The 69,799-nt window shown below is 50.5% G+C and overlaps 1 protein-coding gene across 3 annotated transcripts; it reads left to right on the forward strand.

The window, feature by feature from the left end:
- The first annotated feature begins 22,319 nt into the window (after nt 1-22,319).
- On the forward strand, nt 22,320-60,297 carry SLC2A1 (solute carrier family 2 member 1). Of its 3 annotated transcripts, none has more exons than XM_048824914.2 (10): nt 22,320-22,531; nt 35,969-36,061; nt 49,703-49,863; nt 52,400-52,640; nt 53,684-53,846; nt 53,933-54,120; nt 54,496-54,600; nt 56,013-56,114; nt 56,646-56,849; nt 58,250-60,297. In XM_048824914.2, the coding sequence occupies exons 1-10, from the start codon at nt 22,514-22,516 to the stop codon at nt 58,445-58,447; spliced, it is 1,473 nt and encodes a 490-aa protein (XP_048680871.1). In that variant the 5' UTR covers nt 22,320-22,513; the 3' UTR covers nt 58,448-60,297. The 3 variants fall into 3 exon arrangements, 2 of the variants coding, with proteins under 2 accessions (XP_048680871.1, XP_048680870.1); XR_007353277.2 differs by lacking the exon at nt 22,320-22,531 and having other exon boundaries at nt 35,843-36,061; nt 58,250-58,509; nt 59,263-60,297; XM_048824913.2 differs by lacking the exon at nt 22,320-22,531 and having other exon boundaries at nt 35,843-36,061.
- Nucleotides 60,298-69,799: the final 9,502 nt, after the last annotated feature.

Below are 69,799 nucleotides of genomic sequence, written 5' to 3' on the forward strand. Positions count from 1 at the left end.
CTCCCCACAACTCTCGATCATGTTTCATGGCTTGCAAAAGGCTCGGGGGGGGGGGGAGGGAGAGGGAGGAGCAAGGGCACAGCAGGCTCAGGGGAGGGGGTGGGAAGGGGTGGAGTGGGGGCAGGGCCTGTGGCAGAGCCAGGGGTTGAGCAGCGAGCACCCCCGGCACATTGGAAAGTTGGCACCTGTAACTCCAGCCCCGGAGTCGGTGCCTAGACAAGGAGCCGCATCTTAACCTCGAAGAGCCACATGGGGCTCCGGAGCCCCAGGTTGGCCACCCCTGCTCTAGACTAACTGGCAGTCTCTCTTCTGCATAGAGAAAGCATGGGGGGTGGCGGGGGGGATTCAGTGCAGTTCTGACAGCCTGCCTCAGTCCAGTCAGGGTTTGGTGGTGGTTGTTTTCAGCTCATGTTAATTTCACTCCCTGTTTGTTTTGCCTGAGCGCTCAGTTGGGCCTGGGCTCCCCTAGGATCCAGCCTCCACACTCCTCCAGGGGAGAAAAGTGCTCCCTGCAGGTTGGAAGGGCCCTCGCTTCACTCCTCTTTCATGGCAGAAAAGGAACAATAGCCAGAGTGGCTGGGAGAGGCAGAGGCTCAGCCTGCAGGAGCCATCCCTACACTGAACTTGTTGGGACCCAGGAATCCCCCTGCTCCCTGTGCACCAGTCCCTCCAGGTCAAAGTCCTAGTCGCACTCTCATCCCCTAGTGTCTCTGCTGCCATCCCTCCCAGCCAAACACCCCAAGGCCCCCAAAGCCCCACTTCTCCCTGGGAACCAGAGCAGACATACCCCTTGTCTATGTTCTTTAGAATCCTTTAGTCTCTTGTTTTTCTGGCCTCCCAGTACAATTAGAAACAATCCCAGAACCACCCTTCCCAGCATGAGAAAAATCCCAGGATCCAGGGAGCTGCTAGCACCTTCTCCCTAGCTCTCAGCCATGGGACACATCTTCACAGCCCCACTAATTTCCCCGAGCGTGTTCCCCTGTTTGCACCCTCACCACTGAGTTCACCCACGTGCACACATACATGCACAGCCTGTTCCTCACACAAAGAACCTATCTGTTCCCAGGACCTTCTCCACAAAGCCCTCCCGCCAGCATAGCGCTGTCTACACCAGGGGTTAGGTCAGTATAACTACATCACTCGGGGGGGTGGATTTTTCACACTCCCTGAGCAATGCAGTCATACCGATGTCCATCTGCAGTGTAGACCACTAGACCTTAATTGCACAGTTCTTTATCTCTGGGTTGTCACTGAGCTTGCTGTCTCCCATTTTCTTCTTCCAGACTGCGAGCACTGATTCTCTATTTTGCAGATCTCTTGGTGCAGAGACTCTCCCAGTGGGAAGGTTCTGTTTAGGGTTCCGCACGGGCAACCTTCATTCTGGCATTTCCTAACTTCTGAGAGCTTGGCTTTGCAATCTCCATGTTCTCTGAATATAGTTTGCTGTGTGTAATAACGTTGTGAGATGCAAGTTTGCAAAAATGGGTCCAATTCTGATCTCAGTTATACTCATGCCCACCCTGTTGAAGTCAGTGGGATTGCAGGGGTGTAACCCAGCTAAGAATTTGCCCCTGCATGTGGTTATATACTAAGGCTGGATGAGATTGAACTGTTGAGACTGAGTGGTGTGCAATGCGCCCAATACAGAATAACAACGTTTGACCTGTTTTCTGGAATTCCTCTTTGCTTGCTACAGATGGCAAGATTTTCTGCACTGATGCAATTCATTGCCCTGATTGTTCACACATCACCCTCTACAACCACTTTAGCCTTGCTGAGGACTCAGTGCAATCAGCAAGCCAACTCGATATAACCTGGTTGTAAACCAATAGATGTGTGTTTACATGGAGGTTTGCGCCTGTTTAACTAAACCAGTTTAATGAACCCCACGCACGTCTGTGTGTAGAAATGCACATTCATTTCCAGGAGAGTTTGGTTTCTGTTTTCTTTTGGCTCTAGAGGTGAAACCTGACTTTGCCAAGGTGCTTCCCTATCATTGGCCTATCTCAGCGGTTCTCAAACTGTGGGTCAGGACCCCAAAGTGGGTCACGACCCTGTTCTAATAGGGTCACCAGGGCTGGCTTTAGACTTGCTGGGGCCCCAGGCTGAAGCCAATGCCCAAGCCCCACAGCCCAGGGCTGAAGCTGAAACCCAAGGGCTTTGTCCCTGGGCAGCAGGGCTCAGGTTACAAGCCACCCGCCTGGGGCAGAAGCCCTTGGTCTTTGGTTTGGCACCCCTGCCCGGGGTGGTGGGGCTCAGGCAAGCTCAGGCTCAGGCTCTGGTCCCTCCTTCTGGAGTCATGTTTTTGTTGTCAGAAGGGGGTTACAGAGCAATGAAGTTTGAGAACCCCTGCTCTGCTTTGCTGTGCCCTGGCAGCACAAACCTGGTTTAATTGAACAGTTGGGGATTCTTCTGGTGAAGAGGCATCGCTCCATGGTGTAAAGCTGATGTAGCCACCCTGCATCCCTCCCTCCTGGCAGGCTGCTGGGGTGGAGCCAAGAAGAGGGGATGTGGCCAAGCAAGAGCAATCCTCAGTTGCTGGGATGAGACCTGTGCCTTGAGGCCATTGCAGCCAGCTGTGGAGCAGCTGAGGAGAATCATAGAATCATAGAATATAAGGGTTGGAAGGGACCCCAGAAGGTCATCTAGTCCAACCCCCTGCTCGAAGCAGGACCAATTCCCAGTTAAATCATCCCAGCCAGGGCTTTGTCAAGCCTGACCTTAAAAACCTCTAAGGAAGGAGATTCTACCACCTCCCTAGGTAACGCAACAGGAGACCAACAGGAACAGGGACTGTTGCCCAGTGCTTCCAGTGAAGGGTCCTCAACCCTGGAATTGTCTCACTCCCCTCTTAGGGTGTGACTGCAGTGGAACTGGAAGGTGTAATTTCCAGCTCCAGGAGACAACTACCTCCTACCCAGTGGCAGGAGAGGCAAGCCGCTCCACTACATACCTCTGATCTCAGACGGGTACATACCAGCGTCAGAAGCTGTGACTGGATGACAGGAGATGGGTCACTTGATAAATTGCCCTGTTCTATTCATTCCCTCTGAAGCACCTGGCATCGGCCACTGTCGGCAGACAGGACACTGGGCTAGATGGCCCCTTGGTCTGACCCAGTGTGGCCATTCTGATGTTCTTATACTCAGGGCGTTACCCCTCCAGCACTCAGAACACCGCTGCTACACTTCTGTTTGTAGCACACTGACTCAATGAGAGCTACACAGGTATGTGTCCTCGAGCTGGGGATTTCACCTTCCAGCTCTGGAACAGATGTGCCTTCTGTCTATCTGAGCCCAAGTTCCCTGACCTTCAGGACACACTGCAGGGGCTGTTCAATGTGTCTTAGAATCATAGGACTGGAAGGGACCTTGAGAGGTCATCTAGTCCAGTCCCCTACACGCAAGACAGAATTAATTATTATCTAGACCATCCCTGACAGGTGCTTGTCTAACCTGCTCTTAAAAATCTCCAATGATGGAGATTCCACAACCTCCCTAGGCAATTTATTCCAGTGCTTAACCACCCTGACAGTTAGGAAGTTTTTCCTAATGTCCAACCTAAACCTCCCTTGCTGCAATTTAAGCCCATTGCTTCTTGTCCTATCCTGAGCCATTAAGGAGAACAATTTTTCTCCCTCCTCCTTGTAACAACCTTTTATGTACTTGAAAACTGTTATCATATCCCCTCTCGGTCTTCTCTTCTGCAGACTAAACAAACCCAATTTTTTCAACCTTCCCTCATAGGTCATGTTTTCTAGACCTTTAATCATTTTTATTGCTCTTTTCTGGACTTTCTCCAATTTGTCCACATCTTTCCTGAAATGTGGTGCCCAGAACTGGATACAATACTCCAGTTGAGGTCTGATCAGCAAGGAGAGTGGAAGAATTACTTAGAATCATAGAATCATAGAATATCAGGGTTGGAAGGGACCCCTGAAGGTCATCTAGTCCAACCCCCTGCTCGAAGCAGGACCAATTCCCAGTTAAATCATCCCAGCCAGGGCTTTGTCAAGCCTGACCTTAAAAACCTCTAAGGAAGGAGATTCTACCACCTCCCTAGGTAACGCATTCCAGTGTTTCACCACCCTCTTAGTGAAAAAGTTTTTCCTAATATCCAATCTAAACCTCCCCCATGTCTTCTCATGTCTTGCTTACAACACTCCTGCTAATACATCCCAGAATTATGTTTGCTTTTTTTACAACAGTGTTACACTGTTGCAAAACCTAAACCACTGACTGCCAGAAGCTGGGACTGGATGACAGGGGATGGGTCACTCAATAATTTACCTGTTCTGTTCACTCCCTCTGGAGCATCTGGCACCAGTCGCTGTCAGAAGGCAGGATACTGGTTGGACCATTGGTCTGACCCAGTATGGACATTCTTATATTTGTATTTTTTAACCAAATCTATTTGATTTAATATGTTTCAGAGGTGCCACAAGTACTCCTTTTCTTTTTGATTTAATATGTAATGCACTTGTCCTAACAAGTACATTTAAATCAAATCAATTCAATACATCAGTAAAGCCAGTAATAATTAGACTGACCTGGCATGGTACTCAGACGCCTGCTCACTCCGTCCTCGCAAGCTGGGGACTTTTTGGCTTGGCTCCAGACCCAGGTTTATCACTGTTAGGATCAGGTGCATATAATGATCAAACAGTGATTTTCCAAACTGATCCTTACCCCAGGGTCCACTGTCCGGAACTCAGTACTTCCCAGGCATGCAACCAATGGACCATCAGACCCAGGAAACCTCTCACTTATGGATGAGAGACCAGAAACTAACGAACATACAGTTTGCCCAGCCTGCCAAAAAGCTGTCCCAGTACACAACAGCAGCAGCAAAGGTGCTGTGAAACCAATCCCCATACTTTCCTCCCCTACACACCCCTACCTCACTGAGACGTTAATTGTAGAGTCTATTCAGGATTGTTCACATACATTCCAGCCTCACTGACCTCTGCACTCCAGGGAGCAAATGGGAAGGTCTGAGTGCGTCACAGGTGCCCTGAGTCTGCTTTTTTTGCTTTACAGGTCAGACTTGGGCAGAGCTGATTTCCCTTCCCTTCCCTTTTAAGTCAGTGCATATTTACCAGGGTAGGGTGACCAGATGTCCCATTTTTATAGGGACAGTCCCGTTTTTGGGGACTTTTTCTTACATAGGTGCCTATTACCCCCCACCCCCGTCCCGTTTGTTCACAGCTGCTGTCTGGTCACCCTATACTGGGGCCTTGTCTACCCTACAGACGCTACAGCAGCATGCTGCAGTCACCACTTAGCATCATAGTGCAGACACTCGCTATGGCCGCAGAAGAGTTCTTCCATCACTGCAGCTCATCCACCCCTCCAAGAGGCAATAGCTGGGTGGGCAGAAGAATCATCCTGTTGACATAGTGGTGTCTGCCTGGGGGTCTAGGTTGGCTTAACTACGTCTCTCAGGGGGGTGAATTTTTTATATCCCTAAGCTACGTAGCTAGAGCAACCAAAGTTTTAGGTGTAGACCAGGCCTGAGGGTTAACAGCTCTGCAGCCTAAGGCCCTATTAGATGTCCGTTCTAAATCATATCTACACAGAAAAAAAGTGACTTTTAAAATAACATTAGCTCAATCTGGGCTTTGCCTTTGGCAAGAAGAGGGTGCTTCACACTGAGCTAACCAATTGCAGCGGCTATCTCAATGGAACCTCCTGCTTTGGAAGATCGAGTTCACTCAGTGGCGTTAGTTTAACATGACGGGTGCATTGGGGACCCACCATTAACACCCCGCAGAAGCAGCTTCACTTCTTCCCAGTTGTGCTGCCCCCCGGGCTATAACACAGCCATGTGTTACGCTACCTGCCCCTGAAGTCAAATAACCCGTTCAAAGCATCAAGTCCAAGGCCTAATATTTCCCAAGTGACGAGTGATTTTGGCTGCCCAGTGAGAGGCTTCATAAAGGGTCCTGGTTTGTAGAGGGTGAGTGCCAAGCACTGTTTGAAAATCAGGCTTCTTAAAGTGTTTCCGGGTTAGGCCCGAAAGGATGAAGGCACCCAAATCACTAGTCACCGAAAGTTTAGGCCTTCTCCCCAGGACAGTGTAATGCTTTGGACACTGGCAGATCCTCGGGTGTTTTACACATTAAGCAGGAGCAACAAAGGCCTTGACTACCGGGGAACGTGTTACCGGCTAGATAGGACTGGTCAACTTTAAAATGTAGGTCACCAGTGGGGCCACATGTGAGTGGGCAGTGGGACCTCACCACTGCCAATAGTATGCACGGCGTGTAAGGTGCATACAGCTGCAGGCACCACTGGAGGGCACCCGGATGGGCTAGTGAGACTGAAGGGGCTCTGTTAGACTCAGGTGAGAGAGAGACCGCGAAAGGGAGCAAGAGCAGGGAGGGTTGAGGGGCGCCTGCTGCAGTGTACGTGCAATGCACTGGCTTTGTGTGTACTGGTGAGGTAGTGGTGGAAGAGAGCTTAGAAACTCTGCCAGTGCTGCCAGGGGAGATCTCCTTTAGTCCAGGGGACTGTTTGTGGAGCTGAAGGATGAGAGCTCTAGTCCTCTCTCCTGATGTGTGGCGGAGTTACCTAGTGGTCACATCTGATAAGTGCAGATTTAGCAAGTGGGCCACATAGACAGGAGAGTCCCCTCCTGCACCCACACAGGGTTCTGTCCTCCTCCTGTCCTTGCAGCGAGGAGGCCAGACCCCACTGTCAGTCTCAGCAGTGCAAATAGAAAGTAACCCCACTGACTTCAGGGGACTTACTCCAGACAGACACTGTGTAAGTCAGAGCAGAATTTGACTTGTGCTGCTCCAGCTACAGGCTCTCTCTACTGGGAGCTGATGCATTTTCATTATGGAGGTGAAGAGGCCCTCTTTGTGGGTGAGATCACTATATCGATGTCACACCCTGGGCACATGACTGACCACTGCTCAGGACCAGCTATCCTGCCCTATCAGAAGCCTGCTTAGGAATTTACATCAGTATAGGTGATTTCAGAGTAACAGCCGTGTTAGTCTGTATTTGCAAAAAGAAAAGGAGGACTTGTGGCACCTTAGAGACTAACCAATTTAATGTATTTGTATTTGAGCATTATTTATTTCCACAATATGCATCCGATGAAGTGGGCTGTAGCTCTCACGAAAGCTTATGCTCAAATAAATTGGTTAGTCTCTAAGGTGCCACAAGCCTCCTTTTCTATCAGTACAGCTGTGTCTCTCAGGGTTATGAAAAATCCACACCCCTCAGAGATGTAACCCCCGCCGTAGGCAGTGTCCGGCAACCTAACCACTGGATGACCTCTTCCCGTGAGACAGGAGCACCCCTCTCCCTGGCGTTAGAGTGTCTACACTTCAGCACAACAGCGGTGCTGCTGCACTGGTGCCACTGCAGCATTTTAAGCCTAGACAAGCCCTTCGTGCTTACAACACGAGCAAACGTCTTCTTTGATGAGGTCTGGAGAGGTTTGGTGGCTGATTCAGAGGCTTTGTGAGGGGTGGATGACATAGCTGGAGGGATGTGGATTTGAATTGATGGGAAGGAAATGGCAGACATTGGCGACAAGTAGCTGTTAATTAACCCCTTTTCCTCCTTATTCAAGGGAACATCTTCAGTTACACACTGGCGAATTATTAAGGAGTCAGAGGGGAGCAGATGTGAAATGCAGCAGATAAGCTCTTTCATGATTTTTGTTTTAGTACTTGCTCTTTAAAAGGAGGGATTGTCCATTACTAGTCTTCTGGAGAAGCATGCTAGAAACAATAAGCAAGGCAAAAAACAAGAATTCGTTCCACTAGAGACTGTTCTTAACTCTCTTTATTGCCCCCTTCACAGAAACAAGGAGTTCCAACATAGCTCTCTGCCTGCCAAAGGCAATCAGGCAACTGACAAACTTTTCAGAGGCAGTGCGGGTGCAACATAGCGGTGTATGCAAGGACTTTAACTCTAGACATGGAATAGATGACTCCTGCTATACAAACTATATGGAATGTGAGCTTGGCATTACAGAACTAACTCTACTTGTGCTGGTCAAAATATATTTGCTCCAAAATGAGGGAGAAATGCCTCCCCCCTGCACATTATAATATCACCAAAATAATAATGCACGGGTGTGTTTCTACTTTGGTTGTTAAGAATATCATCCATTATGGAGGCATAGAGTTGGCTTGTCTGTTACTTCACCCACAATATTTCTAGCTAGCTAGCTATCCTTCAGTTCTTGTTGTGCTGTGGTTTCTAAGAGCCTGCTCACACTTGGGATTGTTTCATTGATAGAGCTGCACTAGTGCAATCTCCCAAAGTAGATGTCTGGTATTGGTGTAAAATGTGAGTAGCTTTTGAAACCAAAGTAAGCCAGAATGGTGAAAGTCATCTGACCTGAGGCAGCATTAAAAATTTAATAGCCTTGTTACCTAAAAGGGCTCAGTGTCCATTGACTCCCAGGTCTGCTGTTACTAGATGCACCTTAGAGACTAACAAATTTATTTGAGCATAAACTTACTATGCGCAAATAAATTGGTTAGTCTCCAAGGCACCACAAGTCCTCCTTTTCTTTTTGTGAAGACAGACTAACACGGCTGCTACTCTGAAGCCTGTTACTAGATGGGCACCTCCAAACATATTAGTGCACTTGAGGCCACCACTGCAAGCTGATCTGTATGTGGGGATCATAGACTCATAGAATATCAGGGTTGGAAGGGACCTCAGGTCCAACCCCCTGCTCAAAGCAGGACCAACCCCAACTAAATCATCCTAGCCAGGGCTTTGTCAAGTCAGGCCTTTAAAACCTCTAAGGAAGGAGATTCCACCACCTCCCTAGGGAACCCATTCCAGTGCTTCACCACCCTCCTAGTGAAAAATAGTTTTTTCCTAATATCCAACCTAGACCACCCCCACTGCAACTTGAGACCACTGCTTCTTGTTCTGTCATCTGCCACCACTGAGAACAGCCTACCTCCATCCTCTTTGGAAGCCCCCTTCAAGTAGTTGAAGGCTGCTATCAAATCACCCCTCACTCTTCTCTTCTGCAGACTAAATAAGCCCAGTTCCCTCAGCCTTTTCTCATAAATCATGTGCCCCAGCCCCCTAATCATTTTTGTTGCCCTCCACTGGACTGTCTCCAATTTGTCCACATCCTTTCTGCAGTGGAGGGCCCAAAACTGGACACAGTACTCCAGATATGGCCTCACCAGTGCCGAATAGAGAGGAATAATCACTTCTCTCGATCTGCTGACAATGCTTCTACTAATGCAGCCCAATGTGCCCCGTTAGCCTTCTTGGCAACAAGGGCACACTGCTGACTCATATCCAGCTTCTCATCCACTGTAACCCCTAGGTCCTTTTCCGCAGAACTGCCGCTTAGCCAGTCGGTCCCCAGCCTGTAGCAGTGCGTGGAATTCTTCTGTCCTAAGTGCAGGACTCTGCACTTGTCCTTGTTGAACCTCACCAGATTTCTTTTGGCCCAATCTTCCAATCTGTCTAGGTCACTCTGGACCCTATCCCTACCCTCCAGCATATCTACCTCTTCCCCCAGTTTAGTGTAATCTGTGAACTTGCTGAGGGTGCAATCCATTCCATCATCCAGATCATTAATGAAGATGTTGAACAAAACCAGCCCCACGACCAGCCTCTGGGGCATTTGACTTGATACTGGCTGCCAACTAGACATTGAGCCGTTGATCACTACCCACTGAGCCCGATGATCTAGCCAGCTCTCTATCCACCTTATAGTCCATCCATACTTCTTTAACTTGCTGGCAAGAATACTGTGGGAGACTGTATCAAAAGCTTTGCTAAAGTAAAGATATATCACAGCCATCGCTTTCCCCATATCCACAGAGCCAGTTCTTTCATCATAGAAGGCAATCAGGTTGGTCAGGCATGACTTGCCCTTGGTGAATCCATGTTGACTGCTCCTGATCAGCTTCCTCTCCTCCAAGTGCTTCAAAATGGATTCTTTGAGGACCTGCTTCATGATTATTTCTGGGAACTGAAGTGAGGCTGACCAGTCTGTAGTTCCACAGATTCTCCTTCTTCCCTTTTTTAAAGATGGGCACTATATTAGCCTTTTTCCAGTCATCTGGGAACTCCCCCAATCACCATGAGTTTTCAAAGGCAATGGCCATTGGTTCTGCAATCACATCCACCAACTCCCTCCACACATTTCATCCAGCCCCATGGACTTCTGCATGTCCAGCTTTTCTAAATAGTCCTTAGCCTGTTCTTTCACCACAGAGGGCTGCTCACCTCCTCCCCATACTGTGCTGCCATCTGGGAGCAGACCTTGCCTGTGAAGGCTGCCACCACAAGTCTCTGCTAGGCTTTATATCAGCTCAAATGGAACTAAAGCATCTGCCTATAGCTTTAAACAAGTTAAACAAAGCAACAAGCACTTAATAGAGGTCAGATCCATTCATTAAAAGAAAACATATTTGTTTTAAACAAACTATTTATTAGAAGGGGTGTGAATTGAGGGGTTGATAATGGGATGTGATGGGTTTTCACTTAAGAGCCACTGGTTCTAATTCAGTCTATACTAGTAATGGCTATTCCTGGGAGATATAGATATTGTGACAAAGTTCCTGCTCTACCTTGGTGGGTCTTGCGCTTATTGGCAGATTTGCTCACCTTGGAGCTTCACAGCAGTCCTCAGCTTGGCTGTTTTTCTGAATTCACAATCCCGGTCAACTCCTCCTGTGTCTGACCAGGAGTTGGGAGGGAACACAGGCCCGCCCGCCCTCTACTCTGGGTTCCAGCCCAGGGCCCTGTGAAATGTAGCTGTCTGGAGTGCCTCCTGGAACAGCTGTGCAACAGCTACAAGTCCCAGGGCTACTTCCCCATAGCCTCCTCCCAACACCTTCTTTATCTTCACCACAGGACCCTCCTCCTGGTGTCTGATAAGACTTGTACACCTCAGTCCTCCAACAATCCACATTCTCACTCTCAACTCCTAGGACCTCTTGCTCCCAGCTCCTCACATGTGCACCACAAATTGAGGTGAGATCCTTTTTAAGCCCAGGTGCCCTGATTAGCCTGCCTGAATTGATTCTAGCCGCTTCTTGATTGGCTGCAGTTGTTCTAATCAGCCTGTCTGTCTTAATTGTCTCCAGAAGGTTCCTGATTGTTCTAAAACCTTCCCTGTTCCTTACCCAGGGAAAAGGGACCTGGTTAATTGGGGACCAAGAGCTTTCCCTTCAATCACTCTTCTGTAGCTCTTTAACCTGGAGGAAGGAGGAGGAAGAGGGCTGCTGCTACAACTCCAGCTCCCACTCCTCCCCTGGCTGAGCCAGACACCACCCCACTCCCTTCTCTGCTGCTACCTGGTTGCTGGCTGGCTGCTGGACCCCCCACCCTTGGGTGCTGCTACTGCTCCAACTGCAGCCCCTTGGGGGGAGGGGAGCCTGCTAGCCCACTCCCCAGAAGGGGGGAGTGAGGGACCCCAGTCCCAGCCGCTGTGGACACAACCACCTGAGAGGGGTCCTTTCTGCCTACCTGGAGCTGCTGCCGAAGCCCAGAGGACGAGGAGAAAAGGACCATCTACCAGTGGGGGAGCACCTAGAGACTCTGCAGACCACTGTGGAGGGGGCCTTCTGAACTGAGTAACTTTCAGACTGTGCTCTTGTGGTGGGAGTCTTGAGTGTGTTTGCAGGGACACAGGGGGTGTGGTGTGGAGCTGCCCCCTGATCCATCTGTGTGTCCCCCACCAGTGCCCCCTCCACCACCCCCACTGGCTGCATACCATCTGCCTCAGCTCCTGTCTCTGGACTCAGCTGCTTGCTTGGCTTTGCTACGCCCTGATTCCACCCTTGGGCCAGAAGCAGCAGCCAGCCAAAGTGACTCTGTGCAAGCGCACGTGGGCACACGTGCCCCTCCCCCGGACTGCCCACCTCACAGCTTTGCCCCTTGCTGCCTGCCCCATTTGCAGCTTTTGCCCCCCCTTTTGCCCCAGCCCCCCCTTACTAGCTTCAGTTTGTTTGCCTGCCCCGCCCGTTTTCCCTCTGTAGCCTTTGTTTGTTTGCCCCGCCCCAGCCTCTGAAGCTAGCCCCTCTGTTTCCCTGCCCTAACTCCAGCCCGCCTAGCCCCTTGCTCCGTGCACCCATGCCCCCTCCCATGTGCTTGTGCCACTCCCCATTTTAGTTTCAAACCTCTTCACTGCACCCCCAATGCTGTTGTATCCCCCCCACCCCTAGTGCAGCTAGAGGAGCCGGAATTCCACCCCGTGTCGGCGACTGACCCATAACCCCTGTTTTGTCCCTGCGTCCAGCCCACCCTTTTGGAGCCCTCCTCCCCTGCCTGCAGCCTAGCGGGGAGGAGTGATCGACCTGCTTCCCCTTTCCCCTCCTCCTTCTGGTGACTCCCCTTCCCTCCCTGCTCACAATGGGGGGGGGGAGGGGATGAGACGGGTGGGGCCCATCTAGCAGCCCCAGCTGCCCCTCCCTCGCCTGCCCCTCTGTTACCCCCCCCCAAGCCTCTACCTCTGCTGCTGCACCACCTGCCGCCACCCCCACGGTGACCTCCGCTACTGCCACATCCCTCCCCCCCTCAGCTTCAGGGGGAGCCCCCCCAGCCGGCGGGAAAGGCCAGGGGAAGAAGAAGGGGAAAGGCCCTGCTAAAAAGACCAGGCCCTCCATGGCAGGGGCTGCCCCCACTGCCACAGCCCCACCACCAGCCGCAGCGACTCTCCCTGCTGTTCCCTCCACCAGCTCTGTGGGTGCCCCTCCCCTGGCCCCCAGGGCCTACGTTCAGGTGGCAGCAGCCCCCCCGCCTGCCGCTCCATCATCTCTCCCGCCCGCCGCCTCCGCTACCATCTATAGTGGCCAGGGCCCCTTCCCCACCATGACCAGGAAGCATGGCGTCCGTTGCCTCCTGGTGCTCGCCTCGTCCCACGTGGAGACCTACGTGCGGGCGTTGGCGAGGGTGGTGGGGCCCACGGCCATTGTGGCAGCCTCCAAAATGTATGGCAAGGTCGTCGTCTTCTTAGCATCGGAGGCCGCCGCCCAGGAGGCAGTGGAGAGGGGCCTGGTGGTGGAGGGCGTGTTCATCCCCCGGAGCCACTAGAGGACCTGGGCGTCCGCCTGGTCCTGACCTCCGTCCCTTCCTTTCTTCCCAATGCCGCCCTGTTACCCGCCCTCTCCACCCTGGGGAAACTCATCTCCATTATCAGCCCTCTCCCGTTGGGCTGCAAAGACCCCGCCCTCTGTCATGTCCTCTCGTTCTGCCGGCAAGTGCAGCTTCAACTGCCGCTGGCAGAGCGTGAGGGAGAGGCGCTCGAGGGGTCCTTCCTGGTCTCCTACCAGGGGGCCCATTCCCGGGTGCACTACTCCACGGGGGAGGCCCGGTACTACCTCTGCCGGGCGATGGGGCATGTCCGGAGGGACTGCCCCTTGGCCCGGCAAGGAGGGGCATCCAGGACCCCTGAGCCCCGGCAAGACACCGGCCCTGTCAGCGCCGGCACCCTTAGCTGCCCGGCACCCGGAGCCGCCCCTCCTCCTTCCCAGTCCACCACTGCTCCCCCTCGGGCCCAAGGGGCAGCTCCCCCACTATGCCCAGACGAGCGGGAGAGCCCTGCCTCTGTTGTCTGCAATCTGGCGGGGCCTGTGGAGGAGGCTGTGGCAGGGATGCCGCCGGGCATGGGAGAGGGCCCGCCCTAGGGGGAATCCTCCCTCCCTCATGCTGCCCCACCGTTACCCCCCCGAGTCCCTGAGCCATCGCCTCCGCCCCCTAACATGACCCCTGCTAGCCAGCCCCCGGATGATGCCATGGAGGGCTGGGCCCTGGTCCAGGGGAGGCTCAAGCTCCGCTCCTCCCATCCGATGAGGAGGTCCCCCGGAAGACCAGGAAGGGGGGCACCAATGCTAAGCCTTCTGCCTTGCCCATGGGTGTATTCCATCCACCGGTGCCAGCTGGGGAAGACGTGGCAGCACCGGAAGGCAGTATCTCCCCTCCACGGGAGTCCCTCCCCTCCAAGGCCCCCGACAGAGCCCCTCCTGCCCTGGTACCATCTGAAGCCCCTGTGAGCCCCGAGGCAACCGTTGCGTTGCCAGCGGGGAGAACCCCGGGGTGGCAGACAGCGATCTCCCCTCCATATACTAGGAAATCGAGGCCCTGGGTCTGACCTCGGTCACCCAGGGGGAGGATGACTCTATGCCAGTGGGCCTCGATCTGGGCAACCTCACTCCAGCCCCCCTTTTTCCATGCTCACTCCCTCCTAACCGTTGCTTCCACTCCCACTTCCGAGGAGCCCCTGGACTCCTCCATCAACCCGGCCGCAGATGTCACCCCGCTGACGGCCACCGAGCCTGTTGAGGCGACGGCGAGAGCCACGCGGCCGGTACCCAGCCACCAGGGGCACCCCTCGTTGGTGTGGAGCAATCAACCTCCTTCCCGGGCTGGGGCCTTACAGAAGATAGTCCACCTCCTGATGCTGTGGCTGCCAAATCCACCATAGAGCCTGCACCTGGCATGGCTGAGAGCCCCCTCCCCACCCCCTTGCCCCTTGAGCCTGATTGGGAGGCGCCACCATCCAGCTACTTGGCTCCCGAAGCCCAGAATCTCGTCTGACCCTGACCCTGTCCCTATCCCGTCCACCTCCCGCGATGTTATTGCCGCCCCTGGGGCTGTCTCCTTCCCTTTTCCAATAGGTGACCCCCAGGGAGCGGCCTTTGTGTTTCCCTGTCCCGACCCACAAGGGGCTGCTATCCTCCCTCCGCCGCCCCCTATTGCCCCAAGGTTCAAAGCAGGCCAAATGGCACCAGTCCATCAGGCGCCCCGTCGGGGGTCTGCACCACGTCTGCCTGTCTCGGTGGGCCACGGGGCTGTACCAAGGGCCCCATCAGGGGATAAGCAGGAGACCGTAACCCCACCCCCCCATGCGCTGTGAGAGGAGTTGCGGGAGTTTTTAGAAGACGTCTGTGGCTCCTGCAACAAGGTACAGCTTGCTCTCCAGCGATGGGGGGACTTTCATCAAATCCTCCGGGCCGCGACGGCCCTCATGCGGGAGAGTAAAAGGACCTGGAAGCAAGGCGCCGCGGCCTACCGGCGGGTCTGTATCTTCCATGATTCCTTACTCACTTACGGGGTAGGTCACGGACTGTTGCATGGCCCATCAGGAACCACGAGCGTCCCTGCTGGCGAAGATCCCCCCCCAGCCCTCCTCATGGCACCTCTCACCATCGCAACATTGAACACCCGGGGCTGTAGGATGGGTCTCCGCAGGTCCCAGGTGCTCTCCTTCCTTCAGGAGGGTGGGTACTCTGTGGTTTTCCCGCAGGAGACCCATGCGGATCCGACCGCCGAAGACAGCTGGCAGCTGGATTGGAGGGACAGGGTCTACTTCAGCCATCTCACAGCTCGTACGGCTGGAGTGGCGACCCTGGCTGTTCGGCGCCCGGAGCCGCCCCTCCTCCTCCTCAGTCCACCAGTGCTCTCGCTCGGGCTCGAGGTACTTCACCCATCGCGCCCAGACGAGCGGGAGAGCCCCGCCTCTGCCGCCTGCAATCTGGCGGGGCCCCTAGAGGAGGATGCAGCAGGGATACCGCCGAGCATGGGAGAGAACCCGCCCCAAGGGGAATCTTCCCTCCCTCATGCTGCCCCACTGCTGCCTCCCACAGTTCCTGAGCCATCGCCCCGGACCCCAGATGATGCCATGGAGGGCTGGGGCCTAGTCCAGGGGAAGCGGGGCAAGCGGAAGGCTCGAACTCTGCTCCTCTCCACCGATGGGTCCCTGCAGGGGTTCTCCATTTACCCCTGGAGGAGGGAGGGCAGGGCCTGAAATGTCTGCACACTCAGGTCCATGTCTTCCGCCTCCAGGCCCTGCAGAGGCTCCTTTATGGTGCAGGTAGTCTGGTGTGGAGCGTACTTTGGAGGGAGGAGGGAGTGAGCATGGAAAAAGGGGCACGCCTTCTTGTGCCGCTTCCGAGTGCTCCGATATGACTGGCAGCTCCTTTATCTTCATCTGAGAGGTCTTCCTCTCCGGACTGCCAGTCTTTTACCAGGACCTCCTCCGGACCTGGAAACTGCTTTCAACGACCAGGTCCGTGGCAGCCATCGAGGGGGCAGATCTCCTCGTGGACCCCTACTACACAACCCCCAGCTTTGCGTGCAGGTGACGGAGTCCCCCTCTGTGCGCCAGAGGTTGGTCCTGGCAGAAGTCACAAGAGTCAGAGACCTCCTGGACTATGACCGGGAAGACTGACTGGATCCCCTGACGCTCGCTCAGTGCATGGGGCTCTCCACACCTCGTACTCCCTGGCGCGTACCTCAGGAGGTGAGGCCCGTTTTGCTGCCCATTGCTTGGGTTTATCTCGACCGGGTCCTGCACAAGGGCGCGCCCTGCCTACCCTCCACCCCAGGCCTGCCGGACCTTTTCATCAGGCCCCTTCACTGTGAGCCGGCTGCAAGAGATGCAGACAGTCTGCTTCCAGACCGTGCCAAGCAAACATCTATACACGCTCGTGCTCCACACCCTTCATGCCCTCACCCTCGTGTCCCACCCCGCTACAAAATGGCGGGACCTTCTGCCACCTTTGGAGGGTGAGGATCCCCGGAGGGCCAGCCTATATTCCACCTTGGTCCCGAGGCCCAACGGGGATATCAGTTGGCGGCTCCTTCATGGAGCCGTGAGCACGGGCGTGTTCTTGGAGCGGTTCACCTCTATCCCAGACACCTGCCCCTTTTTGCAATGTGAGGGAAACCCTGGCACACATATATCTGTAGTGTACCAGGCTGGAGCCCCTATTCCGGCTCCTCACCAATATTTTATTACGTTTTCGGTTGCACTTCTCCCCTCACCTTCTTATTTATGCACTCCCTATCTGTGGTCCCACAAAGTCATGGGATTTCCTGGTCAACCTCCTCCTGGCCCTAGCTAAAATGGCCATCTATAAAACCAGAGTGAGGAGGTTGGCCGATGGAGTCTCCTGTGACTGTGGGGCCTATTTCCGATCCTCGGTCCATTCACGTATCTAGGCAGAGTTCCTCTGGGCGGGGTCCACTGACTTCCTTGATGCCTTTGAGGAGCAGTGGGTGCTGTCCAGGGGTCTCTGCTTGGTGTCCCCATCTAGTTCCCTTCATTCGACCCTTTGCCCACACTCCTGTCCCTGTTATTTCATTAGTTGTCCCCAATATTTATTTGGTGTCCAGGTCCTGTGGATCTCCCTCTTAGGCTGAGGCGGGGAATCCTTTAGCAGTGGGCAGGCTTTGCCAACCCACTTCCCAGATCCAAATAGGATCACTCTCCTGTAGCCATCTGGCCCAACACTGTCACAATATTTATATATATAAATAAGTAGGGTGGGTTTTTGTTCCAGCCCTGGTGGATCGGCGATACCACAGAGATGGAAGTGCCCATCTTCATGGAGGAGTTGTGTCCAGACCAGGGTTCAGGTAGGGGAAGCTTTACTGCCACTTTTTTTTCCTGGGTATGTTCGGACTAGAGTTTGTGATCCTGTTTGAATGCGAGTGAATCAAAGTCAGTGTCCAGACTATTAGCTACAATCATGTTCATTACCTCAAGTTTGTTGGCAATCACTTGAGGACTACAAACCCCCTGTGGATGAACAGTGTCAGTCACCAGGCCTGTCAATCTGATCTCTTTCACCAGTACTAAATTGCCTTGCCTACCTTTCAAGGGAGAATTGTTTAATTAATGTCTTCCTGGAGCTCTGGCCAGGCGAAAGCTGTCTGAGTGCTCCCCAGGGTTACTAACAATATAATGTCATAAAAACTTTCACAAGATATTTATTCTCTCATTGTGTTTCAAAATATTTGTTAACAGGCAGGAAGGATTGTGCATGGGAATACTTATGGCAGAGGGAAGTGGAAAGTGTCAGGTGTGTCTGGAATTTGCAGCCAGAGACTGACTTTGTTTTGCAATGCCAAGGTGTTGCTTCTATGGAAATAAAATGAAGCCGACTTCCTGGAATGCTGGTAGAGATCGATCTATAGAAAGCCTGACTGTCAGTCCTGTGACCAGTCCTCTTTTGGGCAAGACATGCCAATGTCAGATTTCCATACATATCCCTTTAAGTTTACATATTGCTCACAAGATGATGAGTCCAGACACATTCTGATAAGAGTTAATGATTCATTCTTTCTTATTTACATATGTTTGTATCAACTAAGTCACTACATGGGAGCATGAATAACCAGTCTGTCTGCAACAGGATGTACATCTGGTAACCAAAGAGCCCTGCTCTGTTGGGTCCTGTCTGGTGTATATCTTTATAAGCAGTGTACCATATAAATGTTAGCTGGTAATTCATTAGAGATGGTTAGACTCAGGGCACTGGATGGGTCACAGGACTGCTACTGGCAGACTGAGCCTTCCACTTCTAGGTCAGTGATTGAAAAATGACCCAGGCTCATAGTTCAACTTTAGAGGCTGAAATCTGAAAGCTTTTATGTTACATATATGAAATAAATTGCAGACGCTGGCCCCAGTTTATCTAATCCCATATGCATGTGTTTAACTCTGAGCGTGAGCTTAATAATAATAAGGGAAAAGGCCAGATTTTGCTTTGTCGAATGGACTATCGAATCCCTCCCATATTGCACATATATCAACTGACACTGAAAAAATTGGATGGTGTCTTTGCACACCTGGACTAACTTAGTTAGAAAGGTTTCAGAGTAACAGCCGTGTTAGTCTGTATTCGCAAAAAGGAGTACTTGTGGCACCTTAGAGACTAACCAATTTATTTGAGCATGAGCTTTCGTGAGCTACAGCTCACTTTACAAGTTTTTTCATGCAGTTGATAGATTTCCACTCCATACGGCTAAATGCAGTGCCTTGCATAATGACAGGTTTCAGAGTAACAGCCGTGTTAGTCTGTATTCGCAAAAAGAAAAGGAGTACTTGTGGCACCTTAGAGACTAACCAATTTATTTGAGCATGAGCTTTCGTGAGCTGTAGCTCATGAAAGCTCATGCTCAAATAAATTGGTTAGTCTCTAAGGTGCCACAAGTACTCCTTTTCTTTTAGTTAGAAAGGTATGCATTCTACATAATTATGAATAGCTTGTCTACCCACCCACTCAAAGGACTGGACTAGCAAATATCCCTTAAATCCCCCTGTAAACACTGATTGACCAGCCTTACTCAGCACAAAGGGGGATTATTGCCTCTGTATTTACAAAGCCCCTATAATTTCCCCTCCATCAGCACTTCTTCATGATTTTCCCTAGTAAGATTATCTCCTACCACCTTCCTTTAAAGGGAAGAAATGTAGGGTTTCCTAAGGAAACAAACAAAGATTGTCATCTCTTTGTGCCATGAGAGTAATCCCCAGATCAGTACTCCACACCCTCACCTTTTATGTCTATGCAAGAAACAGGCAGGTTGGTGGATTGTTGAAGACGGAGGAGTCAGTGACCATGCATCCTGTCACATATACACTGTGAAAGGGTTTGCTCTCCCTCCCTCCCTTCCTTGTGTTTCACAAAGATTTGTTGGACCAAGATTTTAAAGTAATCTAGATCAAGATGCCCAGATGTAAAAGGCAGATATTGCAGAGTCTGCATCTCAGTGTGACCTGATCAGATAGAAGGCTCCCCAAGGGGCTGAGCCTACACCCATTGCAGACAATGGCAAAGATCTGATTGATTACCATGGAGAACAACAGGCCCCTGCATAGAAGTGGTCAGAAATTTTCAGTAGAAAATGCTGATTTGTCAAACCTGAAATATTTCACAAAAATATTTAGTCAACCTGCAGGCAGGGTTTGGATGGAAATCTGCCTGGTTCTGAGCCAGGGCACCTAGTGGGCTGCTGGAGACCTCAGGGCTTTCAAGGATCCATGGCTCCCAGACTGCCACAGTGCAGTCAGCCCCAGGTCCTCTGCTCCCGGGCAGCTCCACCATGTGGTCTTTCTCCCCCAGGATGCAGAAGCTGGGCAGAGTTGAGAGCTGTCTGGCCAGGGAATTTGGAAGCTCTGAGGTACCCAGTGCTGGGGCAGTCTGCATGGCAGAGCTGCCAAGGATCCAGGAATCTCTTGGAGCCCCTGAGTGAAATTGACATGATTCTTGTCAGTTTCATGGCTTCTATTTAGAGATGAGCAGCAGTGAACCACTGACATCAATCATGTCAAGATCACTTAGCTGCTGGGGTTCTGGGATGCAAAAGTGTTTTGGAAACATCATGTTTCTTAAATGAAATCTCTGGAATCCCCAGTTCTGAGAAGTTTAGAAAAATCTGTTTTCTACATGAATCCACCTGAAACAAAATTTCAAAATGACAAAAATTCCTGGGAACCGGAAATTCTGGATTTTAGTCTTCTCTGCCCCGATGTACAGGTTCAGCATGTAGTAAGCAATCCAGTGGGGGAACAGATAGGGGGAGATGATCTCTCTCCATTGAAAGGGATGATGGGGTAGTAGAATGTCTCCAGATTTATATTAGTGAGGTTTAAAAACACACACAATGTTTAGAAAGGATAAATCCTTGTGCTACCGGGCCTAGGATTTTTTGTATGATAGGGGTTAGAATTAGGAAGAAATTGCCCACTATGGTGTTTTTTGCCCCTTCATCTGGTTCTGACTGCAGTCAGAGACAGGATCTGATGAGATCTGGCAATTCACTGCCACCTTTTATCCGTGGTCACAACTATAGATTCCTGTTGTTTCTTATTTGTTTGTTTTTTTTAATGCTTTACAGTTTCTGGTGTCCTAGCATTTGTCAATTTGCTAGTATGAACTTTTAACAGTGCTAAAACATTTCCACAGGAAATTAAAATTCATTTCTCATGTGTACTCAGTGATCCTAGTCATGCACCAGCTGCTGACTGTAGCAGATTTCAAAATGCCAATCAAAACTACAGGCCCAAGAGCTCATTTGCTGTCTCTCTCTTTCTACGCACTGCTCAGGCGGCGCCTCATGGTCTCGGACACCATCCGATGGTGCAGGGACATCTACATCGAACACATCACCGGCCACCAACAGCACTAGGAGGTGTGAGCCGGTACGACATCGTGCATCCACTATGGGAAAGAGACTGAGAGGCTTTTTCCATTGGACCATATGAACTGGAACCATAAACTCACTGAACATTAAATCCCACCAAATGAGGGTAGATCCATCCTCATCATCGTATCCGCTCATTATACTCCACACCTGAACATAGCCATTATATGGATAACTTACCCGCATAGCTCAATGTCTGTACTTTGACCGGTTAAACTTTTACCCCCAATCAGAGAGATTGCAGATTATGTATTCCTTATGCCACCAGCTCCTAAACTGAATTTCGCACCCCTTGATAATCTGTATCTTATTCCCTGATAACCAGAAACTTCTATGCTTGAACTCTGTACCATTTTCTTTTTATTTCAACGTTATCTTAATAAAATTATTTAACCTGCGGTCCTGGCAAGATTGATTGTTATTCAATAATGGGTGATTTTAGTCCGTTCTTATCACTCTGCTGGGGAAGGGACCCGGCTGCTTGGAGCAAGGGGGTGGGGAAAATATGTTTTGTTTTCTTTGCGAAGTGTGGAATAGAGTCAGTCCTGCCTTACAGCCTCCAGCAGACAGAGCAACAATCTCCTTTCAGCAGAGGGGCCGGCTCCACCTTTAAGCTCAGCAGGTGCAGCGAGAGGCCGAAAATTCAGAACAGCGACGTCACCGAGGGATGAAAACACAACAGGAGAAACTCCAGTGTGAAAACACCATTTAAAGTTGGCAATCCTATCCCTCCCCTCCCCCCCTCTGCTCCACCCCAACATCGCCAAGGCCTGAGTGAATTGCAAAGGGAGGAGTTTGGTACCGAGCAAGGAATGAATTGCAGGCTCTGTTCCTTTCCCCCGGACCCTTTTATAAATGAGGTGGTTGTACCGTGTGTACGTGCACGGGAGAGAGAAAGCGTCCATGGGAGGAGCGTAGCATCTTGAAATCTCTCTGTCCCGGGCCGGGCCGGGCCGGGCCCGAAGACTCTCTAGGGCTGCGGGCCGAGCCGAGAAATGCCAAGCAGGAGCCCCCGGGACGAGGAGACCCCTCTGCGGTGGCTAGCTGGGGGAGGGCCCAGCCGGGAGGCTGCGGGGATTGCAATGCTGTCCTCGTGTGCCCGGGCTCGCCTCTGCAGCGAGCTCCCGGGCGACGCGCGCTGGAGCCGAGCCGCGGCCCCGGCGGCGCGTTAACAATGAGAACCGCGTCCGCCCCCCGCCGTGCGCAGCGCGCGGGAGGCCGGGGCCCTTGACGGACGGACGGGCCAGCCACTCAGGGCCCAGCGCCCGGACCCGCGAGCCCTCCAGCGGCGCACCCCCGACACACCCCCGTGAGCGCGCGGCCAGCCAATCAGGCGGGGCGCTCGCGACACACGCGCACACTTAAGCCGGGTCAAGGCGCGGCGGCCGGGCCAGGTCTTATACGGCGCGTTCCGAGCGCAGCGCGCGGCACGGGCAGCGCCGGGGCACCGCAGCAGCGCGCCGGAGGACTCGCGTCGGCTCGCCGGGACCCCCCCGCACCCCCCCCGCGCGGCTCGGCGCCCTGGCCCGGGGCAGCGTCCCTTGGAGAGAGCGCGCGGGCGCAGCACCATGGAGTCGGGGAGCAAGGTGACCGTGGGCCCGGCGGGGGGAGGCTCCCCGGGACCTTCCGGCGGGGGCGGCGTGTGCGTGGCCGTTTCGGGGGGAAGCGGGGTTTGGGGGAGGGCAGAGCGGCCTGCGGGGGGGGGGGGGTCGCTGCTTCCCAGAGTCTTTCTGCCCCAAGCAGCCGCCTGCCCGGCCCTGGGCGAGGCGAGGCGCACCGGGCGAGCCCCGTGGCCGCGGGCGTTCGGGGCAGGGTGGCTGGTCTGCGCTCACCCGCAGCGCAGAGGGAAGGCGGCTCTCGCGGGTCCAGCAAGGCCGCTTGGCCGCCGGGCTGGGTGCGGGCTCCATGTCCTTCGGGCCGGACTCCGTCTGGGGCGTGAGGCGGGGCCGAAGACCCTAGGAGCCCCCTGCCCCTTATGGCGCATCGCCGCGGGCGCGAGTCCTGGCGGCTGTTTTAAACCTTCCCCCTCCTTGGCGCCGCCGCCTGCTTTGGGCTCCTTAGCCAGTGCCCCGCTGGCAGCGATGGGACCCGGCTGTTGCCCCACGGCTCCCTCCGGGGACGCCCCATCCTGCATTGCCGGGCGGGGGCGGCGGAACCTGGGGGGTCGGGGTACTGCGCAGCGCATCCCAGTCCCAGCAGCGTGCGGAGTGGAAAGTTTTCAGCCTCGAGCGGCGATCGCGTGTTTAAAATAAAATAACTAAACAAATTAAACCCTTAGACAAGTGACTGATGGGGGTGGGGGGGAGTTCCGTGCCGGAGTCCCAGATGCAAGATAATCAAGCCATGTCCGAGGTGTTCGGTAAAAGGGCAAGTTTGCAGGGCTTAGGACTGGGGGGTTCCGCTCCACAGCCTTTGGGGCTGGACCGGGGGGGAGAGTTCGTTGAAACTTGGTGCTGCGGTTTGGTGGGAAGGATGCCCGCCCCTGTAGCCGGTCTGTATTCAGTTGCTTAAAATACCCCAGCCTTCCTGTGTGCGCGTTAGCCTTGCCTGGCCGACACTGGTGACCCCAAAGCTCCTAGTGGCACAGGAGGGAAGGGCTGTAGGCTTATGGGTCAGGACGGGGCTCGATGTCCCGCGTTCGCAGCAAAGTCCCCCCGTTTTCCCAGCGAGCCAAGGGCCGTGGGGATGCGGTGCTTCGGAAAGCTGGAGGGTTTCCCGTGTTGCCAATTCCTGGGATTTTTTTCCTTGATACTTGACGGTTTTTTCAAGCCCTACCGTCTGGAATCGAGGGTTTCAATAAGAATCTCCCCTTCCGTTTGACATGTTTTCCGAGCACGGCTTGTTATGGAGAAAAGCGTGGGAATGAGGCCAGGTCCCCTCCAAAGGTTCAGACCAGAAGGCAAATAAAAAACCCCGAATCTTATTGGTGGAGCGGCCTGATTTTTAAAAGATGGGGGGCCTGACTCGGGATTTTTGAACATGTGGGGTTGGCAGTCCTGCTTTTTCGGTCTACGTTGTCCTACGTAATGGGTCGGACCATTATGACTGTCTAGTCTGGCCGAGAATTTCACCAGGTGGTGATTCCTGCATGGAACTTGTTTGAACTGGAGCAGGGATGTAATCCCAGAGAGAGTAACCAAGGATACCCTCTTACAAATTATACAATCACAGTAAGGCCTTAAGGGGGGAAATAGTGTATGTATTTCTAATAATTCTTCCTTTGAGTTGGGCCTCGCATCAGGTTCAAATCCCCTATAATCTAATCCCCACACAGGCTTGACTTTCCCTCTTTTTGGTACATTTGCAGGACCGTGTTAAAAGGATTTTTTTCTTGTTTTTATTTGCTTGGTGGAAGAGCCCCCTAGTAGTCCCTGCCCTGAAGAGCTTCTTTGTTCTGTGCTTGGACCATACCTAGGACCATCTAATGCTGGTCCGGACTTGGAGCTCTTAAACACTAAGTGGATTAATTAACCCTTTAGGTTTTGTTTTTCTTCCCTCCTCCCTCAGGCTCCAATCCACAGCAGTCACCTTGTTTTACAGAGTACTGTTATGTGACGATTACATCGGTGCTCATGGTAAAAGAATAGGTTTTATAATGAAGAAAAGAGGGTGGGGGATCCAAAGCAAAAAAACAGAAAAATCCCATCCCTGCCCAACTCCACAGAACAGAAGGGTTCAGATTGAGACTCCAAGTGGTCTTTTCTGATCTGACTTCTTATGGGTCTCAGATCATCCCAATGAGTAAATTGTTCCCCAGTTGCTCACATCTTCCCTGGTTACCTTCCACTTCACAGGCTCATCTGTTGTTACACTGGTATAGCTGATTTGGGTGGTGGTACTCCAGATTACAGCTGCTAAACCGTGGCCATGGAACAAAGGTTTGTAGTCTGGCTGCGCTGGGCTAGCTGCACTAGGCGAGTTTATAATGGTTGTATATTTAAAAATTGAGTATCCAGGCAAACCCCTATGCAGCCTCTCTTTTGGTATAAACCTGGCTTACATCGATTTAGTTTAAAATGATTTCTTGCTAATTTAAACTAAATCACTGTGACTGGGTTAAATTGAATTAAGAGTGTCCACAGAGGGGGTTGAACCAGTTTAACCAAATTGATTTAAAATAATGATGTTCCTTAAACTGGCAGCTCTTGTGTGAAGATAAATGTGTAGACGAGCACTTACAATCATATTAGGTACTTTGAGTCAATTGACAATCAATTAATTCGAGTTGCATACTTGACGGTCGGGTCCCTAAAGCAGATTTTAGGCCCCAGTGTGCAATGAAAGGGGATACCAGAGTCCAGAGCGGGGAATTCAGTCCAGCAGGCTCCTTCCCTCTCTGTTCAAGAGACCCATCTCTTTTAAAATAATAACCGGTCTTGTGACCATGCAGGGAGGGCACAGGAGAAGCAATGCTGTTCCGCCAGTCTGTGTTTTCTGGGTCAAGATGCTTACAAAGTTTATTTGTGCAACACTGTCTCCAGATTCCCTCCTTTCTCCCTAGCTTTGGAATGTGGTTTGGGATCAGCGCGTTACTGTATTTAGTTCGCTGCGCTCTTGTGCATTTTCAGGAGGGCTGATGGCTGGGTGGGGAGCTGGCTGGCAGCTCCCGGAGTGGAGCGTTCCTGTGCGCCCAGCTGCGGGCTTGGAACCGGAGCTCTGGGACGTGACAGCCAGGAGCACCTCACAGGCACAGCTTGCTCCGGAGGGGGAGGAGGCGAGCGGCTGGGACTGAGGGAATTTTGCCCGGTTGAACATAGAAGTCCAACGCTGGGCCAGATTCTGATCTCGGGCACAATGGTGTAAATCCGCATTAGCTTGCATTTGGCTGTAGAAGCCCCAAAGGAGGACAAGGGGCCGGTTCACCTACCATAAACCTAGAACTGGCTGGTTTCGATCAGCTCTGTGCTTAGAGGATATTTCCTAGTCTCTCTTTAGCGGATCTTTTCAACCTCTCGATGCTGCCTTCATTTCTGGGGGGTCGGGGGGTGTCACTTCAAGCTGTTCGAGTGGAGACCGTTTAATCATAAAGGTCCCCGGGGCGAGTAGAGACCAGAGCGCTGGGCAAGCACCGGCTAAGCCTGGCACCCCGTTACCCGCTGCCTCCATCCAGTCGGGCCCGGCTGCCTGTCTTAGGGGTGCCCGCGTTTCCCCGCTGCCCGGGCCGGGGGTGGCTTCGTGGCTTCCGGGTACTGAGCAATACGCCGGGCTGGGCTGGGCTGGGATTGCCGCGGGTTGGGCTCGCACAGTGCCGGGGCTGGCAGCAGCCGCTGCCCCGGCTCCATTAGGAGGGAAGCTGCCGGCATGTCCCCGGCGCCAGGGGGCGGTGTCGCGCTAGCCCCTGCGATGTAGGGCAAAGGGGAGAGCGAGCCCAACATCCCCGGGCGGGGCCCGCCGGAGCTCGCTGCCCATTGGCGGCCGGCGGCGAGCCCCTCTCAGCGGGCTGGGGGGAGCCTAGCTTCGAGCCTGCGGCAGCAGCTGCCAGCGCGGGGGGGCGGCGGCAGGGATCCAGGGGCACAGCTGGGCAGTGCGGCGCTGGGGAGGTTCCCGTGGCTCCCCCATCTGTAACTTACCGAGGCTGGTTGCAAGGCTGTAGGTACCGGGCCTTCATTCCTGCCAGGGGGCGCCCAGCCGGATCTCTCAATCTCCATTCTCTGTGTTAAGATCCGGTCATTGCTTTTTTTATGTGTAGTAGCTCCCATGCTTTCTGGGCGGAGATAGGGGAGGGAAATCCCTGGGTCACATCCCAAACATAATAACTTTGGCAATGAAACCTTCCTCAGATAGCATGATCTGCACAGGACCATGCAACCCTGACTTACAGGAACTTGCGGGACCTCTTGGGAGGAAGGATTACTTACCTGAGATGGGGTTGCAGCCCCAACTGTATTTCTAATGTACATCACAAGACCAGGTCTTCTTAAATCACTGTTTTGATCTAATGAATATCTGACTGATGCACCCTCCACTGTACAGCTGCAATACAGCACCTTCTGATGCCTAGGCAGAGCCCACAGCTTTGCTTGCAAAATGCTGTAATTTCCTTCCCTCCAGCCCTGCTACTAGTAGCCTTCAGAAAGAGCCCTGCTACTTTTGTAACATGTTACAGGATATGCTGCAACTGACTGGGTCATGTTATGTAGCAGATTGCATTACACTCTCTATCCTCCATCATTATAAAGGTGGAAAGTCCTGTAATTCCCTTCTAGGACTAAAGAGTTCCTTATTTCCTGTTTCCTGTTCCTAATTGCAGACTGAGCCCTTTTAAATGAAGTTGAGAGGAATTAATAGGTGTAAGGATGGAGGGAAAAGACAAAACAAATAAAAAACACAGTAGAAAGAGACAATCAGCTGTGGATACTCCTGTTTATCAACTAAACAAACTTAAGTCTTAACTCAGTGGTAGAAGATTTTGTTGGGTATCTCTAAATTTGAGATAATGGATGATCCAGTTAGGATAAAATAAGAGTCCGTTCAGACTCAACTAATTTTAGCCCTAACTGAACCTTTTGTGAGAGTCAAAAAGGCTACAAATAACACCTTTAAAAGTATCATCTTTGTGAGTCTCTACACTTCCTGGTTCAGGATAGTCCATGAAGTAGGAAGTGGCAAAATATCATGGAAGAGGCTGTGCTTCATTTTCATTCCCAATTTTCCAGACTCCAGATGGCTAGCCAAAGCTTATCCAAACTTATAACCTTTAGGGTGCCTGATCTGACCATTAAACCTTTTAAAGAGATAAATTTAACCCAAAATTTAGGTTTTGTAAAATTTATTGGTGGAGACTCAATAATAGGAAATGCTATAAGAATTTTCTGGGGACAAAAACAATAGAATTTAGGTAGAAACTTAATTTGGTTCTATTAAAAATTAGCCTTAATACCTGCAGAATTAATAAAGCACAAAATCCTCTTCATATGAGTTTTGAACCATCCTTTAGAATTCTGTAACAAAGCTATCATTTTATATGATCTATATGATGGATTTAAAAAAAAAAACCCTGTAGAAAAGTTACTTTTCTGTTCACTTCTACAAGACTTCCATAAGAGGCAACTAATAGAAAATTTTTAATTCTAATGGGAAGTTTAAAAAAAGCAAATATTCTTCTGCCTTGACTGCAACCTAAACTAATTCAAAATCCTGCATGAAAACCTGAGAATGGAATTGAATGGAAACTGCCTCTAAACAAAAGTGACACTGACTGGATAATTTTCACTGTACAAGAAGATAGAAATCCAAAAAGTAAAAACAACATAAATAGTGAAGAGTAAATTGATCTTTAAAATTTTCAGGTTTAACAATTGAAGCTGTTAATACATGCAGTATGTAAAATTATTTATTTAAGCTATGGGCCAATTAAAGTGGCTAGTGACTTTTGGATGCCCATCTTGAAATAACTTACAGGGGACCTGATTTTCAAAGTTCTGAGCACACACTTTCTATAAACTATGCCCCTTTATGGTGCTCTAAGATAGCTAGTCACTTTTGAAAATCTTGGCCATGGTGTAAGATGTCTGTTAGATGTTCACCCACTGATAATTTAAACAGTCCTGCAAGAGGAAAGGCACATCTGGCTGAAGAGAAGGCAAATCAGTGTGATTCCAAATGTAATTGGAGAAAGCACATTGAAAGGTGAATTTATAGTAGTATGCATCGATCAAATTCCTTTTAAATGAGAACCAGTACAGCACCTGACTGTACCAGACATCCAAACCCGTCAAGGACCTTTGCTACAGTATCCTTCCGTAAAAGCTCACTGTACAATAATTAGTTCTATGCAAACAGCGTGGTGCAATCTTATTGACGTAATGCTTCATAGTACAATATTCTGAAGATCTGTTTATTGCCATTTATTGTTGCCTCGTCATTCAAGGTGTGCAAATCATGATGACTAATTAGAAATATTCTTATACTTTCAGGCTGGTGTGAACTGCTCTGCTCCAGCATGGGGCAGAAGGAAAGTCTTTTTCTGTTTGGTAGGAGCTGATTCCATGAGAGCAGGGGAGAGGAGTCTTCCTCTTGGACCTTTCTTTATTTGGAGGGGTGGGGGATGACTTGTGTGCTTTACATAAAGCTGCAACTACTGGCCTTTTAAAAAATTAAGAATCGTTTTATAACAGTGGTGTTAGGGCATGTTCAAACGCAAGCTGCTTTTCATGTCCACAGTGATGACACACTGTTGCTTTCGTAGGGGGAAGCTGTCTTGTGTGGTCATGGTGTGGCAATGATTTATGCAAAATAGCCTTTGGAATGAAAGAAATCAGCTGTGCAGAAAGGACAGAGTATGGGACAGGGACTTAACTTCCAGGATCTGTTCCTGGTTTGTGTAACAGGATGGCTTGACCCTTTAAGGGCTAGAAGCCTGGGGCCAGCCAATCCTAGTTAGGAAGAAGACACACCTGTGCCAGGGATCAGGTGATTGCCCTATAAGGAGCAGCAGGAAGCTGCGGAAAGGGGATGATGCAATCTTCAGAAAGAAAACTAGAGGATGCTGTGGCTGGCAGTGAGCAGCTCCTGCGGGAGACCCTTGACCATGGAAGGGTTTGAGCCTGGAAGTCAGACAGCGGACTCCATAGGTGTCAGAAGGAAAAGAGTCTGGTCTGGCCATGGCCTGCAAAAGCAGGAATGGCCCCAGGCAGGAAGGCTGGCATTGGATGAGAAACTTTTAGGGGTTTTTTGTTAGATGATTTGATGATAAACCTGACAGAAGGAGGGGTATTTTTGATCACAAAGCCGCTGGGTGACTGAGGGGTTCAAGAGGGCGAACAGTGGGGATGCTTTCGGGGCTGCCCTGGAGCCAGTGGGGCCCCTGGGAGGAGGCCATGCATTGACATCCTGCCACTTGCTTCCTGTGACCTTGAGCAAGTTAGCCTTCCTGTGCTGCAGATCCACTGTGTGCTGTGCTGATGCTGATCCATGCCCCATGTATTGAGGGGCTTCATTCAGTGCTGCTTTTGAGGTCTGCAGCTGGAAAGTGCCAAGCTCTGCAGCAGAAGTCTGGTCCAGCTCCATCCAGTTCATTTGCTGGAAAAGATTCCCATTGGATTAACTGGGAGTTGGATTGAACCACTGATAAGGCGAGGGAGCTGCTCCACAGCTGTCCAGCCACCTCCAGACCTGTCTAAGGCATATAGGGCAACCCGTGTTTTCTGCTTCTTCCAAACCTGCCACAGGTTGTAAAGACAGGGCCCTGATCCTGCCATACAGCTAAGGCTGGCAGGGACCACTACAATCCATTCACAGAGAGCAGCTTTCAGGAGTGAAGTCATAGGCTTCATGTGCACAGGACAAATGAGTGTGTCTAAGAGCTGCATTAAAACCCAGTTATGGCCAAAAAAGGCTGAAATTCCATGGGGCTGGCCAGTGTGAATGGCTTATCTTTTGATTAGCCCAGTCTGGCCCCATCCACTGTTGGGCTTGGTCCTACTTACATTTAAGTCCGTGTCAAAACTGCCATTGGCTCCAGGCCTGCAGGATCAGATCTGCGACAGCCAAACTGTATTTAATCTAGTTCAGCCACCACTGCATATAAATGGCTTTAGCTGTAAAATAGTTCTGCTCTGTGTGGAAGGAGCCAAGATCTCCTTCTGTGCTTGCTTCCTAGAATCAGGAGAAGGGAGGGGAGAGGTTTAGGAATGGTACTGAATCTCTGGGAGCCTAGGTAGGTTTGCCACCTACAAGATGCAGAAAACCCTGTCACAGGCCACCCCAAACAAAAAGGGTCCTATTGCCAACCCTACCAGAGAGCCTTCTTGGGGTCCATACCACTTCCTGGAGCCTTCAAGGGAATACCTATTGTCCCCTCCTAGGAGGAGCCACCGCCTCCCTCACCCCACTCCTTGACCAACAAGCAGAATGGACCCTGGCACCAAGAAGAGCCACCATGGTTTCTGCAGGTGAGGGCCTGCCCCGTAGAGGGAAGGGACCAGGGTACGAGCTGTGCTCCCAGCCATGATCTGCATAGCCAGTAGTTTCATGATCACTACGGGCATCTCCCAAAAAACCAGGCACATTACATCTTTTGACTGGCCATGAGCAAAGCAGTACAAAAACTAGCCAGGCCAGGTGGCAATGCTAGGTCCAGAGCCATCCTGCCACATGTTTTCAGTGTGGGTGGGAGCACATGGTGGTTTGTGCCTTACCCAGCATAATGGGGCCAGATCATTACTGGGTGCAGTTGTATTAACCACAGTGAGCCCCACCTTGTGCCCCCTTTAAAGGGGAATGTATTACATAGTAGAAAGTAAATGCAGTCACGCGCACACAGCCTCCTGTTCAGTGCTCTCGAGTTAGCAGTGGGTAACAGCATGGGTGCTCAGCCTCTGCCTGCTGGTATTCTCGGGTTACGTTGGTACGGTGCCCTTAAAGGGACACACCATTTCAGTGCCTAGCATTAGCACCGGCTGAACATCAGAACATGCTGCAGGAGCATGGGGTGTCGGCAGGCATGGTAGCTGGATGCCATGCCTGGCACTCAGGAGTGCGAGGTGAGAAGGGGAAGCATGTATTGCTGGGGAAGGGGATTTCTTTCCTCTCTGAACCTATACGGACGGGATGTGGCCCCTTTCTACATAAGCTCAGCAACACAGATAAAGAAGTGCCTGTGAGAAAAAGGAACAAAGTGAGCAGTTAAAGGAATCATTATAAACCTGTCTGAAAACCTTAGCTTCTGCCTGAATCCCATGCGATATGTGCCCTGTGCATCATGAATGGTGTGTGCATGTGCTCACATGCTCCACCCCTTCCTTGTCAGTCTCAGGCCACCAGCTGCCTGCAGCCCTTCACCAAACTCAAGTGAGACCTTTGTCCAGAGCCCCCAAAGGTTGACTTCCTATGTAGGCTCAGTGTCCTCTTCATCCCCATCCTCCCAGCCCTTTGGGTGTATGTCCTTGTCCCTCAGTGTGTTTGGGGAGATGGGCTTGGGCTGCAGGTGATGGCTCCTAGCCCTGGTCAGCTGGGCTTGAGAGAACTAGCTGTACCCAGAGCTACTCACTTCTCACAGTGCCTAGTATCTCTGGTCTTTGTGGTGTCAAAAGGCACTAGGACCTGCTTCTCTTAAGGCCTGGCATCTCTGAACTGAAAGGATAACCATTACCGATACTTCCACAGGGTAAAATTCACCCCTGTGCAGATTGTGCACCACTGGGGATGTCTATCTTATGGACTTCTGTGCTTTAGAACTTGTACGGATCCTCTTGATACCAGCTTCTGCTCCTTGATTTTTGCAAGCCAGCAGGCACTGAATCTGGTATGAGTTAGAGCAGCTTAGGGGCTGCTCTAATTTATGCCAGCAGCATATGGACCTTGTATCAGCTGTAGACTGGGGTAGCAGGGTGGAACTCAGTCCTGTCCTTCCCCCACTGAATTACTCTTTGATGTGCCCCTTGTGCCAGGCTGGGGGCAGAGTGATTGGCACAGAACCCAGCTCTGATATCTTTACACTAGCTGATACCCCTGCTGCCAGGGGAATTCTCGGCTGGCCACTCAACCCAGAGCCTGGCTTCTTTTATGCAGATGGAGAAACTGGCCCTGTTTCAAAAAGTGGTGCTTGGAGCTCTGCAACAATCATGCAGTGTTTCCTTCCTTAGCCCAAAGCCCCTTTGAAATCCAGGAGAAGCTGCCCTCGCTGAGGAGGGCCTGAGTCTTAAAACAGAACAAATCCCCCTCTCCCCATCTGTTGCATCACAACTGAGTGCACCCTACAGATGCAGGGCCAGATGTGCTGGTATGCTCCAGCTGCTCTGTCACTTGAGCAGTGCAAAGCTACCAGTGACTGGCCTTGAACATACTTTTCACCATTCATGCCCTTTGTTTGTCTTTTGCATTTTACTCAGCCTAGTCAGTTTCTCTTTACATAGGCTCACACATGGCACAGCTAGAAGGGACTGTTAGGATAGCCTAGTTGGACCTCCTGCATAATACAGGCCAGAGGACTTCATGCAGCAATTGGATGACCACTTGTGACTGAACTAGAGCAGATCTGTTGCCGTTCATTGTTGCACCCAGGTTCCCATGTTAGCATTGGGCTGCAAACACAGCAGAGGACTATTCCAGTGGAAACACTGCTGCTGTTTGCATTTCATAAAACCAGTACAACCCCCTGCTCTAAAATCAACACAAGTGCCCATATGATTAGACAAGGGAGGACTGGGAGACTTGCATTTTACCTGCTTTGGGAAGGTTCTGGGAAAGCTTTAAATGCTGAGCTGCCTCTCATGTTCCATCATTCCTGTTTGCTGGTGGATGCAGATCTCATGACTTAATTGAGGCATCTCGTTAACTGTTGCTGGGTAACTTGAGATGGTAACCTCATTGGCTATCCAGGCTCATACTTGCTACCCAATGAAATCAGCCACTGGTAATTAAAGTCAGGCAATTAAAAAGTGGGTTCAGTATCCCCCTCTGAAAAGAGGGCAGGGAAATGAAGGGGACCAGGCCATGGAAGGAGGCTCTGCTTCCAACTGAGCTGTGAGGAGAAGTGCAGAGTCAGAAGGACAGAGACAAGACAGGTGGCTAAGCCAAGAGCTGTGCAGGAGAGGGCTCTTGAAGCTGGGCTGCCGAGAGGAAGGGATGAGGGACCTGAGCTGTGGCTTGTGAATCAATCTGTGGGCGGATTAACGAGGAAGGCAGTTTCAAGGAGGATTTTGACATGAGTAAGGGCCCAGAGGGGTTGTTCCAGGGCTGCAGGGGTGATGTAAGCAGGCAGAGGGCATAGCTAGTGTCTGGGGAGCCAAGATTGGCAGATGCTGTAGAGCAGAGTTCCTGTGGTTAAGGCAGAGGAGGAGCAGGTGTCTTGTGCACAGGCCTCGGTCATGGTCTGACCCCTGCAGGTCCTTTCTGAGCAAAAAAGTAATTGCAGTTAATTGTAAAAAGAAAAGGAGTACTTGTGGCACCTTAGACTAAATTGTGGCTCTCAGACTGAGTCTCCCATGTGACCAGGCTCTGGGTCCTGGCTCTGTACAATACAGGGGTTGGGGTGGAGCTGGATCATCACCCTACTACGCCCCCGGCAGATGCACATGACCTAGGTTAAAGGTTTGGAATCTCTAACAAGGGCACACTGAGATCTGGCAAACCTGCATGGCTGTTTCAGCAAACTCTGCCCTCCACCAAACCAGCATTGCTTCAGAGAGCGGGTGTGAAGAAATCAAAGAGAGGGCTTTTAATTTCACATGGCTATTCCAAAGCTCATCAGCCCAGCCTGTGAAAAGTGGATCCCAGTTTTCTGGGTACAGCCACCAGGCTGAGCTACTGGTGACTTTCCTGCCTGGATCAATGGGCCATTCATGGAGGTGTCCAATTACCAGCCTGCGCAGACACTCCCTACCCCCACCCTCCCACTTCCTCCAAACAAACTGCCAATTGTTACTCTAACCCTAGGCAGGGGAGAGGTAGTGGGAGAGGACTTGCCAAGTAGCTGTAGGCATTGAGCGTTGCATAAATGCAGGGATTTTGCTGAGTAACTGAACTATACTGACAGATTGTTGTTTGCCTCGGCTGAACCAGGCTGCAAGTGCAACCCTGCGTTTGCTTTCCTTTCAAACTTCAGCCCTGATGTCATGGCATTACCCCTTCTCCTGCCCAAGTGATGGGGCCTTCTGATGCATATCCTCTGGGAGGAGAGAGGACCTTGACTCTGGAGGATGGGTACTGCTCCCTAGAATGGATGTACTGTTTGTCCCAGCCCCAGTTCATAAACAGTAGGTTTCTGGTACTCAGCTCTGCAGAGATTTAAACTAGTGAACGCCAATACCTGATACTTATCTTACCTACACAAGCTTAAAGCCAGAGTAACTCCATGGAGGTCAATACAGTATCACTATTATTTATTTAGCATATGCATAGACTAGCCAGGCGATGGCATCTTCAGAGGCCTGATGCAGTTCTTCTAGGCTACCACTGAACCTAATTGTCAGGCATTCATCAACAATGTGCGTCATGCAACAAAGGGCTGTCACGAAAGCCCCGGCAATACTGCCTGCACAGGGACCTTGCCCTGCACGCCCAGGTTAGAGGGCAGGCCCATGCCTATGGCCCAGTGCCTGGAATCCCACAATTTCAGCATTTGCTTTAAAAAAAAAAAAGTTCAACCTCTGGATTGAAAGAAAAGTTTGAAAACTTGACCTGAGTTTCCTTAGACTGTAAGGTCTTTGGGGCAGAGGCTGTCTCTTCTGTTAGTACAGCACCTAGCACAGTGGGATTCTGGTCCATCACCAGGGCTTTTTGGTGCAACTGCAATTAATAAATGACTAATAGCCTGAAACAGTAGCCCCAGCTATCTTAACTCTGAAGAAGAGACCACAGCCACAGTATGGTGATCAGGGCTCCCATCTGAGGTGTGCCAAGGGTCCTGGATTGTTTAGTTCAGGCCTGTATCCTTTTAAGTGAGAGGAGATTCAGGCTCCCCATCTTTCCCAGGAAACTGCTTTTTGTAATATGATACATACACACGTATATATTAACCCCTGAAAGATCTGGTCAGACACTTTGCTGTAGAAAATGGGTGGATTTAATCTAGAATTGCATTGATGGAACAAGTAAGGAAATGCTAACAAGGGATACCCTTTATGGGATACTAACTCAGTGGGCCAAATCTGTCTTCATGTCAATCAGTGCAACTCCACTGCAACTTGTGAGCTTGCATGGGTGGACTTTGGATTTTTTTATTCACTATCCATGCCCCAATCTGCAAGCTTCTCTACTGGGGGCTACTTTTCTGAGTAGGGAGAGAGCTGGGGGATGACTGCTCTGCTCTGTTCAGCCTCTCGCTCAGTAGTGGATACGCTGGAAGCCAGGAGAAGATGAGCCCTAAATCTCCTGGCTCGTTGCAGATGGGAAGGGGGCAGGGAAGGGTGTACAAGTCTTGTACGTGCACAGCCGCTGCCCAGTTGAGATCCAGAGGACTGGATCCTAAAATGGTTCAGGTCAGGAGCCAGGTGGGTGACCTGGACCGGGGGCTGCCCCCACAGTCCTACATTGGAGAGAGGAGCATTTCCCAACCTGACCGCATGTTTCTCTTGAAGCAGATGACAGCTCGCTTGATGCTGGCGGTGGGAGGAGCAGTGCTGGGCTCCCTGCAGTTTGGCTATAACACTGGAGTCATCAACGCCCCTCAGAAGGTAAGGGGGAAAGGCTTGGTGTAAGTACAAACATTCTCTGCTGTACTCATGCTTCCCCGTGCTTGTGCTTTGCAGCCTGTCCTCTCACAGGCAGACATACACACAGCACACATCCATCGCACACCCCACAACATGAAACCTCTCAAACTGCAGCACATCCCCACACATGGAAACAAGCTGCCATGCACGTGCACACGTGGAGAGTGACGCATCCATCATTGTAACACAACACTTGCATGCTGCAACACAATGTGAATACTTGCACACTCCAAAACCACTCCACACATGAAAGCACACACCGACACATACTACCCCCCCTCCAAGCTCCGCTAAAATAGCACATCCTGTTAAACAGCTTACTGACGCTAATGAGATTTATTAAGCAGTTATTTGGCTGTTGCCAGGAGCATTAGTTTCCTCTTTGTTTACTATTTTGTTAAAGAATTCTGGGAAAGTTATTACATAAACTGACCTCTTCTCTTGACTAATGAGAGAGGCCCTAGCAATGCAGATCAGACCAGCATCCGAGCCTTCCCAAATTAGTTCAGACTCGGGGCTTGGATTTGGGACCCTTTTCTAAGGGTATGTTTACATTGCAGTTAGATACCCGCGGCTGGTCCATGCCAGCTGACTTGGGTTCATGGGCAGAGAGGACCCATGCCTGTGGATAGTGGGGGTTGGGGGGGCAGAGTGAGGGCAGCTGGTGTCAGCAGTGTTACTGAGCATGCTCAGTACAAACCAAACAGCAAATCTGCATGTGTTGTGATGTCATTGTCGTTCCCCCCCCACACACACACATTCCCTCTGCTCATGGTGCTTGGGCTAAGGGGCTGTTCAATTTGACATTTGGATTCTGGGACCCTCCCACCTCCACTAGGGAAAGTGATGGAGGAGCCTGTAATGTAGATGGGATTCAGGAGTTCTTAGAGCCAGCTCAGAGCAGGTCTGGACAACACTGAGCATTGCCTAGATAGGTCCCACTGGTTGAGCTGCCTTGGTAGTATGATGCCTTTGGGCTGGGATAAAGAATCTGTTTAAAAAAAAAAAAGCAACCCACCAAATAGTTGCTTTGAAGCAGGATGAGTTTGACAGCCTTTGGTTCAGCCCACAGGGAACCTGATCTCTCCAGCTGCACAGGTGCTGATGATGGGGATTACCTACACTTTATTGGTGTCTCTTACCCTTATATGTGTTCCTTCTTGTCTGCTGCTTAGCAACCACCCCTGCCCTCCTGCACTGCCCTTTTAGATCAGCTGTCTGCGTATTTGGTCAGCTGAGTCATACCAGATCTGCATCCTCATGCTGAGACTATTACAACAAGGGTGGCAAGAGACTCCCTGTGAAAAGGGATCCTCTAAAGCAGGGGTAGTCAATAGGCAGACCCCAAGCCAAATCCAGAGATGCTTTTGAATGGACCCCAACATCTTAATCTTATTTACTTATTGTTACAGAGGTGTGAAAAATGTTTCTCTGGAGTCTGGACTTTGACAAAAATCAGACTACCCCTGCTCTAAAGCCAGATTCCATTAAATCTGCTGTCCTTGAGGGCTGGGGATGACATATTGCCCAACCTTCCTTCCTAGCTAGCTAGCTTGCAGGGGCAGGGTATTGATACCAGTTTCAGAAATACTGGGCTTTCACTCACACTCCTGATTTTTACTGATGTGAGTAAGGATGGAATCTGTCAGGAAGTATGGCACCAAGGTACCCCATTATCTCCTAGCAGAATACAACTAAATCCCAATAGCGTCCACAGGGTTACTTGTATCCTACAGGTTTCAGAGTAATGGCCGTGTTAGTCTGTATTCGCAAAAAGAAAAGGAGTAGTTGTGGCACCCTAGAGACTAACCAATTTATTTGAGCATAAGCTTTCGTGAGCTACAGCTCACTTCATCGGATGCATACTGTGGAAAATACAGAAGATGTTTTTATACACACAAACCATAAAAAAATGGGTGTTTATCACTACAAAAGGTTTTCTCTCCCCCCACCCCACTCTCCTGCTGGTAATAGAGACTGGGAATGGTTGAGTCATTATAAAAAGTAACCTATTTCCCCTTGTTTATTCCTCCTCCTCCCCCCTTCCCCCCACTGTTCCTCAGATGTTCTTGTTAAACCCTGGATTTGTGCTGGAAATGGCCCACCTTGATTACCATACACGTTGTAAGGAGAGTGATCACTTTAGATAAGCTATTACCAGCAGGAGAGTGGGGTGGGGGGAGAGAACTTTTTGTAGTGGTAAACACCCATTTTTTCATGGTTTGTGTGTATAAAAACATCTTCTGTATTTTCCACAGTATGCATCCGATGAAGTGAGCTGTAGCTCACGAAAGCTTATGCTCAAATAAATTGGTTAATCTCTAAGGTGCCACAAGTACTCCTTTTCTTTTTGTATCCTACAGTGCAGGACACTACAAGTGTTGGGGATGGAGCCTGGGAGAAGATGCCTAGGAGACAGATAGGGCACTCTCCCCGAAGTGGGGGGAGGGAAGTAATGCCAAAGAAACCAGGATGGGGTCCTGCTCTGAGTGGATCATCACCAAGGGTGGGGTGGAGTTCTGACACCTTTGTGTGTTTGGTGTCCAGTGACAAAGCCCTATTGGCAGTCAATAGGAGCTGAGAACGAATTCACTTAGGTGACTGTGAAAATCCTACCGATCACTTTCATTCTGGCATCTAATGTGCACACTGGAGATTCAAGAAACTTTTAGAAAAAGCTCTGACATATTTCTCCCACATGCCAGACTCAGCTGTTTTCAGGGCCCCAATGTCTCAATCTGAAACATCTGTGTCTGCCATGAAGGACAATCCACCCCCACCCTGATGATCACACCTGCTGCCCAAAGGCAGACAAAAGACAAGCCTTGAACTGATGCTGCTGGTCAGCTTGAAAAGGACCAGGCATTCCAGGGCCATGGAGAGAATTAAAACATCAAAGCATCTGTGTACAATTCCAAATAATTAATAATACAGAGGTAGAATTTGTGCTGTAGGAATATTAAGCCTATTGCAGGAGGGATCAGCAGGCCAGCTGCACAGTGGCATGATTTGAATTACAAACAAGGCCCTGTTACTCTGAAACAGCTCAAAGAGGTTAACAAAAAAGCTCCTTTTAGAAACTTTCTAATACTTGTAAACAGTGTAGAAATTTGTAATGACTTAATCCATTTTCACCTCAAATTAATATGGATCATCTAGCTAATTAGGAGACTGCAAGAATGTTTTTTATTGCAACATGCAAAGTACAGTTGAGCTAGGAAACTTGTTTTGGGGGGAGTTTAACCCCTTTCACACCAAGGTCTAGGCTATAGTCTTGCAAGAGCAGAACTAGTGTTTTGAACAATTCTCTGAAGAGGCAAAAGCACTGGCTATGTGCTAAATTACTATTCCATGTTGCAGCTAAACATACAGAGTGTGACTCTACACGAGGGATTTAATCCTGTGAGATGCTGAAGAGCCGGCTATTCCCAGTGAAGTCTGTGGCTCAGTGTTCACTGACAGTCTGTATGATGCATGTCTTGCTACTGAGTCTCCTTTCTCTTGCCTCTGTAAATCTGAACTAACTCAGCTGATGTCATCTTGGTGTCAAACCAGTGTGAAACCAAAACTGGGGCCCCTGGTAGAATTCCAGTCTGCCTTCTAGTTCTCTCCTGGCCTGGACACTTTGTTGGGGGAAAGGGGCTCATGAGACATTGCTCTGCAAAATGAGCTCTTGTTAAAGGGATTATGGGTCTGAAGCTTGGGAAATCCAGGCAGCCCTGCTGGGCTGGGCCTGTATTGGAGAAGCTGTGTGTTCTGCAGGGTTTAGATGGACACAGTGCTTAATTTGTTCCAGGGCTAAGCCCTGGCATCTCTGAGCTTGAGAGTTCATAGCCCCAGCACCTCTGCATTTGCTGTGTCAGTTATGAATGTAAAAAATATTGCTTGAGCCCCAGCACCTCTTTCCTTGCAAATTAAGAACTGGTGGCCAGTTGTTGCAGGGACAGGCTGGCCCTGCCTTTCACTGGCATTTTCATTAGTGATTTATGGCTAGTGTTCTGGGACCCACCAGAGACTAATTGATGGCAGCTTCTATGTTGTTGGCTGCAGATCCATCCCAACTGAGAGCAGAGGAGCAGCCTCCCCTGTCCTGCAGAGCCACAGTAGAGGGAGGGCATGGCTGTGAAGGAGAGATCTAGAGCAGCCCAGCTGCAGAGTCCTACCTGAGTTAAGAGTCCTCCTCGTGTGCCTCACTAGGACTTTCGGGGTGCACCTCATGGTTCTCCATGCTGCAGCGAGCTGAGCTGCTCTGTGATGGAGAACTTTTGTCCTGCTGGGCACATGAGAGGAGTTGTGGGAAGGCTCTGGCAGACTCATTGCAAAGAGGGCAGATTACTAGCCTGAGTGGAAGTGGAACCTGGGCTCTAACCCACCCCGGAAGTCCAGCCAACATGCCTGTGCTGAAAGGCTGTTGTGCATGGCCATGGCAGGGGTATAAGAGCTTGGGCTTACAGCTGCGGTGAAGAGATCCTGTAACAGATTCCTACTAAGAAAGTAAGTTTTTGATGCTACCCCACCCTGCCCACAGGAGGCCTTCACTCCTCCCAGCTGGAGGGCATTGGCAAAGGCACCTGCATCCAGACTGTTAGAAGCAATCATATCTGGTACTTTGCACAGGGGAGGGTGTGAGGTGGAAGCCTAGGATGGACTGTAGAAACTCGGAGTCTCAGCAGGGGTTTATTCCCCATAACCTCAAAGTCATTGCTTCCCAGGATAGAGTTCCCCATCATGTAGGTAGGGCCTGACTTCTTTGTTCCTAGATGTAGAAATTCTCATTTAGCCACATCAAAACACATTTGGCTTGCACCCAGCTGATTCAGAGTGATCTAGATTGCTTAAGTGACCTGTCCTCTTCATTATTTATCACTCCTCTATTTGTCATCTGCAAACTTTATTGGTGGTGGTTGTTTTCTTCCAGGTCATTGGTGAGCCGAGCAGCTCATGGGATTGTTCTTTGACCCTGCAAAGATTAAAGTAAAAGCACTTACACAAAATGGGATACGTTTGGGAAGTTAATTCCCAATAGGTTACCCATGGCCTTGGGCAGGGCATACAGTGAGGTTATATTAGGAACATTCCCCATAGCCCATCCATGCTACTTTGCAGAGGGTGTGTGGGGTGCATCCCCCACAGGCCATGCGTACTAATCCCATGGAGGTGTGCACAAAGGGCCATGGGAAGTCTGAGTAATTCGTTCCTTATGAAGAGGGTTTGGCTCATTTTTATTTAAATGATGCATTTGGGGGGTTAAATTCTGCCCCATGGGGAAGGAGGGAAGCAGGACTTAACCAAATCCATGGATGTTAATTACCCTCCCTGGGTTTCTTTGTGTCCTGACCCTATAAAATCCTCTGTGGAGCTAGTGTCCCAGACACCCCCCCCTTTAGCCAGCTTTGCACTGGCCCCCCAAGCTGGGCTCAGGAGCTCAGTCACGTGGGCGCATCATGGAGCTGGAGACTTCACAGGCCTGCTGGGGTGTGGGGAGGCAAGATAGCTGGGGTCCAGTGTCTGGGAGATGGGGGCCAGGGCCCTTCACCTGGCAAGTGGACTTGGGGCCTGTATTTTATACCTGAGAGGAGGAGCTGGGATGGGAGTGAGGGTTAATCTCCTGTTGCTAGGAGAGCAGGGAGCACTGGGGAGGGGGAGAGGAGAGGTCAGGGCTGTGTCAGGGAGAGGGGGGATGTGGAGCAGCAGCAGTTTGCTGTGGGGCCTCCCAGCTGCTTGGGCTCTCAGGAGCTATTTCCCTGTGAGTGGCCTGGCCCTGGCTGTTCCCTGGTGCCAGCGCACAGGGGCCCAGGTGCAACTGGGCTCACTCTTCTTCCCTAGGCATGGGATGGGGGTCTCTACTGCCCTCCCCCTTCGGTGGGCACAGATGGGGGCTGTTCTGTGCCATGCCATGCCATTCCATTGCACTTGGCACTCCAGGGATGAGATGGGGGGGCATGAACTTTGTCAGCCTTTCTTCCCCTTGGCCGGCCTTGATGCCGTTCACGGTGTGTGTTTGCGGGGGGAGGAGTACCAGTAAACCACTGCACAGCACTGGCCAGCCTGAGTCCCCAGCGGCAGCGAGGCTGAGATACTGGGCAGTTTGGGGTTGGGATACAGAGCCAGTCGGTGTGAATGTTGTCTGGGCTCCTAGTAGAGGAGGAGTTGTTGGTGACTGGTGGGGAGTGAGTGAGCAAATCCCTAATGGACAAATACTCCCAGCGCACGCCCTGCATCATTGCTGGCCAAGAGTTTAATGGGCTATTGAGGCCAAAGCCCCCTCTCACCTGAAGAGACTGGGGCTGATCCCCATGGACAGAGCATGGTGCAAGCTTATGTAACTCACTGGCAAAGTGTGGGTCGTGCCCACTGCTGCCCAGTGGCTGAGCTGCTAGAGGAGAATAACCTATGACAGCTGCCAACCAGTGGAGTTGCTTTGTTGGCTCAAGCGGTAGAGATCAGTGCTGAAGTTCTTGGGTTTCAAAGCCTCTGGTAGTTACACGTGTGCTGCCTGCTGGTGCTGGTTTGCAGGGCCCTTGGGCCGCCCCCTTTCACCAGGCTGCATTCAGATTTCAGCCTCCAGGCCACCCTGGGAAGCTGCTGGCCTGCGTCACACCCTGCACACAATGTTGCCCAGGCTTCTGATGAGCTTGTTTTGACCATAGAACAATGGTCAAGATGACAATGGCTGCAGCAATTGGGATTCCTGGCACTGCTGTGCCCATAAACACACCTGCATGCTTCAGCCGTGCAGGAGCAAAGCATGGCTGGTCACTAGACAGCCTCCAAGGGTAGGGCAGGCGCTAGGAACAGGGAGACTCAATGAGAACTGCTGCTCTTTAAAATGACCCTCTGTATTTAGGGACAGCCCAGGAACTTGGCAAACTGAAGCATTGTCCCTGCTCTCCAGGAGGCGCCAGCCTGGGATCACTGGTATTGTAGCTAATAGTCTGAGTACAATGAGGATGAGGGAGTGAAATGCTGATCTACAGCTAGACCCCGTCAGGTGCTGGCGGAGCTCCAGCAGAGACAGTTAGGTGAGATCTTATAAAGTGGATCCTCAACTAGCTGGAATTGGCTGCATTTCATGGGGTGGCGTTAGTGGTATAAATGGAGCAATGTTGACTTACCCTAGCTGAGGATCTGGCCCTCAGACTTCCCAAAACTAACTTCGTGCTGGAGGAGAGCAACAAAACCCACATCCGTGCAGATCTTCAAGGCAAACACTGGGGGATGAATATCTGCTGTGCTGTCACTTAAGAGCCCCCTCCTCTCTCCTGCGCTGCCCCCCCTTCAATTGCTGAAACAGCTTCTACTTAATTCCTTGGGGTGTTGGGGGAGAAGGGGTGTAATACAGGCTGGACTAGGTATTTGAGAAATATGTAGGGGAGTGTCTCTGCCCTGGACATTGCATAATCAAAGTGGCTGATCCTGCTCTCACAATCGGTGCCAGTGAGCCATTCAGCTCATGTGGACTGAAGGAGGGAGGGGGGAGTGCAGAGATCCAAGTCAGTTCTCTCCCCCTCTCCCCTCCGCCCTTTCCATTGCTCACTGGATGCCTGGGGGTGAAGTTCACCAGATCACAGCTTCACTTGTCCCCCTGAAATTGCAGAGCCCCTATGGCAAATGGGACCTGTGGCGTCAAAGCTTTTGAACCAAAGATTTTGTAGGCAGGCAGCAGGAAAGCTGAATGGGGCACCGCTCCCCTCTAGCCTAGTGTATCTCTCTTTCCAATTGAGGAACAGCTCCTCTCCCACCTGCAGCCCTTTTGCGACCAAGGAAGGAGCCTGATGGTTTACTAGAGAGATGTATTAATTTCCCTGCCTTCATAGCCGATAACGGGGTAACCCTGATGCCCCTGCTTGGACTGGCTTGGTTGCTCTCCAGCAAAACTGGACTTTCTTTTCTTCTTGCTGTATGTAAATGGAGGCCAATTGCCAAAGACACCCTGGCCTTTATGTTGCTGACACTGAAATCAGCTTCCTGTATTTTAATTTTTGTGTAATTCATCCCTGGGCTGTTTACATCCCAGTAGGGCCAGACACTTCTTCCCCCCCAAACACATGCCTCAGTCAGGTTACCACTGCCCCAGCACCTGCCCTGCTCACCTGGCTCCTCCTCCCCAGTGACTCTCCTGCTCCCCCATCCTTAGCAGCAGTCACCCCAGCTCCCAAATAATCCTCCCCCTTCCTGCAGCAAGCTGTAGGACCCCCTTTCCCTTCCTTGACACAGCAAGGACCCACCTTGTGTTCTCACCTGCTGCACCAAACTCCATCCCCTCCCTACTGCCACCCCCAGCAGTATTTTCTGCCAAACTTCAACCAGTTCATAGCCCACCCCCAATCTCCCAGCAGTGAGTGCAGGATTGCCACTGCAGTATGTTTCCCCATGTTTTTGTGAAGTATCATGCTGCATGGAGTAGGGGCTTTCCCCCTTTAATAGATCAGTCAGAGTCTTCTGCTGTTAGCTTAGCTCTTCCTCCTAACATAACAGGGTTTGGAATAGACCAAGCACGGATGCAGCTCAGAGGTCACTGGGATCTCAAATTACATCAGTTTTCCCCTAAATTCTCTCTCCAAAGTATTTGTTTCTGCTGCTGGATCTGAGCAGCCTCTCTGAAATGGAACAGCACACGTGTTCCTCCCCTGCCTTAAGCTGTTTGTGAATTAGCCACCTTGGCTGCTGCAAGAAAAGTGCAAAACCTGAACTCGGACCTTGCCAGAGGCAGGAGAGAAGGAAACTATGTCCAAACTGGCCTTTTGCAATCTATTTGTAATTACACAGTCCATTGAAGTCAATGGGAGCATTGGATCAGGTCCATAATGGATAAGTACAATTATATGCATGGAAGGGGAAATTGTGAACATGTGATAATGAAACAGGCTCCAACACATAGATCTGCACCTGTACTTCCATTAGAACCCTGTTCAGCTGGTCTGGCACTTTGAGAAGAAATATCTTTATAAGCTGAAATCTAGTGGAGGATCCAGAGTCTTATAATTGGAATCAGATTTGTTCCTTTTGGGGGGTACTTTCTTTCCCTCTGTTTGAGAAGAGCAGTAAATCCACAGTTTCTGACATTCACTCTGATTTTTAGAGGGATGCTGTCAACTTGTAATCTAGTCTACTTCAAAAATGACCCGTAGTTACATTTGCTGTGCCTGCCTCAGAATCCTGCTGGCAATCTTTGTAGTTACACAAACGAAGTTACCCCTCTCCCGACCTGGGACAGTGACTGTCTGCCCTGTTTAACCCTCCTCGGGATCAGGGATGTAATTGATTGACCTGCTGCCATTCTGCCAAGTGTGTTAGGCACCTCTCCCTTCTCTCTCCCCTCCAGAGGATCCCAGCTCCACCCACCAACCCAAGAGACTCCCTGAGATTTCACATTCTGCCATGCAGACCCTGTGCAATTCACCTTCCCATCAGTAAACCTCTCCTTTCTCTGTATTCATATTCCTGCCTGTCTGCTGTGGCCTGGGGATGAGGCTGTCCTTTCCCTCAGGCACAAGAAGGAGGTCATTTCAGAAGTCTTGTGGTTTTGTTGACTGTCACTAGGGTGAGATCACAACTTGTCTGGCCACATTTCTTTGCAGGCAGTTTCCTCCCAGTGGTGCTATGGCAAAGTTATTAACTTGCTGCCAGCCTGACCTGTGGAGAACTGGTTTGGTGACTCCCATCTAGTGGAGGAAAAGTGTCACTGGTTTAAAGAGAGTCCAGCCTCAGGCCTGCGCAGGGGTGTGTGCTTTGTGACGGAGCAGCTTGTGACTGAGGCATATGGTCCAAGTCTGGGGTCAAGGAAAATAGCCTGTAGGTGAGGCCTGGGAATTTTTGGCATTTATCACTGCAGATAAAATCCAAACCGGAACAGAGTGTCCGTGGAGATGGAAGGAAAGGGACAGCCCTAGTGACTGGACAGTAAATTAATAGCCAGGGAGAGCTCCTTGGTTCTGTTATTGAGCAGGAGTAGGCCGAAGGGTAGGCAGTGGTTCACCTAAGTAACGGGGGTGATAATACTTGGCAGTGCTATAGCGCGTTCCCAGAGGATTGCAGCACGTCTTGTCTGGCCTGGGCCTCTGAGGTTTCTGCACTGGCATGTATTACCAGAGTATCTGTACACACTGTGTGCAGTGGTCGCTTCACTCTCCACTGAGATGCAACCCGTTGTGGGGAGGAACTTGGTAACAGCGCCCAGTAAGGCAATATGGCAAGGAGAATCTTGTCTCTAGTTGAAATGGGAGGGGGAATTTAAAGAGGCAGAAGACAGTTACCCAAAAAGGGGCTTCCAGGTTCACCACTCTTGTGAAAAGTGCCATGTGCTTAGAGCCTGGCTTTTATGTCTCATCTGACATGCAGCACGTGTTGGAGATAATAAGGGAGCTAAGTTATTCACTCCATTTGGAAAGCACTGAACTTGACTTTGGCATATTCCTGGGTCTGGCTGCCGGGCTGCCCTTAGGATTTCTGGGTCCTACACAGTATTAAACTGGTGCCCCTATGCCCAACAGCAGCCCGGGCTCGCAGCCCCGAGGGAGTGGGGAGGGGAGGAGGCAACTAAGGATACCGAGCCACCAGGCCTGCCTCACGGCGGCAGAGAGGTACAGTTCCCTACAGAGACCCCCATACCCTCTTCCTCCCGCAGAATGCGTGGCACAGAGCTTTCGGCTCTGTGGATACGGCTCCTGCCTAAGGAGACTGCTGGGTGTGCGGGAGCCAACCCGCTCTTACCTGCTGTCATGGGCAGAGGGTGAAGCTGCCGCTTGGGGAGGCTAGCTCCCCAGCCCACCTCTTCTGCCTGTGGCCCCACTCATACTCCAGCCCTGCTCTGCCCCAGGCCCTGCCCTCTCCCCACTGTCTCCCTCATCTCTTCCCTCCTTCCAGCCAAATCCCTGAACCCAAATGAAGCAAATTACATTTGAAAAAACCACTGTTCTGCAATTTCTTTCTAAAGAAAATGGAGCATGTTTTCCACTGCATGCCAGATGGTGAAGTCTGGACATGCAGAAGGTACCTAATTAAAAAGCACTAACTTTGGGAATAAAAAATGTCAGTCACAGGTTTTTTGATATAATACCCTGAAGTTTGTCAGATTTATTTGCAAAAACTTTACAGTAAGGGCAAGTCAGCTGTCCTGCTGAATACATTAAATATTATCCAAAAAAAAAAAAGTACTTGTGGCACCTTAGAGGCTAACCAATTTATTTGAGCATGAGCTTTCGTGAGCTACAGCTCACTTCATCGGATGCATGCTGTGGAAACTGCAGAAGACGTTATATGCACAGAGACCATGAAACAATACCTCCTCCCACCCCACTCTCCTGCTGGTAATAGCTTATCTAAAGTGATCATCAAGTTGGGCCATTTCCAGCACAAATCCAGGTTTTCTCACCCTCCTCCCCCCTCCGCCCCCCAACTCACTCTCCTGCTGGTAATAGCCCATCCAAAGTGACCACAAAGTGTGGTTTTTGGAGGGGGGTGGGGGGGTGAGAAAACCTGGATTTGTGCTGGAAATGGCCCACCTTGATTATCATACACATTTTAAAGAGAGTGGTCACTTTGGATGGGCTATTACCAGCGGGAGAGTGTGGGGGGGGGGGCGGAGGGTGAGAAAACCTGGATTTGTGCTGGAAATGGCCCAACTTGATGATCACTTTAGATAAGCTATTACCAGCAGGAGAGTGGGGTGGGAGGAGGTATTGTTTCATGGTCTCTGTGCATATAATGTCTTCTGCAGTTTCCACAGTATGCATCCGATGAAGTGAGCTGTAGCTCACGAAAGCTCATGCTCAAATAAATTGGTTAGTCTCTAAGGTGCCACAAGTCCTCCTTTTCTTTTTGCAGATACCGACTAACACGGCTGCTACTCTGAAACCTTGCATTAAATATTATGGAATACATAAAAGAACAGCTCTTCTGTTTTACATTTTCTTAATCAGTATTTCTAAGCTGATTTTATATTTAAAATGTACTCTTTAGCCTTCATAAAGTAATCCATTCCAGATTACTACATATTTAACTCACTGAAACAAAGACATTATTTTAAATTAATCAGTCACAGAGGTTTAGTGTGTTCAAAACAATGTTCATTTCTTTTAGAAAAAGGAACACTAATTTATGTTGTGTGATCTCTGTAATAATAGACATGTTTATGAAATTTCACCAACTTTAAGAAATGTTTTCCAAAGATTTTAGGCATAACAAGGGTTTTATACCTTACTAAGGTACTGATTTTTCTGGAGGGTTCTCTTAAAACTAGTTCATCAAATAGAGTCCCTTTAAGGAAAGGAAAGAGTCCCTTTAAGGGCTCTCTTCAACAGGGGGTGAAGGGAGAAAGGAATGGACAGGAAGACTTTGGAAGCAAGTTTTTTTTTTATACTATAGTCATTAAAATTAAAATGTGTATTTTAGATAAGGGTGGTCTTTTGAATGATTTATTTAAAAAACTATGTCTGAAGATCCAAACATTTAAGGCTAAAGATGAATACTCAGATTCCACATCTAAAAATCTATGCAAGGATTTTTTTAGAGATATGAGTTTATAATCAACACACCATTGAAATATTTTTAAAGCAAATTTTAAACTAAGGTCCTGTAGACTAACACTTCTGAGTAAATATTACAGCAATGCACAACTATTTTTGTCAGTAAATTCAGAAACCTGGAGGTTGGCAAATGCCTGTTAAATGGCTTCATTACCACCTGAATGGCTCTTACAACTTTCAATGTTGTGCTAATAGGTCTGGCAGGCTGGAAGGCTTTTTCACCTTTAACTAGATCCCCTCCGGAGGAAGACTCACCAGGCTGCAGCAGTTAGCTGTTGGAGCCTGCAGGAAGGGTCAGAACACAGATAGGAAGAGGTGGGAGGGTAGACACTAAGACCCAGGGGTGCCCCAAATTTTCAGGTGTCCTACGCAGCTGTGTATGCCTAAGGGCAACTGCATATGCCTAAGTACAGCCCGGTCTGGCTGCCAGGTCTAGGAACTCTCTGAACTTGTGAGAGGCTGGATGGTTGAGTGCTTATGGACATTAGCCTGGGACTTAAGACAGTGTTACTCAAAGTGATGGTCCGCGGATGGGTGCCGGTCCGTGAGCCATTGGCTACCGGTCTGCACGCGCATTGGAAAAAAAAAATTGCTGGTCCCCCACATCAGATAGCTTGAGAAACACTGACTTAGGAGACTCCAGTTCAATTCCCTGCTCTGCCACAGCCTTCATGTGTGACCTTGGGCAAGTTGCTTGTATTATGTGCCTCAGTTTCCCCACTGATCAATGGAGATAATATCCCTGCCCTGCCTCAGGGGTGTGTGAGGATAAATACATTAAGGATTGTGAGATCTTTAGCTGCTACAGAGGCGATCCGGATAAGAACCATAGGTAGATAAATGTCTGGCTAATTCTAGCTGGACTATCCCATATTAGTTTGGGGCGGGAGCTTAATATGTAAAATCTCTAAAGTTACAACACAGAGCGTGGGTGGATCTGTGCAGATAATGGGTGAGGAGTGAGACTTCATTGTTGTCTAGGCTTCGTGCAGGGCCTGTGAGCAGGGTGAATGTCATTCGGCGTGAGCCTGGGTCTGTCCCCAACTGACTGGATTTCCTTCTACTCCTGGTGCAGGTGATTGAAGAGTTCTACAACCAGACGTGGCTAACTCGCTATGAGGAACCGATCACCACTGGCACCCTTACCACCCTGTGGTCCCTCTCTGTTGCCATATTCTCTGTTGGGGGAATGATTGGATCTTTCTCCGTTGGGCTGTTCGTCAATCGCTTTGGCCGGTAAGTACTGTGCGTGCTGGAACTGCTCTGTCCATCCTGGGGCTGGTGGGGGCTCATCACCTTAGTATCTGGGTACATCACAATCAGCTCCCCCAAGTGGTAGGGCAATACTGTTATCCCCCTGAATGCCTCCCGTACCATCCTCTTCTCGCCTCCCAAGCACGCACACCATCACCTCCATCAGGCTGTATAAAAGGCAGCCTCTTAAATCCTCTTCCTTGTCTGTTAATTTCATCACATTGGAATCCTCTTGAAATCCCTCCACTGGCTCCTCATCAGATCTAAGCTTCTTGTCACTGCATAACTCTGCCCCTGCCTCCTCATTCTCCCTCCTCCTACTCCACCAGCATTCCCAGGCTTGGTCACCTCTGTCAGCTCCTCCCCAGGCCTGTCTGTGCCTTTTCCTTCATGCCCCACCATGCATGGTACCAACTCCATGAGCTTATCCACAAGGCCCCTGCTCTGCTGTGTTTCAGCCCCTCTTTGGCTGTGCTGCCTACCGTGAACTGATATGACTTGTGTATCAGCTGCCTGTGGCTGTTCCCTTTCCTCTATCTCCAGAGCAAGGGCCGCCCTTCTTTGATGTCTGGAAAATGCCCAGCAGACAGTGGGCACTACAGAATGGGTCCTGAGGGACAGCAGAATTCATTGACTTACCCACAGCCTCAGAGAGGCAGGAACAGAGCACAGAGCTCTTGAGTCCTAAGCCACGGCTTTACCTATAAAACCACTGAGCTGTACTCAGGCAGTTCGACCCCACTCTCTCTTCTGAGAAGATTGGAACCTGGAGCCAGGACTGCTTAGTGCAGAATCCCCTCCACACAGGCCAAATGTGTGTAATCTCCATGTCCAATAGAGTTTGTCTATTGGCCTCTCCAGCTTTGCATGCACACTCCTGTCAAACAAAGCTGCATTGAGAAAGAAAATAAGGAAGTGTTGTTTACTACTTCTCATAACACAAGAACTAGGGTCACCAAATGAAATTAATGGGCAGCAGGTTTAAAACAAATAAAAGGAAGTATTTCTTCACACAACACACAGTCAACCTGTGGAACTCCTTGCCTGAGGATGTTGTGAAGGCCAAGACCATACCAGAGTTCAAAAAAACTAGATAAATTCATGGAGGATAGGTCCATCAATGGCTGTTAGCCAGGACAGGCAGGGATGGTGTCCCTAGCCTCTGTTTGGCAGAAGCTGGGAATGGATCACTTGATTGTCTGTTCTGTTCATTCCCTCTGGGGCACCTGGCACTGGCCACTGTCAGTAGACAGGATACGAGGCGAGATAGACCATTGATCGGATCCAGTGTGGCTGTTCTTATGTTCTTATTGTGCTTGGGTCCTCAGGTTGCTGTTTACTGTCAAAGGAGAATTTCATCTCTCCCTTCATGACTAGACCCAGTGTCTCCATCACAGCTGCTTGGAGAGTTTTGCTCATGCTTTGTGTGAAGGCTCATGAGTGTAATCGTTATCCCACACTGGGGTTAGGCCTTGTTTGGTGGGTGGCTCTGGCCTCAGGGTGACCAGGTGTCTGGTTTTCGCCCTGAACACCCGGTCGAAAAGAGATCCTGGCGGCTCCGGTCAGCACCGCTGACTGGGCCAGTGACTGTCCAGTTGGGGGCACTGCACAGTGGGGCTGGCAGGCTCCCTGCTAGCCTCCATGTGGCTCCCGGAAGCAGCGGCATGTTCCCCTCCAGCTCCTACCCGTAGGGGCAGCCAAGGGGCTCTGGCCAAGCACCACCCCCCCAGCTCCCATTGGCCAGGAACTGCAGCTAATGGGAGCTACAGGGGGCAGCATGCAGAGCCACCTGGCCATGGAGCCCCCACCCCTGCCCCCCCATACTCCAAACCCCTTGGCTCCACCTGTCAGCCCGGAGTCCCCTTGTGCACCACAAACCTCTCATCCTTGGCCCCACCCCAGAGCCCTCACCCCCAGCCAGAGCCCTCACCCCTCTTGCATCCCAACCCACTGCCTCAGCTTGGGGCCCCCTCCTGCACTCTGAACTCATTTCTGGCCCCACTCCTCCCCCAACATCCCAGCCCCCTGAGCCAGCCTGGTGAGTGAGGGTGGGAGAGCGGGGGAGGGGGATAGAGTGAACAGGGGGTGGGGCCTCAGATGAGGCGGGCTATGGGCAGGGCCTCAGGGGCGGGGCTTGGCAAGGGTGTTCAGTTTTGTGCGAGTAGAAAGTTGGCAACCCTAGCCTTAGATCATTGCAACAAAGTATTTGAAAACCAAGTAGAGTTTTTGCCCATCCTTGCTTTAACAATGTTTTGTATTTCATGCAGCTTGGACACTGGAAACTGCTTTGTGTTTAATTTTCTACTTCTTCATTCCACTTCATTTCTCGTTCACATGTTCTGCACCTATTGTCTTTGCCTCTATTCTCTTTCCACAATTAGGCTTTGGAAATCTTCCTCTTTTCTTTTTACCAAGAACTAAAATTTGGGCTTTTGTGATTTTCCCAGTGCCCCTTGGATGCAGCATTGGGACAGCTGCCCTGCTGCTGGTCCTGAACTCCATGTCTTTGCCTCCCCAGACGTAACTCCATGCTGATGTCAAACAGTCTCGCCTTCCTGGCGGCCATCCTGATGGGGTTCTCCAAGGTGGCTTATTCCTTCGAGATGCTGATCCTGGGCCGCTTCGTCGTCGGGTTGTATTCTGGCCTCACCACTGGCTTCGTGCCCATGTATGTGGGTGAGGTGTCTCCGACAGCACTGAGAGGGGCTCTTGGAACATTCCACCAGCTTGGCATAGTCGTGGGCATCCTCATCGCACAGGTGAGTTCTCCAAGGCACCTGCTGCTGCACTGGCCAGTCCGTGGTACGCTGTCAAGTGTTCAGTTTCCCAAGAGTTCATCTGGTTTCCTGCCTTTGTTTTTAATGTTGCATTGACCAGTTGGTGAGTTTTTATCAACGCTGATTGGAGATGTTTGAGGTGCTTTGAGAGACAAAGGGTGGACTGGGGCCAGGGCACTGGATTGGGATTCAGGAGCTCTGGGTTCCGTTCTGAGCTCTGCTTGTGACTTGCTGTGTGACTTGGGCAAGCCTTGTAATCTCTGTGCTTGTTTCTCACCTGTAGAATGGTTATAATGACTCTCCCTGTGCCTGTTGATTGTGCGCTCCTTGGGGGGGGCATGCAGCGTCTACTATGATGGGGCCCTGTTCTTGAGGTGCTAATGTATAATGGGCAGATCTAGGTTTGGTGCTCATGAGGTCCACTGTAAATGTCATCTAAGTGTGGCCTGGTATCCATGGGGACTGAAGATGCTCAATTATCTCTGGCTCCCCTAGAGAGAGACGGGGATCTGGTGCCGCTGTGCTGGCTTTGCATGTGATGATCTCTTGTGGCTGTGCACAGAGGGCGAGAGATCCAGACCTAGGGCTGTGATTCTGGTGCTGTAGCTCCCTGGTTCTCATGCTGGCCCTGCAGTCTCATGTGATCTACCTTATCCCTTATCTGATTGTCACGGTTCCTGCATTCCTAGCATTGCTCAAGTGGAAGGAGCTGGAGCTGGTGGGACAGTGTTCTCTAGCACAATGTGGCTTCTCTTCCTGCTGGTCTACCTAATGACGTTTGAGTCTGCTGCTGCCTCCAAACCTAGGCCTGCTCCTTTTGCTCAGGCAGTAGAAGCGCAGTTTCAGATTCAGACATGCCAGGTTCAGTCCCTGCTGCTGACCCCACTGGGGCCCGTCGGTGGTTGGGTTTAGTGTGTAGGTACAGGGTGGCCTGTGATACACTGGAGGCTGGACTAGAGAATCTGGCCTTACACTCTGTTACCATGGCGTTTGCAGGAGGAGCTAAGCTTGTTGTGTCTCTCCAGGTGTTTGGGATGGACTTAATCATGGGGAACGAGTCGCTCTGGCCCCTCCTGCTGGGCTTCACCTTTGTCCCTTCCTTGCTGCAATGTATCATCCTGCCCTTCGCCCCCGAGAGCCCCCGGTTCCTCCTTATCAATCGCAATGAGGAGAACAAAGCCAAGAGTGGTGAGTTGGCCTCCCCTGCCCGGGGAAAGGCCCTAGGGGGCCAGCTCCCTTCAGCATTCCTCACCTCTCCACCTCCTTCCCCCCAGTCCTGAAGAAGCTCAGAGGGACAACAGACGTCAGCAGCGACCTGCAGGAGATGAAGGAAGAGAGCCGGCAGATGATGAGGGAGAAGAAGGTCACAATACTGGAGCTCTTCCGCTCCCCTTTGTATCAACAGCCGATCCTCATTGCCATTGTCTTGCAGCTGTCTCAGCAGCTCTCGGGGATCAATGCGGTGAGTGCAGCGCTGCGGGGTCAGCTGTGCCGAGGCCTGGCCGCGGGTGGATCTCACAGGGCTGTACCAGGAGGGGGGGCAGTGAGCTCTCCATCCTGCAGTGCCACATCCAGGGTCAAACGCTCCGAGTGGAACCCTTGGGCCAGTGCCCTGCCCACTTGGCCACAGTGCCTCCCATTGGTGCAGCTTTGCACACCCCTCCACACAGGGCTGTGCTGAGCACCACAACCCAGCCCTCTCTTACTCTATATATGCACCCCCACATGAATGGCATTGGTCAGACGGTTTGAAGTCATGCTCTGCCTGTAGATGCTCAGAGATGCCTCAGGCTGGGACCTGCAAAGCTTGTTCATGGCGTGTTGCTTTGTTCTGTAGGTCTTCTACTATTCTACCAGCATCTTTGAAAAGTCAGGTGTGGAGCAGCCAGTCTATGCCACCATCGGCTCCGGGGTGGTGAACACTGCTTTCACGGTTGTCTCGGTGAGTGTCTGCTGAAGTCTTCCTTCCCACTGCATGTCCGTAAGTCCTTGCAGGATTGAGGCCAGTGCTGGTGCGTGTGGATTTGGCTGTGAGCAAGGCCCCATTAGATAAACACCTACCCAAATGTGATGCTCTACCTCTACCCTGATATAATGCGGGTTCACATACAATGCGATAAACCTCCGACACGCTGCTCTGAGCAGCGTGTTAAGGGTGTCGGGCCAGGCCAGGGCCGAGGGGTTGGATAAGGGGCAAAGGGTCTCAGGGGTGGTCAGGAGCTTCCCCCCCACCCCCGCCTGGATCTGGGAGGCAGGAGCTGGGGGTGGGGGGGCACTTTTGGGGGCCCCACAGTCCCAGAGTGGCCTGGGGGATTAGCAGGGGGGCAGGAGCTGCCTGTTCCAATTCCCTCGCCCTGGCCCCAGCCCTGTCACTTGGGGGAAGTGAGATTGTGAGATTGGGATTTCCCCCCCCCCCCCCCCCCCCCCCCCGGCACTCACCAGCAGAGGTGGAAGCAGAGCAGCCTGGCCCCAGCCCGCTCCACTCTGCCAGCTCCCAGCCACGGCGCTCCGCTTCCTGCCACAGGTGAGTGAGGGACCTTCCCCACCCCCACCCACGCACAGAGCGACATGGCTGGGGCCAGGGCAAGGAAAGCAGAGCGGGATGGGGCTGTGTGAGTGCCTGTCAGGGGGCGGGGGTGTGGATAGGGGTCGGAGCAGAGGGGTTGGGTAGGGGTTGGGGTCCTGGGGGTGATTAGGGACAGAGGTCTCTGGAGAGGGCAGTCAGGGAACAAGGAACGGGGGGGGGGCCAAAGCAAGTTCAATACAAAGCGGTCTCCCCTAGAACGTGGTGAGATTTTTTGTCCTCCGAGGGCCGCGTTCTGTCGGGGTAGAGGTGTACTTCACACTGCTCTAGCGCTCCCCCTCCTTGATCTCAAAGCTCTTTGCCAAACGTGGTGAGAAACGTCCCTCATTTCACAGCTGGAGAAACTGAGGCTAGTGTAGTTAATGGCAGCCTTGTTAGAGGTGTCGAGCCCTGCAGGTCCCACTGGCATTAGTGCCTCTGAAAACTGTGCCACAAGTGACTTGCCCAAGGCCATGGAATGAAACTGCAGCAGCGCTGGGATTAGAACATTTTAGACCAGGGGTTCTCAAGCTTCATTGCACTGCGACTCCCTTCTCTACAACAAAAATTACTACACAACCCCAGGAGCCTGAGCCTGCCTGAGCCCCACCACCCCAGGTGTGGGGTCCGAAACTGAAGCCTGAGCCCCGCTGCCCCGGGCAGTGGGGCTTGGGCTTCGGCCACTGGCCATGGGGCGTGTTCCCCAGGGAGGGGTATTGGTGGGGCCGGACATGGGTCCATCCCCTGGTTGTAGATGTGCTGAACAGTGCTCCCCTCCCTCTGTCTGACAGCTCTTTGTGGTGGAGCGAGCCGGGCGCAGGACGCTGCACCTCATCGGCCTGGCTGGGATGGCAGGCTGTGCAGTACTCATGACCATTGCCCTGGTGCTGCTGGTGAGTGATGGTTCCGAGTTCAGAGTAACCGGTTTCGGGGTTGGGTGCCACCTGGAGACACACCCACTGAGTAATACAAGGGAAGGAAGGGGTGAGGCACTGAGCACTCAGGTGGTGGTAGTTGGGAGGCTGGTCGAAAGGGAGACCTTGCAGGGATGATGTCACATTGTTGGCCAGTCAACGCTGCCTGAATCCCTGATGTCATTTCAAGAAACCCTTCCTCCATGGGGTCGTAATTCTGGAGAATGCTGGCTCCTGGGATAGCAGTGCTCATTGCTTCAGAGGCAAGACACCTGCCTCCAGGCTTGTCCAGCATGAAAGTTAATCCCCAGCCCACTGGAAGCACCCCGAGATCATTTGTCAAAGGAATACGACGGGGTAGAGGAAGCTTCCTGAAAGTGGGGGGGCCCTGGCCTCCTGCCCCTCACACCCCACCCCCGTTCCGCTGCTCCGGAACACAGTTGTACCAGAGATGCAGGGTCCATGTATGTTTGGAACAAATTAATGCTCTTCTCTGTTTCCCTGTGCTAGGACCAAATGGCCTGGATGTCCTACATCAGCATCATTGCCATCTTTGGGTTTGTGGCTTTCTTTGAGATTGGCCCAGGCCCCATCCCTTGGTTTATCGTGGCAGAATTGTTCAGCCAAGGCCCTCGCCCTGCTGCTTTCGCCGTTGCCGGCTTGTCCAATTGGACCTCCAACTTCATCGTGGGCATGGGCTTCCAGTATGTGGAGGTAATTCCCCTGCCCTGATTATCCTCCAGCTCTGTGAGTGCTGAGGACATAAGGCTGCTGTGAGCCACTCTGGCAGAATTTCACTTTCCCGAGAGGGGCTGGGACTGGTACTGTAGGTGGGACTGGGCATCGCAGCCTGCATCCACACCTGGATTGGGGCTTCCCCCTGGTTTGATCTGGGGTTGTGGTTTGGGCCCATTTCTCTCTGCAGCCAGATAGGCTGGCAAATGGTGTTAGAGAAGGGACGCTCTAATGGATGCAGCCACCTACTGGGGCAGTGCAGGGATACCCGAGTAGGACAGAGACTGATTAGCATCCAAGAGTTCAGACTTAGCTTGGTGTCCGTGGGTTCTACCCCCCGAGTATTCTAGAGAGCGTCCAGCTGCTTACATCCTGGCTGCGTTTGGTTCCCTGGCTTTCTGTAAAGACCAAATGCGCAGCAGCACGCTGGATGATGCTAGCGAAGTATAACTGTCTCATCTCTTGCAAGCCCCGAGCAAAGGAAAGTCCGTATCATTATCCCTGTTGTACGGCCCAGTGAGGCTAAATGACTTGTGGAGCCAGGGATAGCAAGCAGCTCTTCGGAGCCCCCAGCAGTGCCCACCACACCACCCTGCTGCCTCCTATGCAAGCGAACCAGAAAGACCCATGTGTATTTTCCCCAGTGGGGGCTGCCACCGCTCTGCCTCTGCCAGTGCCTCAAAGGCTTCCGTGGTGCCTGAGCCGTGTGCTGGCTCCACTCCTGGAGCGGAGTTTCACTTCCAGTGAATGGTACAAAGACACAGGCCGGGTCACCTTGTGAGGATCTGCCCTGCTGAAAGGGCACACCCAACCCAAACAGCTCAGCATTGCTCAGCCAGGAAAATCTCTTGCTTCCCACACGAATGGGTCCGGCCAGGTTGCCCCTGGCTGCTCAGGGCCCTGTGAGAGCATGAGGCTCATGCTCAGCATGGCGTAGGACTTTGGTCTGAATGAGGCAGCTCCCCAAGCTACTCAGGCGGAGGAGATGCAGGTTTGCAGCTCTTCTTATGGGAGTAAGCAACTGAGACTGAGCTGAGGCTGCTGCTGGTGCCTTTCTAACCCCAGGATCAGCTCTGTACATGACCCTCTAGGTACAAAACTGCCTAGCAAAGTCATGGGCCAGGTTGCGCCATCACAAAGGCAGAGCTAGGGCACATCCTTTAGGTGAAAGGTCACCTGGGGTTGGGTTCAGGTGTGTTTGACAGCTGTCTGTATAGAAATAGATAAGGAGGCAGTGGATGTTGCTCAGGAATTGGTAGCATAATGCCTGGCAAGCTCTGTGGTGCCCCTGAGCACCCCAGACCAGGCAAGCCCTGTGCCAATGCCGATTGGCACCTCCAAGAAACATACTCACCGATTCCCTGGCTGTTCCTTTCCAGCAACTCTGCGGCCCGTACGTCTTCATCATCTTCACGGTGCTGCTGATCCTCTTCTTCATCTTCACCTACTTCAAGGTGCCCGAGACAAGGGGCCGGACCTTTGACGAGATTGCCTCCGGGTTCCGCCAGGGCGGCGCCAGCCAGAGTGACAAGACGCCTGACGAGTTCCACAGCTTGGGAGCAGACTCTCAGGTCTAACAAGCCAGCCGCTCGTCCTTCTGCTCCACCACGGAACTTCGCTCCCAGGGGGTTTAACGCAGGTGCAGAAACCAGGCAGGAGGGATGAGCGGGGAGAGGGGGTGGCGGGCGCATTTGTTCCATCTCTAGAGTCCCCCAGCAATATACGGACACACATTTGCTAGGAACAATTTTAGCTGATTTCATGTCCAGGATTTCAAATATGATAGATTCAGAAACAACAACTAATGTTTTAAACCAACCAACCACCTCCAGCTTTGTGAGCCGGAGGCGGCTCCCTTATTAATGAAGCGACAGATTTTTTTAATTAGAAGTTTTTAAAGGTCAATACTTTTAAAGGTTTTAATCACTGAAGAAAGCCTGTTTTAATGTCTCAAACAGTCTCAAATTTCAAACCCCCAGTGGGCTGGGGGAGCAGGATTCTACCCACCAGGGACCATGGGGGGAGGGGCCAAGGACTGTAATGTTAATGGATTCATTCTGATCCTCTACAAGTCTGAGCAGTAGCTACAACTGAACGGTGCCCCAGGAGGAACTCTGAAAGGGCTGTAGCACTGTAGTGATACATGGACAGTCCTAGGGGGACCTGCCTTCTGGGGTCCTCACCACATCTCCCAGGATTTAGAATCTCCAGTGGCAGCTTCTCAGTCCTTCTGAACCTGTCCCCAGCTGAATATACTTTCCTCACCTGAATGAATCATTTCCTCTGAGTCAGATGGGTATAGTTTGGGTGGGGTGAGATTTTTGTTGGTGGGGGGGAGGGGGAAGGGAATTAAAAACTTTTTTTTTTTAGTCAGGCAATATTTGCCTTATAGGTCAATTGCCGTGAATATGGACAGGGAAGCCTCACTACTGAAAAACCAGCAACCTGCCCCCTTGGCTCATTGATAAAAACAAACCAACACACCAGAATTGAAATCCAGTCTTGCTTTGCTCCCACCACAAGCAACCCTCGCATTGAAGGTATATTTAAGAAGCAGTAGTGGTATGTTTACAGGCCGCAAAAGCCAGTTTGGGGCAAAATAAACTGGCTGCCACAATACAAACACTAGCCCAGTCACTACCTTGTAAGTCCGAGACTCTCAGAAATTAATCACAGGTTTCAAAGTAGCAGCAGTGTTCGTCTGTATTCTCAAAAAGAAAAGGAGGACTTGTGGCACCCTAGAGACTAACCAATTTGAGCATAAGCTCAGGAAAGCTTATGCTCAGATAAATTTGTTAGTCTCTAAGGTGCCACAAGTCCTCCTTTTCTTTTTGAGAAATTAATCAGTTGAATGGAGACATACATTTCCTGCTTTGTGTATAGACTGGAAGATATATATTTGTTCAATGGTGTTAATAGTAGACATTAAGTTATAGTGTTTCTGATTGATTGACAAGCAAAGTACTGTAAATATTCTTGAACTATATTCACATTGTACAATGTAAACAAAGTATAGATACAAAGGTATAGTTTCTATAGCAACTGTAATGAAATGCTTGTTCAATAGAATGAATGACTTTTGTATAGTTAACTTACCTGCACTGTAGTTGCATCTGTTGCACTGAATTTTAGTCTTAGCATATTACAAACAAACACCCTGTCCTTTTAGAGGCTCATGGCACATTTCCAAAGCCACCTGCAGCTATTTAATAATATTTTTTATTTATTTGTCTGTTTTTAAAGTGGCTACATGACCACACTTGAAAGAAAATAAACTTAGAAAAAAATCATCTCTCTGTGTACAGCGCAAAGTCCGAAAGACTAACTGTTTTTTAAAAAAATAAATAAAAATAAGTGCCAAGAGAAGGAAGAGAAACTTGTGTGGTGTGGAAAGAATTAAAAAAAAAAAATAGTACGTAGGACAAGATGTGCAGTGTTGTGTGAATTTGTTCCATTGGGGGTGATGTTCAGACTTTGGCCAGCTCAGGGCATCAGGGGCAATTTACTAGAGGATGATTCTACAGGTGATTCAGCATTGTCCAGAGCTCTCTGCTGAGGGTCCTTTCTTTTGACCCCAAGACCTACATCCCTGTCCCAGTTTTTCATTCTGTTAGAGCTGTGGAAATAAGTGGATTTATTTTTTATTTTTATTAGGTCAGTGGCCAAACCAAAAAAAAAAAAATGGAATCTAAAATTATATTGATTTTTGATCTGCAATAAAAATGTTGGACATTTTCAGCAAACTAAAAATTAAAAACAAAAAAAAGTTTTGGATCAAACATAAGACTTTGGAAAATGAAATTGAAATAAAATTTGAATTGAAAAGTCAATTGAAATATTTAGCCTGTTTTGATCACAAAAAAACCTTCCAAAAATTTGCAAAATACTCTGGTTGACCTAAATATGCTTTTTTTTTTTTGGGGTGTGAAGAAAAGTTTTGTCTGGACCACTGTGCCTAGCTCCTGTTTTTGCCCCATAGTTCTGGGTGCTGTAGCCATTCCCTCCTCCAAGGGGAGGGCCTTGTGTTCAGGTGAGCTGTCCCCCCATCCCAGGATTTAAATATGCTGTGTCTCCTAGAGCTAGTTTTAAAAACACTTTTGGGGGGGGGGGGACAAAATGGACTCATTGTCAAAAATGAGCATTCTGGTGGGGAAGACAGGTTTACAAATTTTTTAGATTTTTTTTTTAAATGATACTCAAACTCAAACTGTGTTTTTAGGGTACCCCCACTTCCCTCATTCCCCTCTAGCATAAAGGAAATGAGGAAGCATGAATCTTCAAAAATTTGTTTTGTTTTTCAAAAAAATTAACTTCTGGGATGAAAATGATCACAGAAGCAGCTGTACTGGCCAGGCTCTACAGATCTCCTTTTGAACCATGCTGCATTGCATGCTGGGACTTGTAGTCTTCAGGAGAGGCACCTCCATTCAAGAGGAGGCTGCCCATAAAGTGGGTCAGTTTTGGCCCCTGGATGAGACCTCTCCTATGGAGCCTGAGGGAGAGTTCTAAACTCTGTGCTTGGCAGGGTTGGGGAGGGAGTGAGGAGAGGCTGTTAGGAAGAGAATTATTTCTGCCAAAGGGGCTGATTGACTCTACTGGGTGCCCAGTGCTAGCCCAACTGGACTACAAGGGCTCCTCTTGCGGGGTGAGGATACTCTGACCCAGCCCCTCTGTGACCCTGAAGCCTCTGCTCTTGCTACTTTGGGTGGGGGTTGAAGTATTATGCAAAAGCAGATGTGGAGCATGGGGGCAAAGCGAGCCCAAGGTGCATTGTGGGATTCTCCAGAGTGGCCATCTGGACTCGTAGACATGAGTGTGCACAGACTGGGATAACTTGGCTCTGCCTGCTGGGGCGTGAGAAGACATCTGCCATTTCATCCTTGAGCTTTTCTGGTGAAGGGTAGCAGTGCCCATTCCTCACTCCCAGCTCGGTGCTAGCTGAGGAGGGCACAGAGCAATCGCTCCTTTTTTGCTGCTAAATACAGGGCCTGGTGCAACTGCTGTTCTCATCTCCTGGGCCCCTAGCCCCATTCTGTCCATTTATTAATTTTTAACAAGCTGGGCAATGGCAGATTTAGAGTTACTAGAGCCCTGGGTGCAGCTTCATTTTCAGGGGGGCCCCCTGGGGATCCAGCCAAGAAAAAACATTCTCCTCTCCCCTCTGCCCGTTTCTCATTCTTCATCCTCCTGTATTCTAAGTAATAGAAAGTAAATGAAAATAAAGGGAGGTACCTTGGTTGGGGTGCAGGGAGGGGTGTGGGGGTTGGGCTCTGGGAACAAGTTTGGGTGCAGGCTTTGGGCAGGGATTTGGGGTGCAGGGGGGAAGAGGGCGTGGGCTGGGGCAGGGGCTTGGGGTCTGTGAGGGGTGCAGGATCTGGGAGGATGTTTGGGTGCAGGCTCTGGGCTGGGACAGGGGGTTGGGGTATATGAGGGGTGCAGGCTTGGGGCTGGGGCAGGGGGCTGGGGTGTGGAAGGGAGAGAAGGGGGTGGGCTCTGGGCTGGGGCAGGGGGTTGGGGTATGTGAGGGGTGCAGGCTCTGGGTGGACGTTTGGGTGCGGGCTGGGGTGGGGGGGTAGCATTTACCTTGGGCAGTGAGGCTCTCATAGCGATCAGCACACCCTGCTGGCAGCAGCTCCTGGGGGGGCAGGCAGGGAAACTCTGCATGCCGCTGCCTGCAGGCACCACCCCCACAGCACCCATTGGCCACGGTTCCCAGCCAATGGGAGCTGCGGCGTTGGTGCTCGGGGCGGGAGCAAGGTGTGGAGACGCCCACCAGGGGGCGCAGGGACATGCTGGCCACTTCTGGGAGCGGCACGGCACGGAGGGAGGGAGGGAGGCAGCACGGGCAGGGAGCCGCCTTAGCCCTGATGCGCTGCTGCTGGCCCGTCTCTGCGCACCCCTTGGGGGCAGGGGGACCGCGGGTCTCCGTGCACTGCGTGGACAGGGGCAGCGCACGGGGCTATCGCCCCTGCCGCCAGAGGCATGTAGGGATCTGCCAGCAGCCAGCCGCTTCCTGGAGCTGCGTGGGGCCACTGGCCACGGCATGCAGGCAGCTGGTTGCGCCGCCGGCTGGGACTCGACTCGGAGGCAGGTTGTCAGGTGAACTTTGTCCTGCATTTTGGGGGGGGGGTCTCCCTGTCACTGGGGGCCCCGTGCCACCGCACAATTTGTTTCATGGTAAATCCACCTCTGAAGCTGGGGCCTCCTTGTGGAAGGTGCTGTGTGCAAACATCTTCCACGCCAGATGAAAGTGAGAAAAACAATAAAGAACAAATATAAACTCTCCCTGAGAAAGGTGCACAGTGATCTCTTGCACTGTAAAAATCCTCCATACGCAAACCCTCCCAGCCCTGTCCCTCGGACAGCCAGGCAAGCAGGCACACAGCTCACATTTAAAGGTGCAGGCTGCAGAGAACAGAATCACAGCACCATGCCCCGCACTAGGCATTTGCCGCCTCGGACAATTACATTTCTGGATTCCCTACAGGCCTGAATGCTAAATACCTGTGAGCATGTTAATGCTGGATCCCCTCAGCTTTCAGGGAAAAGACAAACACAGCCTTGCAGAAGCTTCTGCAAGAGCTCTGCGGCTCACACCGTTTCATCCCTCCCTGAGACTCACCATTCAGGCATTGGCATGTTAAAAAGGCTGCAGGGCCCCAGAATCTTGTACATCCCACTCCTTCATCTTGCCATGGAGCGCTCTTTCATGCTGGATGTGTTGACAGAATGAGGTGACCAGTCACCATCTGACAGAAACACCGGAGCCAGCTAGCAGCAAACAGGCAGCCAGGAGGCGGGAGATGTTACCACGTCGCTCCATGCTGCAAAAGCCACTTCTCAGGAGCTTTCCTAAAAGTTCCAGCATTGCCGGTTCTTGTGAGTTTATGTTAAAGCCCCAGCTCCTGGAGTCATGGGATTAGGTGAGACTCTCAGTTTAGGTGGGTTTTTTTTTAAGGTAAGTTCCTAGCCCTCGTGGTGCCTGAAAAAAGCCTGAAAACATGACCTGAATGGAGCCTAGGAGCTCAGAACCCAGAAGTTATAAAAAGACCCACACGTTTATTATTTTAAAAAACCTTATGCTTTCTAGGCCTAGCTTATGCTTTTGGGGGCCTGACACACCACTTTTTGAATGCTTGGGTTTGGCAGCTCTGGAGTTGTATTTATAGCTTTCATGCCAGCCCTTGTGACTCAGCGCACACTGTTTCCATCGCACAACCATACACAGCTCTGATCTTTGCCTATTTCTGTAATCCAAGGGCCTGCCCCTCACTGGACCGCATCCTCAGTCACAGCCTTTCAGTCTGTAAGACAGAACTCAGCCTGTCACTCATTCAGCTATGCTGAGAACACGCCCCTGGCCTGGACCTATCCCAGCACTCAGCATCCCGCTTCTTAGGACAGTTTGACCTTGCAGGCCAATGTCACATTCTTTCAGTTCAGTGGAAGAGGCCCGGCTGGCAGATAAGAGGGGAAATAAAGGAGAGCAAGTGTGATTTGGTTTTCATTTTACCTCTCTGGAAATGGTGCAATGTTATTGGCCATTGGCAGGTTTCTTTTTGTTTGTTATTGGCAGTATTTTAGGGCACAAGAGCAAACGATCCCAATGCATAAGAAAGGAAGCCTGGTAAGAGACACACACACACACACACACACCCCGTTTAACCAGGAGATCTACAGTCACTTGAATCTAAAAAAAGAGCGATACAAAAAGTGGAACCTAAGTCAAATTATATATAAGAATGTTAAAAAACAACAACACACATGTAGGGACAAAAGTAGAAAGGCCAAGGCACAAAAATAAGATTAAACTAGCTAGGGACATAAAGGGTAACAAGAAAACATTCTACAAATACATTAGAAGCAAAAGGAAGGCCCAGGACAGGACAGGGCAGGCCCATTACTCAACAAGGAGACAATAACAGAAAACCCAGCCATGACTGCAGTGTTGAATGCCCTTTTTGTTTCAGTTTTCACCAAAAAGGAGAGCTGTGATCAAATGACTAATATAGTGAATGTTAGTGTAAATGGGGTAGGATCTGAGGCTAAAATAGGGAAAGAACAAATAAAAAGTTACTTAGACAAGTTAGATGTCTTCACGCTGGCAGGGCCTCATGAAATACATCCTAGAATACTTAAGGACCTGGCTGAAGAGATCTCTGAGCCACTAGCGATTATCTTTCAGAACTCATGGCGGACGGGAGGACTGGAAAAGGGCAAATATAATACCTAGCTATAAAAAGAACAACCCAGAGAATTATAGACAGTTGTCTTAACTTTGGTACCCAGAAAGATAATGGAACAAAAATCAATCAATCAATTTGTAAGTACCTAGAAGATAATAAGGTGCTAAGCAAGTATTTGTCAGAAATAAATCACATCAAACCAACCCAGTATCCTTCTTTGACAGGGTATCAAGCCTTGTGGATGGAGGGAAGCAGTAGATGTGCTTTATCTTGACTTTAGTATGGCTTTTGATACTGTCTTACGTGACCTTCTCATAAACAAACTAGGAAAATATAGCCCAGATGAACCCACTAGAAGCTGGGTGCACAAATGGCTGGAAAATCATACTCAGAGAGTAGTTATCAATGTTTCATAGTCAAGCTGGAAGGGCATATAGAATAGGCTAATGGCACAGAGAGTACACTCATAAATTTTGCAAACACCAGCAAGCTGGGAGGGGTTGCAAGTTTCCTAGCTTTGGACGACAGGATTAGAATTCAAAATGATCTTGACAAAATGGTCAGAAATAAATAGGATGAAATTCAATAAGGAGAAATACAATATACTACACTTAGGGAGGAACAATCAATTGCACAAATACAAAATGGGCAATGACTGCCTAAGATGGCGTACTGCAGAAAAGGCTCCGGGGGTTATAGTGGATCATAAACTAAATGAGAGTTGACAATGTAATACTCTTACAAAAAAAGCAAACAGCATTCTGGGTTGTATTAGCAGAAGGGTTGTAAACAAGACATGAGAAGTAATTCTTCTATGCTACTCAGGACTGAAAAGGCCTGAACTGGAGTATTGGGTCCAGTTCTGGGCACCACACTTCAGGAAAGACATGGACAAATTGGAGAAAGTCCAGAGGAGCGCAACAAAAATGAGTAGAGGTCTAGAAAACATGACCTACAAGAAAAGACTGAAAAAATTATTTGTTTAGAAGATTGAGGGGCACGTGATACCAGTCACCATGTAACAGGTTGGTATAAAGAGGAGGGGGATAAATCGTTTTCCTTATCCACAGAGGTCAGGACAAACAGCTGTGGGCTTAACTTGCAGCAAGGGATATTTAGGTTAAACTATACAGGTAGTTGAGCAATGGAACAAATACCTAGGGAGGTTGTGGAATCTCCGTCACTGGAGATTTCTAAGAGCAGGTTGGACAAACACCTGTCTGGGATGGTCTAGATAATACTTAGTCCTGCCTCAGTGCAGGGGACTGGACTAGATGACCTCTCAAGGTCCTGCCCGGTCCCCCATTGCTATGAGTCTATGACTGTGAGAATGGAGAAAGGAAAGGGAATCTAAATACTGTTTGCTCTTGGTGCTTGGACTCATCTCATCTGAGCTTCACAATGTGCAGCTGCCTTGGGCACTGTCCTGCTTTCCCAATAGAGACCCTCACATCCCAGTTGCCTGGGAGTTTGAGATCTGTGTATGGGATTCTACATGTGATCTAAGCAAGTTCAAGGAAATTCCCTCCTGTCTCTTGTAAAGCTGGCAAGCCTCAATGAGCCAGGAGAACTGAGATGGATGAGCCCAGCCACTTCTCTGCAGCTTATCAGAACATCCTGAATCTGCTTTCCCAGCCCAGTCACATCACTTTCTTCTCCCGTTACAGCCCTGTGCTCTGGAGTGTCTCAGAGGAATGTGGCCACTGGAAGTTACAACAGAATTGGGGTCTGTGAGTCAGGAGCAAACAAGGATCCAGAGTGCTGCAATGTTAGACCCAGAATGAAGACAGCAGGAATGGCTGAACCCTGCCACTCTGAGGATGTCACTTTCAGTTTTTTTGTGTGATTTATGTTTTTGCTTGGGTGCTTAGGGCTCAGTGGTACCGGCTGTGCCTCATTCACCCAGTCTTGCCTCAGGGCTCAGAGACACAGTGCCCATACTTCCAGGTTTCCTTTCTCTCCTTGACAAGGCAAGGTGTCTAGTTCAAAGGGCTTGTGAACATAATGGGATGTAGGGGGATCTCTTGTGGGTTGTCTAGTTGCTCCCACTGAACAGAAGCAGAACTAATTTCATAATAATAAAAACACCCAGCTCTTACACAGCCCTTTTCACCAGCAGCTCTCAAAGTGCATTACAAAGGGAGTCAGCAGCATTAGCATTTTACAGATGGGGACACTGAGGCACAGTGAAGGGACGTGAGACCCAAGAACCTCTTAGTGCCAGCTCGCAAGAGAGTGCAGCGGGGACACAGACATCGGATGAGTTTGGTGTGTTGCTTCTAGTTCACCAAAGAATATCTCGTGAGGTCTTGAATAAGGCCTGTGTCACTCTGGTCATCAACTCGTGAGAGGTATGTACAGATCCTGTGTCAGGAGTTTTGTCTATATACTGAACATATGTTCTTAAAGTCTGTAGGGACTGGGCACCAGTAGAGGTGAAAACTAGGTTTTTTTGTCAGACAGGAGATGTTTCTTCATCTATCTGTTGACATGTAAATTGAGTATTGTCTAATTCACAATAGGCTTCTCATCACCAGTGTAAACGGAATGCAAATGAAGGCTAATAAGAACTTTGGAGAGAGGAACTAACAGAGAGAGTAAAACAGTGGTGAGAAGAAGATCCTTATCTGGAGGTCCACTTCAAATGTTTGCTCGACTATATTTGAGGGGGGGAGCAGAGAAGATGCCCTGGTGCCCTTCACTGAGGAAGAAAAAGGACAACGTGCTGGGCCTGAGCTGAATCTCAAAAGATGGTCCCTTGGGAAAAGCCAGACCTGGTAATTCTGGGAGTGTTCAGTAGATAAGGGGCTGGACCCTGTAGGGAGGACTCAGGGGATCGTGGGTGCCAGTCGCTACTTGTGCAGACAGAGCGAGGCCTGTGGAGGCCTGGAAGCCCGTGCTGGTGCTAAAGAGACCGGCGGGTTCAGGAAGCTGTTCCCAGGAGGCACAGACCATGCTGCCTCATGGGCATCACAGGCACTGACTTACCCAAGGTTACCCCGTAGCCAGTGACTGAGCTGGGAATAGAAATACTCAGACAGGAACAATGTCCAGGATGGTTCATTTCCATCCATGTCTGGTGAAGGTTGCAACAATTTCCGATGGGTGGTGGGTATTTGGTATTCTAATCCTCCTGTCACTGTTTGGCTGCCAAAAATGTATGTAGCTGTCTCCCCTATTTTACTGCCCCTTCCCCCCCACCCCTCCCGCCTCTCAGTTTTTGAGTTCTTCAGTCTACAGGGTTCTGAAGAGCAGCAGTGAAACTGACAAAGTGTTCAGTCAGTTTTCATTTTACTGTAGCTTGGCAAAGCTCTGAGCAGCAGTAGAGGAACCTGAGCAGCTGCTGAGGTGTCTGTCTGCAAACTCAGGCAAACCAGGGGAATTGGATACATTCAGTTCACATTTAGATGTTTTTCCTTGTGATCACAAGGGGCAAAAACTTGTTTTTAATTAGAGATCATATTATGCAGAAGTTGCTGGTTCCCACCTGGGAAAGATTCCTACTCATCCTGGACAGTTTTTTCAAGCCAGGCCCCAGGCCATACACCATGCTGCCATGTTGCATCTATCTGTGCCTTGCCCCACAAAGAAGGAAATCAGTGCAGGTTCCAATTAAGGACTTTAGCTAAGGAGATTCCTAACCCTATTTTAACATGATCCTCTCAGCGAAAGGTCAGATTAGCAAGTCCTCTGTCTAATCAACAAATCGCTTTCCTTGAAGTGCTTCATGGCTAAGAAAAACAACCTCATGATTAACAAACATCTCTTCCTAAACAAAAAGAACAGGAGGACTTGTGGCACCTTAGAGACTAACCAATTTATTTGAGCATGAGCTTTCGTGAGCTACAGCTCACTTCATCGGATGCATACTGTGGTTAGTCTCTAAGGTGCCACACGTACTCCTTTTCTTTTTGCGAATACAGACTAACACGGCTGTTACTCTGAAATCTTCCTAAACAGCATCTCAGGTGGGGTTAAACCCTGCTGCCACCTGCTGGCTGCTGAAATTCTGCACACAGACTCCATACAAATCCCTGTGAACACAGCAGCTCTAATAATAGAAATTGTCCTCTTGGAAAGAATCGATGGCTCCGCTAGTCTGCTGTCCCCACTTCCTGCTCAATGGTTAGTCTGCTAGGCCCTTCTCCTCTTTCACTGGGACAAACCAATGTTCCATCTACTCCAATACCCAGCCTCCCACAGGGGCACATATCAGATATGTAAGAGAAATGTGAAAAATCCCCAACATGCATCTGGTCTCTTGCGCAACGATACTTTGTGTGTGGGGGGTGTGTAAGCGTGAGTGAGTGAGTGATTTCTCCCTGTCCCTGATCAGCAATCTTTTCACTCTGTATTGGGACCATGGGAAAGAGGCGGAGCAAGGGCTGGAGCAGCACGCAGCTCCGCAGAGCACCAGGAAATGTGGTGCCTCAAATTTCCTGGTGCCCTATGCAGCTGCATACTTTGCGTATGGGTAGGGATGGCCCTGGCTTCACCACCCTCCTAGTGAAATAGTTTTTCCTAATATCCAACCTAGACCTCCCCCACTGCAACTGGAGACCATTGTTCCAGTTATTGTTCCATAACCAAGGGAATAACTTGGTTATTGTTCAATAACCAAGGTTATTGTTCCATAACCAAGGGAAGGTCATGCCTGACTAATCTAATCGCCTTCTATGATGAGATTACTGGTTCTGTGGATGAAGGGAAAGCAGTGGATGTATTGTTTCTTGACTTTAGCAA

The sequence above is a fragment of the Caretta caretta genome, chromosome 18 (assembly GCF_965140235.1).
Source record: "Caretta caretta isolate rCarCar2 chromosome 18, rCarCar1.hap1, whole genome shotgun sequence".
In the NCBI taxonomy this organism is placed as follows: Eukaryota; Metazoa; Chordata; order Testudines; family Cheloniidae; genus Caretta; species Caretta caretta.

Coding starts and splice junctions, on each gene's coding strand:
- SLC2A1 (XM_048824913.2), top strand. CDS start 35,858: ATGGTTCAGGTCAGGAGCCAGGTGGGTGACCTGGACCGGGGGCTGCCC. Junction 53,847..53,932: donor GGAGAACAAAGCCAAGAGTG/GTGAGTTGGCCT, acceptor CCTTCCCCCCAG/TCCTGAAGAAGCTCAGAGGG. Junction 54,601..56,012: donor CTGCTTTCACGGTTGTCTCG/GTGAGTGTCTGC, acceptor TCTGTCTGACAG/CTCTTTGTGGTGGAGCGAGC.